We start from the raw sequence: 72,089 nt of genomic DNA, 5'->3' as shown, positions 1-72,089 counted from the left end.
CCCAAGTGTGTTCCTCAACACCGCCTCGACTCCAAACCACTTTGACTAATGAAACCTCTTTTCCACGCAACCGTTTGATACTAGTATCATCAATTCTGACTGGAGCCACTGGAAGCGTCAAATCTTCCCTTAACTGAACCGATTCAGGTTCTAACACATGGCTAGCATCAGGAGTGTACTTCTGAAGCTGCGACACGTGAAACACATCGTGCAGGTTCGAAAGATAAGGTGGTAGAGCCACCCGATACGCCACCGGCCCAATCCTCTCTAGGATCTGAAATGGACCAATGTATCAAGGATTCAACTTCTTTGCTTTAATCGCCCTACCTACTCCTGTGGTTGGAGTAACCTTCAGGAAAATATGATCTCCTTCCTCAAACTCTAAGGGCTTCTGCCTTTGATCGGCGTAACTTTTCTGGCGACTCTGCGCCGTAAGCATCCTATCTCGGATTTTCTTAACTTGTTCAGTGGTCTCAACTATCATTTCCGGCCCCAACAAGCCCTTCTCTCCAGCTTCATACCAACATAGCGGAGATTGACATTTCCTCCCATACAATGCCTCATACGGAGCCATTCCAATGCTCGCATGGTAACTATTATTGTATGCAAACTCCACTAATGGCATATACCGATCCCAACTCGCCGGTTGGTCCAAAACACAAGCTCTCAACATATCCTCTAGTGTTTGGATCGTCCTCTCGGATTGACCATCTGTTTGAGGATGGTAAGCTGTACTCAAGCTTAATCGGGTTCCAAAAGCTTTCTGAAATGCACCCCAGAACCTCGAAGTGAAACGAGGATCTCTATCAGAGATTATAGTAGCAGGTACACCATGGAGTCTCACAATCTCCTTTATGTATAACCGTACTAGCTCCTCAAGGGTGTAAGTCATCCGAATGGGCAAAAAGTGAGCTGACTTCGTCAGTCGGTCCACAATCACCCAGATAGCATCAAAACCAGTCCTAGTCCTTGGCAATCCCGACACAAAGTCCATTGCAATACTTTCCCATTTCCATTGCGGAACCTCTAAAGGTTGCAACATCCCGGAAGGTCTTTGATGTTCAATTTTTACCTTTTGACAAGTTAAGCACTTTGAAACATATTCTGCTACATCATTCTTCATACCCGGCCACCAAAACATCGCCTTTAAATTATGGTACATCTTAGTACTTCCCGGGTGAATGGAGAATCCGCTTTTGTGTGCCTCCTTTAAGATATCTTGCCTCAAAGTACCAACATCCGGCACAATGATCCTACCCTTGAATCTCTATAACCCATCTTTTTCTTCCAACACTCTCCACTGTTTTCCTTGCTCGATAGCCGGTAACACCTTCCATAACGCTTCATCATTTTCATGAGCCTTTAGGAGTTCGGACTTAAAGTCACTTGAGATTTCTAATCGGCTCAAACACAAGGTTCCGGATACTTCTCGAACACCAATTTTTAGACTCTCGAATCCCTTGAGCAACTTCTCCTCTTGAAGCATCATCCAAGCCGCATATAACGACTTCCGACTTAACGCATCCGCCACTACATTTGCCTTTCCTGGATGGTAATTCAACTCAAAGTCGTAGTCTTTCAATAATTCCATCCATCTCCTTTGCCTCATATTAAGCTCTTTCTGATCAAAGAGATATTTCAAGCTCTTGTGATCGGAGAAGACTTGGAACTTAACCCCATAGAGATAATGCCTCCACACCTTTAAGGCAAACACAACCACAGTGAGTTCCAAATCATGCGTAGGGTAACTAACTTCGTGAGGTCTCAACTGTCGTGAGGCATACGCCACCACATTATGATGCTGCATCAGCACGCATCCTAGACCCTTTAGTGAGACATCACAGTACACCTCAAATGGTTCGTTCGGTTCAGGTAACACTAACACAGGTGCAGTGGTCAACTTTTTCTTTAATGCCTGAAAGCTCTCCTCGCACTCAGGAGTCCAAACAAACGGAGTGTCTTTGCGAGTTAACTTTGTCAACGACAAGGCTAATTGCGAAAAGCCCTTGATGAACCTTCGGTAATAGCCAGCTAGACCCAGAAAACTCCTTATCTCAGTTACTGTGGTTGGTTGCCTCCAATCCATCACAGCTTCTACCTTGGTTGGATCTACGGCTATTCCCTTCTTACTCACCACGTGACCCAAAAACTTCACCTCATCCTTCCAAAACTCACACTTAGACAGTTTCGCATAGAGTTTCTTCTCCTTTAGAATTTGCAACACAGTCCTCAAGTGTTCCGCATGCTCTTCTTCAGTCTTGGAGTAAATTAGTATGTCGTCAATGAAGACAACAACGAATTTATCCAGAAATGGACGGAACACTCTATTCATGTAATCCATAAACACTGCAGGAGCGTTCGTCAACCCAAAAGACATTACAGTATACTCGTAATGACCATAACGAGTCCTGAAAGCGGTCTTAGGGATATCCTCACCCCTCACCCTTATCTGGTGATAATCGGATCGCAAATCGATCTTAGAGAAAACCCCAGCTCCCTGTAACTGATCCATGAGATCATCAATCCTCGGCAATGGGTACTTATTCTTTATGGTGACCTTGTTCAGCTGCCTGTAATCCACACAGAGTCGCATACTTCCATCTTTCTTCTTTACCAGTAACACTGGAGCACCCCACGGGGAAACACTTGGTCGGATAAAGTTCTTACCCAACAATTCCTCTAACTGAGACTTTAGCTCGGCCATCTCTAACGGTGACATCCTATAAGGAGCACTTGAGATTGGTCCCGTCCCAGGCACCAATTCAATAGCAAACTCGACCTCTCGGTTAGGTGGAAATTCCTCAATATCATCGGGAAACACTTCCGGAAACTCACACACTACCGGAATCTGATCCAACCTTTGATCATCACCCGAAACACCAGCGGTTAACAACAGGATACCCTGACATTCGAATCCAGAACAGTTCACCATCATCGAATTCAAGTAATAATTATTCACCACGACCGGCTCTTCTGTATCTTCCGGCATAAAGTACACCGACTTTGTAGAACAATCAAGCAGGACATGGTTCTCGGATAACCAGTCCAATCCCAAGATAAGGTCAAGACCGATCATCGGTAAGCAGATTAAATTATGGACAAAATCACGCTGCTTGAACCTAAACGTAACTTTCGGGTATCCTAGCCTAGTTACCATGGCTTCATGGGTAGCATTATACACTTTTAAGAAATAACCTAAGGTTACGATCTTCAATCCTAACTTATGGGCTTTCTCAAATGCAATGAATGAATGCGATGCTCCCGAATCAAATAAAGCATTTAAAGTTTGACTAGCCATTTCACAGTTACCTCGAATGAGTGTCTCGGATCCCTCTGCACCCACAGCTGAGGTGGTGAACACCCGACCAGTCTGTTGTGCTTTCCCAGCACCTTGCTTCTGCCACTCCAGACAACTTGCGGCTTTATGCCCCGCCTTTCCACAATTGTAGCACAAACCCCATCCGGCCTTGCATGGTACTCCCGGATGGTGAGTCCCACACCTAGTACAAGCTTGATCATTCTGAGGCTGTTTCCCAAACCTTTTCCCTTGGGAGTAGTTGTTGTTGGGCCTCCTAAAAGAACCTCCCCTCTTGAAGGGCGGATCTCTAGGTGCAAAGCTCTTCCCTCGGTTTTGTGGAAATGATCCTTTGTGACTCCCTTTCTCAGTGGTTGCCCTCTTCACACACTCCTCAGCAACCCTACACTTGTTCACCAATTCGGAGAAAGTCCTAATCTCCATTGGCCCCACTGAACTAAAAATATCACTCCGGAGTCCTCCTTCGTACTTAACACACTTCCATTCCTCATATTCCACCGGAGTCCCTTGACACATACGAGAGAATCTGAACAGCTCCTCAAACTTATCAGTATACTCAGATACGGACATAGTACCCTGCTTCAGCTGCAACAACTCAAGCTCCTTGGCCGTCCTAGCAAAAGTCAGAAAGTACTTCTTATAGAACTCCTCTTGGAAGACGTCCCAGGTGATATAATCATCACCCTGCTGCAGGAGGTGTCAGATACCCTGCCACCAATGCGACGCTTCACCAGTGAGCAAATAGGTAGCGAACTCTACACGCTGCCCTTCAGGTACCACCTGCACTTGCAGTGCTCGTTCCATAGCCTGAAACCATGTATCGGCTTCAGTCGGGCTAGTAGTTCCCTTGAACTTCGGAGGATTAACCTTCAAAAAGTTTGCCAGTGTCATCGGGCTCTGAACTCCACCTCCGTCATTACCATGGTTGTTCATCTGTTGACCAAGAGCCTCAGCAGTGGCTTGCATAGCAGCAACCATGTTTTCCAACGCAGTCATAAAATTCACCAGGTCATTAGGGTTAATCCCTGGCGCACGAGCATTCGTATGACCTCTCCCACGGCCTCTACCGCGTCCACGAGGTGCCATCTGGTTCCTATACACACCAAACAATCGATATTAAGTTGATCAGTCTCAATATCGGAAGTCTAGTGCTTCAAAGTCCCAAATGCATGCTCATGAACGTTTATGCCAACTATATCAAGTAGATATACTAATAGCACATAACACACAAACAGAGAATGCACAGAAGCATAGTCAGTCCATCCCTTAGGCTCTACAGGAACGAACTGCTCTGATACCATAATGTAATACCCTACCATACAGAGTCTTATGCTTAAGTCATAATTCCGATATGGCAAGGTATTACGACCTCTAAAACAAAAATTTAGTACATATAGTAGTATGAATAATTGATTATAACTAGGAGCCTTTGTAGAAAAAGGGGTAAACAAAAACCGTAACTCGAACACGCAACACTCCGATCGATAACGTAACAAGCAAAGGATAAGCTAACGCAAGATCATATATATAAAGAGTGTCAAAAACGAGAATATCAAGACTCAAAATCCGGCTGCGAAGATAACCGGTCCGAGCATGGCAATATATACATATAATAAAATAAGGAAAACCCCAAAGGAAACCCAAAGGGACACAAATACAGAAATCTATTCTCCAAAATCCCCTCTAGAAGGAGTCATCACAGTTTGTATTATTTAATGGAGATAAAAGTATCTAAACAAGATATATAAACCAAAACAGAGTCCCGAGAACAAGGATCTTCGCTAATCCAGAAGTCTCCAGCATGCCTCAACGAGAAGCCTCGCGTCCTGCATCTGAAAACCACAAAATCTGCATGGGTGAGAACCACAGGTCCCCAGCACGGTAACAGCTTCCACATATATAATACATAATAATAGAGGAAAGCCAAAGGCAATCCTAGAACTTCCTTCAAATAATATCAAAGCTTATAAACAAGCTAAACCATAAGTGGCAACTGACTAAAGATTCTTCAGTCTAACTAATATTTCCCTTTCCAATTCCTTCAGACCTCCCAACCACCAGTAGGAGTATAATATAGCAAACACAGTTATATCAGACAAGAGATTTACAAATAGGAACAGATAAGGCATTTAGACAATTAGCAAGTAATATGCAGTCAAACAGGCAATCTCAAACAATTCATGTAGTATGCTTATGATGCATGCCTGTCCCTAGTGGCTGATGATATCATCTGTCGGTTATAGAGCCAACCCGACAAGTCCTGGTAGCTAACCATTGGACTGTCCCTCTGTCGTGCATCCCCAACTCGAGTTATACTCATCATAAACTTGATCATAATCATGATCCATATCCATCACCCTCACTGGTGAATATTTACGGGGGTTAGCTCATCCGGGCCTTTCACAGTGCCCGGCCACACTTACGACATAGGGTCAAAAGAGCTTCGAGTCTCGACCTGGAGCACGTGGTGGCTAGCCACTGCTTCCTTCCAGGGAAACCCTCACCTCCGATGGTGGAAGTGCAAACATTCACAATTCATTCAACAGCATATATGCATTTATACTTAGCCATAATCATGGCTCCGCCGTAACACGGCAATAATCTAGCCATCCGGCTTATGGTTAAATCCATAACCAGCCAATTCATTAACAATTACGGCCCTTCGGCCCATGGCACAACAAGCACTTCCACCGCCATTCTCCGCATCTCACATAATCATCTTTGATCCTCATTGATCATTCATTTTTCCCTTACTTCACTCGCAAGTTACCACATCCACTAGCCCTTTTCCTCATGCTAGGCATATCATAATGGTTTAAGATATAAGTGGTGAGATCGGAGGCTTAGAAGTATGAAATTTGGCTTTTAAAACTCAAAAATCAACTTTGGGATGAAAACAGGGCCACGCGTACGCGCACTCCACGCGCACGCGCGGATGGCCAAAAACTCATCGACGCGCAAGCGTCATACGTGCGAACACGGGGGTTGAAAAATAGCCAAACGGCGCGCAAGCGTCAGCCACGCGTACGCGTGGGTGCTCTTGCGCCCAGGCACAAAACTGGCACAATTCTGGCACAACTCTCTGGAAAATAGCTGGGCATATGGCGCAGCGCATCGATGCGCCCGCGCACACCACGCGCACGCGTGGATGGTGCTTCCTGAAAGAATGGCGCGCACGCGCCAAGTGCGCCTACGCGCGGAGGGTTTTTCTGCTAAAAATTTTCTAAGTTAAAAGCTGCAGAATTCACAGATTCAACCCCCAATCTTCCGACGGTCATAACTCTCTCATTTTAAATCATTTTCACCCGTTCTTCGAACAGCATGGACATCCCGGATCCAATTTCATTTCTAAACAGATTTGGCATAAATCAGAGATCCGTAGTCCAGGTTATGTCCCGTCAAAGTATGCCCAAAAACCATGTTTTCATACAAAACCACAAAGTGCCATTTTCAAAACAAGCCACTTTCAAATCTTTTCAAAATCAATCAAAACATGTCAATTTCAACCCTTTTCTTTGAAATCATTCAAAATGTACCAAAATCAACAACAATCCATCCTTAACTCACACATTGACACTTTACCAAAATTTCCAAAATCACCGTCCAACCATTTTAACACTTCTCAATCAAATGGCTAAAGGACAAACACAATGTCATGTCACACATCCTCCCTCATCCCAATTTCCAATAATACCATTTTCAGTCAACCATCATTATACATGACCAACATCACACTCACCATCAACATGGTACCACCCACCAATTCAACCTTAATCATTCATCAAGCATATATCACAACATGCATTTTCTAATATATCACACAATCAAGGCATCAATATTCATAGTCACATATATGATCACATCATATATCTCAACCATTTAACAACATCAACCATTCAATGCCTATCTTAGGGCCTCTAGCCTAAGTATTTCCTACCACATTACATATTAGATACGGGAAACCGAAACCATACCTTAGCCGATTTCCCACGCTCAACCGGAGCACTTCCAAACCACTTGTCCACAAGCTCTCAAGGTATCAACACCTCCAAGAACAGATTTTATCACACAAAACCCTCTTCCAAGCTTTCCAAAATCACCAATCAAGCTCCAATATTCACATATACACAACCTAAGCCACAATCATCATATCCATACACAACATCTCAATACCCAAACATCATAGAACAACAAATTACACTAGGGTTGAGAATCTTACCACACCCAAGGTCCAAGGAGACAAGATTAACCTTCTCCTTCAAGAGAGTTGGGTCCTATAACATCAAAGAGCCCAAAATCTCAACATTTTTGCTCATGAAACTCGAAATCAAGGCTGGAAATTCGAAGAACAAAACGTGGCTTACCTCAAGATTGATTGTATGGGTTTTATAGAGCTCTCCGCGGTGAACGTGTGGCCGTAAACGGTGCGGCAATCGGAGCTCTGGATCAAAAGTTATGGTGGTTTGAAGATCAAGTGAGAGATAGAACTTGAAAGAGTGTTCTTCCCTCCATGGCCTCCATTTCAGCGTGAATGAGAGTGTTGTGAGGAGAGAGTGTGCTGAAAACTAGGGTTTTGGTTTAGTTTAGTTGGGCCAAGGGCCCACTTTGGGTCCGGTTAGACCGGTTTGGCCCGTTCGGTCCAATCTTGGTCCGATTTCTATAAAATTAGTATCAAAACTCTCGTCTCAATCTTCTCTATCATATTTAGCCATAAAAATCATATTTTTGGCTTTCTAGAATAAATTCTCATTTATGGGTTAATTAGCCATTAATTAACCGGGTCTTACAATGAGCACTAAGCAGAAGTGGCGAGGGGTATGGTTGTGACGCTATAGAAGATTAGGATTTGCGAATTTTGGCCTTCTGGGGTTACTAGGGAGTGGGACGACACAGTGTTAGTGTTATGGAGAGAAGGGAAAACACTTTTGAAATTAAGGTTAGGTTTTTCAATATATATATATATGGTATGTGAAATGACTAAAACATTTATATTGGAATAAATTATTAAAGGTATTTAAGTAAATTTAATAATTCGAAATTTAGCAGGGACGGGGTGGGGATCCCTGATAAACCACTATTTTAGGGTTTATTTTGTATTGAATTGAGTGGATTTTATCAACTATTCTTACACTTATTCATATAAATTCCATGGTTTTATAAATCCTTCCTAATTTTGTGCTATGATTGAAAATATGCTTCTTTTGCCTTAAAATTGCTAATTTCTAATCTTCTCTTATTACCATTCGATGCCATGATATGTGCGTTAAGTGTTTTCAGGTTTTATAGGGCAGGAATGGCTTAGAGGATGGAAATGGAGCATGCAAAAGTGGAAGGAACACAAGAAATTGAAGTTTTGAGAAGCTGGCAGCAACGCGTACGCGTGGCTGACGCGTGACGAGCGTCACGTGCTGCATTTAACAAAAAATACTGCGGGTGATTTCTAGGCTGCTTTTGACCCAATTTCAGGCCCGAAAATACAGATTAGAGACTGGAGAGTGGAGCAGATGGGGGATTCACTTTTGATTCATTCACATTAGTTAGGTTTTAAATATAGGTTTCTAGAGAGGCTCTCTCCTCTCTCTAGGTTTAGGGTTTCTTCTTCCAATTTCTCCTTAGGTTTAGGCTTCAGTCTTATTCTAATTTAGTTTCTCTTACTTTTATTTGTTTTAGCACTTTAGTTATCTACTTCCCTTATTGATTTCTTTATTTTGCTAATTTAATTTATGAGTTCATGTATTACTCTCAATTTTCATTAATACAATTTATGTTTCATGTTTTTTATTGTTCAATTGCTTTGTTATTGTTATTTCTTTGCTTTGGTTAGTCTTAGAATTTCCTATGTCTTGTCAATTTTTTATGTTTTCATTTTATGCCTTCCAAGTATTTGATAAAATGCTTGGGTGGATTTTAATTTAGATTTTTATGTTCTTGACTTGGATTGATTAATTAGAGACTCTTGAGTTATCAAAATTCTTTTATTGATTGGTGATTGAAAGTTGCTAGTTGGCTTGAGCCTCACTAAATCTAGTCTTTGATTAGGACTTGTGAACTTAAGTCGATTTTGCTCGCTTGACTTTCCTTCATTTGTTAGCGGATAACTAAGTAAAGCAATTTACATTTACCATCACAATTGACGATGATAATGAGGATAGGACTTCTAATTCTCTTTCCTTGCTGAGAGCTTTCTTAGTTATTAGTTTATTTTCTTACCATTTTACTTTCTTGTTTCTTATTACAACACCCAAAAATATACTTTTCCATAGCCAATAATAAACATACTTCCTTACAATTCCTTGAGAGATGACCTGAGGTTTAAATACTTCAGTTAATTTTATTGGGTTTGCTTAAGTGACAAACAATATAAACGTTGATCGAGGATTCATTGTCTGTTTAGATCTATACTTGCAACGTGATATTTTTGTGAAAAAAGTCCCCGCGCGTTGGGGAGTTTTGCCATCCCTATCACAAAGTGAGAGAGAAGAGAGAAAAACAGAATTTTCGTTTTTGTGCAGAGCATTAGATTTTAAAATTTCTCATTCGCTCATCGTTGGATCAGCCTGAATTTTGAATTACAGCTTTATCTCATTTTGTTTTTTATTCTAAATGGTGGAGATTTTGATTGAAGGTTTGCAGAAAGTGAAATCTAATTCCAGTAGCTTTATTATTGAGTATTTTTTCATCTTCTTGTTACTTATTTGTAAGTTTTGGTGTTTTGATGCACAGAAGGATTAGACGCAGAGATTGGAGGCCTCTTCCCAGCAATCTCAGCCACCTGAAAGGAATGACGAAGCCATCTCTGAAACCTCAGTAGTAGATAGAGATCGAATTTGGCGCGAGACCACCTCTGAGCCCCACAAGAATTGTTGCTTCGGGTTGTGGTCAGTTTTTGCCAATGGGCTCCGCTCTTCCGTGTTGGCATCCTCTGCCTCTGCCACCAGCCTTGCCGATCCTCAGAAGGTTGTCGACTTGGGGGAGGAGGTGCAAAAGATGACAAAGGAACTTCACCAGTAAGCGGAGCAGTCTGAGCAGAGATATAACGACCTTTTTGCACACGTGGGAGGAGCCGTTGCCATCAGCTCGGGCCTGACGAAGAAGCTGGAGTAGCTCGATCGGTTGCGACAGTAGATAGAAGAGTACAACTAGTAGATACGCGCTGGAGACAGCGGCACTGCTGGTTCCAACGGCAACACTGTTGGTAGGACACCCACGTCAGCACCTTCTCCACCACCTTAGCAGGGGAGCCACGACAACGATGACGACGATGACGATTATCAGAATTTGTAGGAGTTCGGGTTTTTTTTTTTTCTTTGTCTAATTCATTGTACACTAATTTTGTGACATTAGTTTATATTTCAGACCATTTATTTTTAACAAAATAATTTGTTGATTTCTGCTAATAATTTTGTTAACTTAATTTGACTACTGATTGTGGTTTATTAGTGTCCAAAAAAAATAAAAAAATGAAAAATATTACCGTCGGATAATCGTCAACTTAGTCTTGACGAATCTATTGAAAACATCGAAGAAAAATCCGCCGGTACTTAGCGTCGGACGGAAAAAATCCGCCGGTAATGAGTTTTCGCCGCCGTTTATACTGTCAACCGTGGGACGATTGTAAACCGATTACCCGCGAATTTATTTGATGAATCCAATGGTAAATCTAACGATACTCAACAACTTTTTTTTGTAGTGTAGGTCGCTAATGAATTAGAGACTAATAATTTTTTAGCATATTTTTTATGTTGCTTGCTAAATCGGTCGCTAGTGATAAAATTAGCAACTGATTTTAGCGATCAACTGCTTTATCCCCTTATATTTTAATTAGTCGCTGAATCAGTAGTTAATTTTATCATCAGCGACGAATTTAGAAACCAACTCCTTAGTAACCGATTTAGTGACCAACAATTTTTTGCCTAGTTTTTTGCTATCAACTGCTTTATCACCTTAGTTTTTTGTTAATCGTTGAATTGGTCACTAATTTTTATTATTAGCGACCGATTTAGAGACCAACACCTTAGTGACCAATTTAGCCACTAACAAATTTTTAGCTATTTTTTATGTTAGTCTCTAAATCAGTTGCGAATGATAAAATTAGCGATCGATTTTGTGACTGATATGGTTATTTATTACCAAAAATATTGGTCACTAAATTCGCTCGCTAATTCCTAATTTAACGACCAACTAGAATGATTTTGGTGGCAGTCGCTAAATCGTTTCTAAATTAAAAATTAGCGACCAACTCTTTTTTGGTAAAAAAAAACAATTGGTCACTATTAGCAACTGATTTTGTTGGTCGCTAAAATCGGTTGTTATTTTAGTAATTTCTTATAGTGTTTCAATATTTGGCTAAATTTAGTAGCATATATTGGTAATACCTTATAATATTATTTCGGTATGGAGTGGGTTTGAGTAGTGGTCATCCCACACCTTCGAAATATAAATTTTGATGAAACAGATTATTGGATTTGATAAATTCAGTTTGATGAATTTAAATTTTTTTAAGACTGCTTAAATAGAATTTGTAATTTAGTTTGATGATTTTAATTATTATATTTGTAACTTACATGATCATTTTAGTACTTTATATTTTTTTAGGACAGAGATTATATTTTAGGTAGGACTATAGGACAGATGTCATATAAACAAAGACAAAATGTATCACATTTAAGATTGGACGAGTATGAGTATGAGTATAAATATGTCCATATATGAATTTATAAGGTACTCGCGACGAACATAGATTTGAGACAATAAATAAAATATTTGCAAATAATAGGAAGAGTAGTAATGGAATAGATAATTAATATTCGGAACATGTATGGTATTGGAATAGAGTTATGCTACGTGTATGCTAAAATCAGCCACTAAAATCAGCCACCAGTATAAAATACTACAAATACACATTGAAAATAAATTAAACGACTCATGTATTTATACATAATACATTGATGGCTGATTTTAGTGACTGATTTTGGTGTAAAAATAGAAATTTTGATTGGGACATGTGTTCAATTTTCCCCATTGCCATTCTTACATATTAGCAAGACTATTTCATTTCCCCGAATAACAGAGCTAATTTTGCATATAGGAATATAAATTATCCAACATAGATACTCATATATCTTTATGCTAAAACAAGAATAACAGTAATTCATAATAGCTACTTCCATGAAAGTAATTCAAATTGTGTATGTTCGAACAACCACATTTACTTGAAGCTTCTTCATTCATGATCATATAATTTATTCACGGCTTCATATAATGCTTTCTTCGTCAGATAATTTTGACCCTCCATCCTATGCTTGCATATGACACACCCGTTATTATTTTGACAAGTCAGAATCTTTCTCAAATGGTGGAGGAGCGGCTATTGATGATGTTGCAATTGGTGAGAAGTGTACAAAATAACCCGGTTTGATGTGTCAGGCTTGTCTATGATGAGACTATGGCAGAGGTTGACAATCTCCAAATGCTTCAAGTTTTCAAGCACACTGTGCAATGCTCTAAAGCTCACTATTATGGATTGAAGGCTCAAGAACTTGAGATTTGGGGTGTGTTGGATCAAGGCTCTAGCATGATCCATCTCGAAGCCAATAGTGAATTTCAGACCGGTGATTCCTTTGCAGTATTTGCCAATTGCAGGAAAAATATTCTTATGATTGATCATGCGGGTAATTGTGATAGATTCAAGTCCTACCCATAAACTAATTGCATGTTCAATTGCTTCTTTTGATAAGTTGCATATGGCAGGTAGAACTAACATTTTTAGATTTGGAGTCCTGCTAAAAAATATAAACATGAGAAACTTTACCTCAATAATAATAATAATAATAATAATAATAATAATAATAATAATAATAATAATAATAATAATAATAATAATAATGAGAAAGTTGGTATATAATGATTATATTCACGTAAAATCTTATTTGAATTTATTCGATTTGTTTTTAAATTCTTTTTTCAAACAGTATAAATAAATAATTTAACACATGTTTAAAGTGTCTAATTTATTCCTAACTCTTATATCTTTTAATCTTAGATTATTACTAATTTGAGCGTCAAAGGCTTTTGTAAATATACCTTATTATTCTAGATTTACCAACCTGAATGATAAAAAGTTTTGCCGTAGCTTTTGTATCCTGATACTACAACTTTATATTCTACAACTTGACTTAAAATTATCTTAATCTAACCTTTAAATATCCTTCTATGTTTTTATCTTATTAGAAATAATATCTAAAGACATTAGAAAAAATATTAGTTAAAACAAACCCATTATCCTAATTTTCGAGTTTTAAAATTGAAAATAAAAATTATTTATTAATTAGTTGACTCCAAATTAATTACATCCTAATTAATTTCTTAAACTTTTTCATTTTTTTTATGATAGACAATAATTCAATTATTTTTTAATTATATCTAAGTAAATTATTTTTAATTATATTACTTTTATTTTAAATAAATTTATTTTTAATTTAATTTTATTCTTAATCATATTACTTTCCTTCTAAGAAAATTTATTTTTGACTAAGAACAAAATTAAAAAATAAATTGAATAATTATCTATGGTAAAAAATTTGACATTATAAAAGAAAAATATTAAAATTTATTTAAAAGTTAAAAATAAATTTTAATTAAATTAAACATTAAAGAAATTCAGTATATTAGAGACAAAAAAAAGTATAATTTATATTTTATTATATATATCATGCTTTTTTTTATTCCTGAAAGTGTATCTATTAGTTATTCTATAAGCATGAGTAAAAATCTTAAATTTATAATGCAATTTATTTCATTAACATTCTTTATCATTTTACTTGATTTAGTAATTTTTCTAAAAGTAGTGTATCATTTTTTCCTCAATTTTTCATCTTATTTAGGTCCCTAATATTTCAAAATCGTCTCAATTTCATCCTACCGTCAATTTTGTTAACAGCTTATTAACAACAGACAACCTTGAGACAATTTTAAAATGATAGAAACTTAAATAGAACGATTTAAACATTAGAAAGAACTTTAAAAAGTATCCCAAACATTGAGTACAAATCAATCCTCTACTCGAAAAAAATATCTTAGAAAATTCTACTTCAACAGTATTACCTATCAAACCACACAAATTTAGTACTCAAAGCCTCAAACCAGTCACCTATCATAATTTTTTAAACATACATACACTTTATGTATATAATATACCATATATAATTATGCAATTTGAGCACAACGAATAATTAAAAGTAGTGTTACCTTCTAGCAACAAGGAGCAAGTGTTCGTCCTTTAAGTAAGCATAGTAATTGAACACAAAACAGCGAATGTGCCTTACTTCGCTCTGAGCTAAGATTCCCCTCAAGACTTTAGTCAGTCTTTCACTTGAATATTTCCAAGATCCTAGCATCCTGGGTACGTTAAAAGGCTTATTACAAAGTACACTAAGGTCAAGCTTATGCCAAAGTTTAGGGTCACTACGAGCTTTCCGCCAAGTTTTACACACTTTTGATACTGTTGCAAGCTCTACAACATTAAGGGCCATGAAAATATTCACCAACAACTTGTAATATAGAACATCATTGATGTTTCTAGCATCGCTGTTATTGGATTCCACACACTTTTTCTTCATTGTTCAAAATTTGTCCTGCATGAATCATTAAAACCTTAATTAATATATGTCAAATGCATGAGATTGTAAAAGAAATTATTTGGAAATAAAGAATTTTAAATTGATTGAACTATATATATAACTGCGTATATGCTAAGAACATCTTCATAAATGAAATATTCTTCTTGTAATAATAAAACATTTCATTCTTAATGTCACATAGATTTTTGAATCTTACTAGTCCTAGATCAGCCAATTTTCATGCCGTTTAATGAACTAGGCCATAATCAAAACATAGGATTAAAAATCTAACAAAATTAAAGATAGATACTCAGTTTTTAAAAATACGAATTAACAAGCCAGAGAAACTGAAGATTTTCTCTATGATCATATTTGACCCAAGACCTTATGCACTTCTTTTCTTCTCAAATAAGTGTTCATTTTTTAGAATTTTTTTCCTCTCCACGAATCAATGGAATTGAATATTATCAATACCATGATTTCTTCTTCAATGATACCCAAAATTAATGGATGAAAGAGAATACAACTAAAATAATAAAGAAGAGTAATTATTGTTATTAAAGATCATTTTGACCTACTTTTTAACACATTTCAACAAATTTTTTAAGGCAAGTATACTTGGTATCATTAAAAAATCAGAGGTAAATTACTTTTTCTTAAATTACAACTAGGATTTATTATGCAACAATACATATGATGAGAAGATAATTTACCCTCTAATTTTAAAATGGTGCCAAAGCAATTGTTTTTTTTAATTATTGTAAAATTCAAAATAAACATATATTCAAGAATGGATGAAACATTTAACTTGAAAAAAATTTCGAACAATATGATTTAACCGTATTTATGTATAATCAATTTTTTCACGAAACGAAAACAACAATTTTGTTAAAAAATAAAGATAAAATTGTAGAGCTCAAGTCTCCAAGGTTAGGATACAATTATAGACAGACTAAAATAAAATATGACAAAGAAAAGAAATAAGCATACCTCCTATGTCACTCTCTTTGATTTGTGGTGAACAAAAGATAGAAGAAGACTGAAATTTAGATAAAAGACTGAAAAAGACTGAAGAAAACTGAAATTTAGATGTGTGTGTACGTGTTGCCTAATATTTAATGTGTATACACTATTTTTGTTTTTTAAATATAATGCATCCAAGGAAAACCAAAGATTGCATTTATTAGGAATTAATAAAGTTTTTCGTCATTAAATAATGTAACATTATCTTTTTTCAGTCATAACTGATGAGAGAAAACAAATGTAATAAACGAAAATATTTGATAACAAAAAAAAATAGTCAAAAATAGCTAAAATTTATCTTATTTTACTATTTAATAATTATTTATTAATTATTGTAACAAGTTCTAGCTTTTTTTTATCTCTATAGTATTACCAAATAGTAAAATAACTAGTATTTAAGTAACATGTGTCATAAACACATAGATTATTTATTTATTTATTTTATGTAAAAAATACAAAGTTTATATTTTTAATATTTATTTTATATTTATTAAAATAAAAAATTTAACAATTTTTATTAATAATGTTATAATGAGCATTTCCAATGTAAAATATTTCTTTTTATAATACTCTTAAGGTATATGTTAATAGAGATGGCAATTTGAGCCGACCTAACTTGATCCGATGGCTAAATTTAGAGACATGTATGAATAATACCTTATGATAAACATAATAATGGATGAAACATCTGACTTAAAAAAAAGTTTTGAACAATATGATTTAACCGTATTTATGTATAATCAATTTCTTTACAAAACGGAAAAAAAACAAATTTGTTAAAAGATAAAGATAAAATTGTAGAGCTCGAGTCTCCAAGATTAAGATACAATCATAGATAGACTAAAATGAAATATGACCAGAAAAAAAATAAACGTACCTCCTATGTCACTCTCTTTGATTTGTGGTAAACAAAAAACTAAAGAAGACTGAAATTTAGATTCTATGTCAAGACCTTATAAAATTCTATAAAATTAAATATACTGTTCAACTAGAAATTGTACGAAAAAAATAATTGGTCAATAGAAAAATTTACAATTACAACCTTTAGTCATTCATAACTATCAGTGTGAATTTTTTAATACATTTACCAATTAATAAATTACATGAATATAATTTATAAATTTGCTATATTAGATATACATAAAAAATTAACCATTAAATTAATCACTCGTATATAAAATATATATTAAAATAAAAAATACACATTTAAAATAACTAAAATAATATGTGTGTTGACTAATTTAATGACTAATACACTAATTTGGTGACTAATATTTAATATGTATATACTATTTTTGTTTTTAAATATAATGCATTTAAGTCACCAAAAAAAATATAATGTAGAAAAACAAAAACAACATTTATTAGGAATTAAAAAAGTTTTTTGTCATTAAATAATGTAGTATTATCTTTTTCTGGTCGTAACTAATGAGAGAAAACAAAAGTAATAAACAAAAATATTTGATAACAAAAAAATTAGTCAAAAATAACTAAAATTTATCTTATTTTATATTTATTACTTATTTATTAATTATTGTAACAAGTTCTACTTTTTTTTTATCTCTATAGTATTACTAAATAGTAAAATAATTAGTATTTAAGTAACATGTCACTATAAAAAAAATTGTTTAAAATGGCATACATTTAGATTACGGCGGTTCTAAATAATTGCCATAATGTTCGGATATTAAGGCATTGTATCTTAATGCCATAATTAATTTGTATAAAATGACAGTTTTAAGAGATTTTGGCGGTTCTAAACCGCCATTATCTGTACCCATTATTTAAAATAGTCTAAAACTCTGATTCAACCCTAGAATTACATACTAAAACAAAAACAACGCTGCCACTGTGTCAGAGGAAGGACGAAAACGACGTTGTCACTGTGATCTTCTCCGGCGGTGATCTGCTCCGGCGACGATCTTCTCCAGCGCCGATCTCCTCTGACTAGAATCTCCTCTCCATCGAGATTCTGTGTTGTGAACCGAAACTCTCTCCTTATCTCCTTTAGTGACAATCTCTCCAGCGATAATCTCCTATGGCGATGTTCTCCTCCGGCGGCGCGTTCTCCTCCTTCGTCAAGATTTTCTCCAGATCTGTGAGCTTCTCCTCCTTTTTCGAGCTTCTGCTCTGCTAGCTTCTCCTCATGCATTAACGTGCCTTCTCCTCCTCGATCTATTTCTCAGTTTGCGTTCTAACTTCTCACCTCTAGATCTGTAACTAAATTCACATCCTCTTGTTCTAATTACTTCAATGATTGTAGGAATGATGCATAGGACAAATTAATGGCAGCGTGAATTTGATTCAAAAATATTTAGTAATAATGCACTGATTGCACTCTATGTATTTGTTATTTTGCTTCTTAGAAATTGCTTCTGTTGCTTCTCTATGTGTTCTGTTATTTATTTATTTATTTTTAATACAGATTCCAGGTTTATTGGTTATTGTGATTCTAGATCATTATCTTCCTAAGAGGTTCATTGCTAATTTGATTGTACTTCTGATGCTTGGTTTTCTTGGCTACATGTTGTGCATTTCAGAGAGACACAATTCAAGCTGTGACAAATTTTGCCAAACAGAATACATTGCCTATTCTCATGCAAGAACAGATGATTGCACATTTTCATATGAAGTACAGAACTGATATAGAAGGGTTGCAGCAGCAAGAGATCATGTTTACATTTGGAAAGGCTCGTGTACCAATTATTAAATTTCTTGAAAAGAAAAGTGGGCTTGCATTTGATGTAAGGTATTATGTGCTTCCATACTCAATTCTTTAAATAAACAATGAATTAGTAAAAGCTAAAGAATTCTTTTTATATTTGTTAGTTAGAGTTTCTGTTACTTCAGTGGATATTATTCTCCTTATTCTTGGTTTTGATTTGATTCAGTGATCTTATTATGGCTTAATTGGTTCAAAAGGAAAAGTTTGTATTCAATAAGTTAGGTTGAAGTAATTTCATTTTGTTGGAGAGAAGAAATGGAGGGAAGTGGGAACTGTCTTCAGGTTCTCAGCGACAACCACAAGTGCCTCTTTTGTGCTCAGGAAACACTACTGCAATCTTCTTTACCATTACGAACAAGTTCACTTCTTTAATGTTAAAGGTCCTCTATACTCTCCATCATCAGGTTCTTCATTTTTCACTTTTAGTCATTAACTCAATCTTTTTAATTTAGCAATCTAATAACATATTTTAACATATACTTTTAGACATTAATAGATAATTAATTACTAAACACAATAAATTCTAGCATTCCTCTTATTTTATTTCAAATGTGTACGCTTTAAGAACCCAAATTTGTTGTACAGATTCAGTTTCTGGCAGCAAGCACTCCTGGAGATCTGAGCTAGCTATTGTTGAATATTCTCCCAAGCCAGTGAACCATACTAACAAGAATATTCTCAATATTCTCAAGGTATAGTTGTAACAAGAATGCATAAATGTCAAGAATATTCTCAAGGTATTTCATAATTCATATTCCATGCTTAAGAATTATTATTTCAATCATAATATAATTATCAGACTTCGGTCTTGCTAGGGCATTTTTTGGAGATCAATCTGAGGCCACAACAAAAAGAGTGATAGGAACTTAGTTAGTAGGCTAAAATATTGTTTACTAGTTCAAGTTGCAACATTTTTTCCTTCGAAATTCTTATGTGATGCACTGAATGCAATGTAGTGGCTATATTTCTCCTGAGTATGCAGTGCAGGGATCCTTCTCAACGAAATCTGATATGCAGGGATCCTTCGGAATTCTTATGAATTTGTGTGTGATCAGTGTATAAATTTTTTTATTTTCGTATTGATTCACATATCTTATAGCGTAGTCTTTGGTGCTTTGTATATAAATTTCTCTGCAAGAGACTACCAGAAGCAGTTAGAGCTTTGTCATAACAGAATTGCCAGCGTGGCAGCCATTATAACTAACTTAGGAGTGGAGTCTTAACTCATAACAATATTCAACTGCATGCTAGTTGTGCTAATAACGGTTGATATGATTAGTGTTCTTCACTCTCCAAGGCTTTTAAAGAGATAAATGAGGAATCAAAGATCCTCAGTCTGAGCAATGAGTTTGTGAAACTGCTTGATCTCTGGAATGTTCACGATCTATTTGATGAATTGATTCAGAGAGCTTCCGAAATATCATTTCAAGATGTGTTTTATTCCTTTCATATGGACTTGTTCCACGCAGAAAAAAGGCCTTGGAAGACCAAATAATGGCTGACATCATTCGCCTCAACAGCTCTGCTTCCACGGTTTTCAACTTTGCATCAATATTTTGAATTTTTTATACTGATATTTTGGCATCCACATCTTAGCAGTATAATATTTGAGCAGCCATCGTGCTATATTTTTAATGATAATTATTAATTAATATTGGAACTTTATATCTTAAGCAACGGTGGTGTGCTTATCTTATGGAATGTTAAATTGCAGGTCAAGATCGACGGTGACAATTGGTAAGGATGAATTTTATAAAAAGCATGCATGTTAGCTTAATTAAGGTTTCTGCTAAAAATGTTAATATATATAAACTAATGTTCTCAAATTTAGTACTAACGCAAATATAATACATTATGCTTCCGTAGCTGAATGCTATAATAAAAAAGAGTTCACAAATATATATAAACTAATGCTATAATAAATGTCCTAGAATTATTTTATGCAAAGAATTATAATTTCAATCATAATATGTGGTGTGGATGCAGGATAACATAGATGCTATTGAAGATGTTATCTATCACATTGAAATAACAAGTTTGTTTGATAGAGGAAAAGAGTTTTCAAATTTAAAGTGGCCCTTAAAATTGTTTGTTTGAATTAGGTTTTGTTTTTGATTCCTTGGAGAATGCCTTTGTTTGAGAGACAAGTGAGTGAAGTCTAAATTTCACATTTTCTTGTGGTGCAGATAAGCATCTCTTAGCGAGGCTGGCCTTTCCAAAAATCAGGTTCCCCTCCCTTCCCCCTTCCTCTTTATTAACTTTCATTTATTATTTTTAGAGGATGCTTACAATAGAGTAATTGATTTATTCTAGAAAGGATGTGCAGCTCAAGGTCAAAGATGAATACAACAGTTACAGAGTATACTGTCTTCCTTAATTCTGTTTTATCAAATTTAAGGATCTTCTCTTGTATCATATATAAATTATAGTTTGATTATGCTATAACTTGTTCCTTCCCTTGTGGCTTGAGAATAATATATTTGCCTTATTTATTTCCTTGACTCTTTTTACTTTATAGGAAAAAATTAATTTTCAATGGAGTATGTTCCAGGGATTAAAATAAACAAAATACAAGCATATAGTTCTTATAGAAAGAGCATCTGGCTGCCATTGGTAAATCATCTGGATGTCAGGTATGTGAAATAGCACACTGGATTTGCAAATATGCATATAGTTCTTATACTCAAATGGAGAATGCAAAGATTGCACAATGGTAATTGCACGAATGATTTCTTGTTTTGTTTTGAGGCCTATATTTGAATTGTGTGGTTTTTTCGTCATGCAGATTTGCGGAATGATCGACCCTCTACAACACAATTTAAGGATAAACTTCCATGGTTTCTTAGTTCTCTGCCTTCTGCTGATTGTGCAAAAGGTAGATCTGAAAAGTTTGGGTCAAATTCATTCTTTTAAGTCCCTTTTTTCTTGTTAATTTCAATTTAGCGATGGGTTGGGTTAACCTGGCCCAACTAGTTTAAGTTCCTGTGTGAGTACCAGCTAGGCTTAATTTTGACAGAAACCTTCGAAAGAATTAACTCTTTTTCCCAGTTGATTGCTGGCTTTTATGCTAGAACTTCTTCTGGGTTAGAACTTCTCCTTTTGGTGATTGTGACAAAAGATTCTCATTAAGGTAGTAATCAACTTAAATACTTCAAATGGATATGAAAAAAATAATATATATAATTTTATATTCCTCTCAGAACAAGCTGAGAAATGGTGCTAACATAACTATAATAATTATTTTTTATATACCACTAACATAATTAAAGTTTTATATATAGCCATTATTTTATCTTGAGTGATTTATGATTTATACTTACTACTTGGGAGATAATATAATTGGTGTAGAAGCAAATGACAGTAGAAAATATCACAGTGCTCAAACTTATTTATTTTTTATTATATATATAAACAAAAGCATTTATGTTGGCCTAGGAAATGTAGTAATGGATCTAGTTTGTGCTGATTTATATATATAAAGAAAGACATGAAATTTTGTGCTGATTTGATTGGAACTGTTTGATCACATTTTTCTGTTTGATTTGCTTATTAATGTAATCAGAAATTCAAGAGAATAATGCGGGCAATCTAGGGTGCTCTTATTGTTGCTTCAACACTTCAAATAGTACTAGGATTTAGTGGCCTTTGGCGTAACGTTGCGAGGTTGGTCTCTGTTCTTTGTAAACAGCTGCAATGTATTTTCTTTATCTTTATGTTTATGGCTTTAACATCTCTGAGCTAAATGTGTTGAGATTGGACTGCCAGAACTTGTATTGCCAGCTCATGGACCGTAAGCACTTAACCAGTTTATCTTTGATTATGAAGATGCATATATACAACTACTTGAGAAGAAAAAGTTCACAAAGCCACTGTTACAGCCATTGTAATGTCGAATTGGATAAATAGATTCAATAGCTACTGTCTTAAAACCTATGAATTTGTATTGTGGAGTCAGTGACATACACCATTGTAACTCTTCAATTGTGGTGTGTTTAACAATATTCTATTAATTTGCATATATACAACTACTTGATGTTTGATTTATGGTTATGCATTTTTTGGTTATTACGAGATTTTTAAGTGAGTTTCGAAAATATCACTTTAAATTGGTGGTTTCAATCTTATTTTAAAAAGCATAAAATTGTCATCATAATTAGATACAAATGGTGGTTATAAACCCCCATTTTAAATGAAGATGATGCTATTATACGCTGGTAAAAACGGCGGTTAAAAACTGCCATTTTAAACAAAAATGATGCCATTATAACCTAGTAAAAACGGCAGTTAGAAACTGCCATTTTAAACACACAAGATGCCATTATAACCTGGTAAAAATGGCGGTTATAATGGTAAAAACGGCGGTTATAGCCGCCGTTTTAAACAATTCAAAAATCGCCATTTTATACGGAAATAATGGCGGTTTTAAACCGCCATTTTAACCCTAAAAAAACCGCCGTATTAACCTCAGGTAATTGTGGCGGTTTTCTGAAAACCGCCGTAATAACCAAAATGGCGCCCAGAATAATGGCGTTTCTTGGAGGCGCCATTTTCGATAATAATGGCAATTCTAACCGCTATAATTACCAAAAATAACCGCCGTTTTAACCTTGTTTTTTTGTATAAACACATAGATTATTTATTTATTTATTTTATGTAAAAATACAAAATTTAACAATTTTTACTAATAATGTTATAATGAGCATCTACAATAGAGTCTCCAAGATTAGGATACAATCATAGACAGATTAAAATGAAATAGGACAAAGAAAAGAAATAAGCGTACTTCCTATGCCACTCTCTTTGATTTGTGATGAACAAAAGACTAAAGACTAAAATTTAGATTTTATGTAATTTATAGAGAACCAGGCCAATCAAGACCTTATAAAATTCTATAAAATTGAATATAATGTTCAACTAAAAATTATATAAAAACAAAAAAAATAATTGGTCAATAGAAAATTTACAATTACAATCTTTAGTCATTCATAACTATCGTTTTGAATTTTCTAATACATTTACTAATTAATAAATTATATGAATATAATTTATACATTAATACATACATTAATTTCTAAATTTTTTATGTTCGGTGTACATAAAAAATTAACCACTAAATTAGTCACTCGTATAAAATATATATTAAAATATAAAATATATATTTAAAATAACTAAAATAATATATATGTGTGTGTAATGACTAATTTAGTGATTAATATTTAATGTGTATGTACTAATTTTGTTTTTAAATATAATGCATTCAAAGAAAAATAAAAACAACATCTATTAAGGATTCAAAAAGTTTTTCGTCATTAAATAATGGAGCATTATCTTTTTTTAGTCATAACTGAAGAGAAAAAATTAAACAAAAGTAATAAATGAAAATATTTGATAAAAAAAATTTAGAAAAAAATAATTAGAATTTATCTTATTTAATATTTATTAATTATTTATTAATTATTGTAATAAGTTTTATCTTTTTTATCTTTATAGTATTACCAAATAATAAAATAATTAGTATTTAAGTAATATGTGTCCAAAACACATATATTTTTTATTTATTTATTTATTTATTTTATGTAAATAATACAAAGTTTATATTTTTAATATTTATTTTATATATATTAAAATAAAAAATTTAACACTTTTTTATTAATAATGTTATAATGAACATTTCTAATGGTGTGTTTTTAAAGTATCACTTTTGATATTTTCAAAAAGTAAATTGATTTAGAATTAAAATTTTTATTGGAGTTAATATATATCATCTTAGAGATACAGTATCACCTTAATGGAGAACCAATAAAATTTTGCCACTCATATAATTATGTTAATGAAATAATTAAAAATGATATAAAATTCTAAATAAATCAAGACTAAATATTGGAAGAGCAGATTTTATTTTAATTTTAAATCACTATTTAAACCCACAAATATTTTTGTACGATTCAAAATGAAATTAAAATTAAAACTAGTATTGGAGATATTGGTCACATATTGACTAAATTAAAATAATAAAAGAGATTAATTATTATGTAACCTATTTGTTGACTTATATAATCTCAACAAAATTAAATTTTAAAATTTTTAATGTATTTAAAACATTATAAAAATTCTTTTTAATAATTTTGTAAAATATTTCTTTTTATAATACTCTTTAAGATATATATTACTGTAGAGATGACAATTTGAGTCGATCCAACTTGATCCGATCTTATGAATGGGTGCATAATTTTTAATAGTTGACTAAATTTAAGGACATGCATGGATAATACCTTATGATAATTATTTCGGTATCGACGGTACGGTTTGAGCAGTATTGTCCCACACCTCCGAAACATACACAAAATTTGAGATAGATTGTTGGATTTGACAAATTCAAAGTTTGATGAATTTAAATTTCTTTAAGATTATGTAAATAGAATTTGTAATTTAATTTGATGATTACGATTATATTTGTAACTTATACGATCATTTTAGTATTTTTTATATTTTTTCGTAGGACATAATAAATATATTTCAGATAGAAGATATCATAAAAATAAAAAAAAAGTATAAGGACACAATGAGTAATAAACAATGTGAATAATAGAGTGAAGAAAAATTAAAATCATAAATCAAATGATTAATTAATTATTAATAATTTCATATTTTAAAATTTAAAAAATAAAGATTTTAAATTAAACCAAATCACAAACAGTGCAATTATACCTAATATCACGCTAACCTCCCTTCTATATTTGCGAACTCCGGTCTGCAGACTAATTTAGCCGCCGCTTCACTTCCCTACTCTCTGGTCCGACACTATCTAGACTCCAATCGTTGCCTCCTAGCCTTCAGCCAACGCCGCCCAGCCTGTTTGCTGATGTCCAATCGCACCGCACCAGCTCCAGACAGCCTCCTTCGTGCTGCCCACCCGCCGCCTCCCAGCCTCTCCGCGAATGAATGATCGCGTCACACTAGCCCTGGACAGCCACCTTCACGCTGCCCACCCACCGCCGGTTGTGCAGCCTCTTCCTCAGCTCACTGCATTCACCGTCCCAGCGTCACCATCCACGACAGATCTGATCAATATACAGGGACGTACGCGACTAAGGGAGTTTGATCATGGTTGCTTCTTCTGTTTATTCATCTCCTTCTTCTTCTACTTCAATGGCAAATTTAGGATGGTCATTTTAGTAGATATGCGGATGGTTATTTAATTCTTATGTGGATGATTATTTTGATTGGATTAGGTTTAGTTATGTATAATTAAAATATGTTGGATGTTCAATTCATTAGGTATGCAGATGATTATTTTTATCCTTATGTGTAACATCCTTGCTACTAGAATGTCACACTTCCGGCTGTGCCACTCTGATGGTTCAGATATTATGACAACTTTTAATATATTTAATACTAAGATAGAAGCCTGTTTGAAACCGAAAACCGTATATCCTTTCAAAAACACTTTTTCGTGAAAACATATATTTATATATACATAATCTTTGTCCTCAACACCACTTAATTTCCCAGAACTAGTCACTTCAACACCCTTTGATGGTTATACGGGTATCAAAAAATACGAACGAGATGGATGGATACAATACTTTAGAATTATATATATATATAACTTACAAACATACATATCACAAATTCCTATCCCTCTTACAAAATGTATAAAGATAAAGGCAAGGGAAAACATAATACCTAAAACAATACAAAACATCATGTAACCGGAAAAGAAAATAAACTCTTCGAGACTTTTTCGCCGATATCCTGAAAAAGAAACACCTGTAGGGGAATGAGAACATCGTCCTCAAAAGGGTTCTCACTATAAGGTTACAGAATTATTATAATAAGATACGTAAATTAAATCTGTTTTCAGAGTACATTGTTCGCCTTATGTATCGTTTCAAAAACCAAAGGTTTACATTTTCAAAAATCCGAAATCCTTTTTAAAAGAGAAATTCGTTTATTCTTTAAAACCCAAAACATTTTGTATCAAAACTTAAAAGTTTTCCTGGACAGTATGAATGACCAAGCTGTTCCAAGTATAGGTTCACTAAGTGTAAGACCCCGAATTTTGAAAAGTTATTAATAAATTATTTATGATCTATTATATTTATTTAAGATGATATTTTTAGAGATATTTAGATATAAGTTGAGTAATTACAATTCTTATAATTGAAAAATAGCGAATGCTTTATATGCTTTAATTTTAAATATTTATATTTTTAACCTTATTTTGTAAATAAAGGAGAATTAATTTACTTATCTCCAATTTTTATTAAATTATTATTTAACTAAAAATAAATTACAAATTAGTAATTAAAAAGGTATTTTCAAAGATAAATATTTTATATTTAAATTAGTTTTCTTAATTATTATTCTATCTTTTCTTTATCTTATAAAGTTACATTATTATCCATATTTTATTAAAATTTCCTAAAACTACCCAAACCCTCACCCTAACTAAACAACACTCAGCTCATTCTCTTCCTCACCAACACACACGCACGGTCCTGTGAAATGAAAGAAAGAAAAGAAGAAAGAAAGAGAGAAACGGGGAAGGGAGACCCGAGAGAGAGGGAAGGCGCTAGGGAAGGAGAAGCTCGCCGCCGCCATGGCGTACTGCTACTCGCACCGCCGTTCGTCCTTGTCGCTGCCAACTGCGCCGTCGCAGAGGAGAGATGCGTGAGAGAGAGAGAGATCCGAGACTGGGTTGGTTTCCCTCACCGTCGATCTGCCTAGTCGCCGTCGTACGCTCCGTCGCCGCCGCGGGTAATGGATGGCCGAGCCTTCACCGCCGAGATACGCTGCTGCCATTGTCGGAAACGCTTCCGGCATCCTTTTGAGATTTCGGGAACTTTATTGTCGTTGCATGTCGTTACAGCCACCGTCATCGGAGTTCTGATCGCTGTTGGAGCTCGTTGGAGCCACTGTAGTTTTGTTCCCCCACTTAGCCTCGATTCCAATAAGTTGCTTTACTCCAAAAACTGGTTTAGTCGCTTTTCTGCTCTACGTTATTGAGGAATTTTTGGTGTTATTGCTTTAGGGGTGAGTTTTGGTTATTTTGTATCGCATTTAAAGTTGTGGCTATTGTTGTGGAAGTAGTAAGAAACTGTGGTTGAGGCTGTGTTGTTACGGGCTGTGAGAAAAAGAGTTTCTGTCGTGTGGATAAATCGCAATCGAGGTAGGGGAGTTTTTCTTAAACTTATTTTTCTTTCAAGAGTTGTTATAAATTGATATTAAAGCAAAAAATATATTTACTCTATGATTACGTAAATATTATGGATTGAATTGAATTATTTTGTATAACGAAATTGTTTGCTTGATTGAGGTGATTGAGGTGGCTGGAGATTGTGGATCTTAATTGATTATATGGAAATTGGTTGAATTGTTGATTAATGATATTGATTGATTATATTGGATTGTTGTTGTTGAGCTGGTTATTGATGTATTGTGATGGCGATGAATTTTGGTTGGTAGTTTATTTGGAATTGATTTTGAGAAGTATAAAAGGGGTTGAATTTTGAAATACTAAACTACTTGTTGAAAATATGAAGTTTTGAAATAAAACGGCAACTTTGAAAGTGAACCGGCATCTTAATAGTGATTGGAATTATATGAGAGTAAAAGCGAAGTAAACTACAACAAGTATAGTTATCAATATTCAATTTTAAAGGTTTCGTATTAACTAGAGAATTAGTTATGATTTTTCAAAGTTGAATTATGAAATTTGATTTTCTGCATTACTTTTAAACGAAGACAGAAACTTTGAAAAGCTATAATTAATTCTATGATGATCGGAATTATGTGGGACTAAGTTTGGATTAAACTTGGAAATATAGAAAATTGGACTGGAATATTTGAGGTATTTTTGTTAAATGTACAATTTATGGCGAATTTTTAAAATTAAGTTGATAAATCTGTCCTACAGCAGAGAAGTTCAAACAGGGCAGCAACTTGTTTGTCTTGCTGAGATTCTTACGAGCTGACTTTTGGAGTGAAACTAATTTTGTTTTAAAATTTGATTAACTTGGTTTATTGCTCTAAAATTTCAGAATTTTAGGAGTTAAGGATTGGGAGTTGTGAATTTTTGAAAACTGGTGATCAAAGCCTGAAAGAATCAGTTTTCGACAAGTTATGCATCAACTTCCAATACTTGTAACTCTTAGAATTGAATAGCAATTGGTTGCAACCAAAACACACTTGTTTTTAGATAAGTTAGGAGTTTTCAAACCAAACTTTAGTCTAATTGAAGTTTTGTAATAAAAGTTATACAAGTTGAAAGATACTAAGCTGCTTGATTTCTAAAACAGATTTTGAATTATTTCTATCTAACTTTCAAATTATGTAACTTTTTCATTAAAAATGATGTTGACCTGGAATCAATTGAGAAAGAAACTTGGATAAGTTAAATTTAACCATATTAATTTTGAAGGTGGTTGGAATTAATTTGAATTTTATATGGAATATTGAATATAACACACTACTGTTGTTTTTCTGGTTTTTAAGTACTGCAGAGAAGGCACGGTTTTTCTTCTATTCCCGAGGCTAGATTGATCAAAAAATTACGATTTTAGTTTATTAGAAAGCTTAATCCGAGACGGTTGCCTGGACATAAAGTTTGTGCAATTCCGAATTTATTTGGTATTTTAAAAATAGAATTGAAATTAGGCTACCGGTGTTAGATTGGTAACTACCTTGGGTATGGATCTTAAGAAAAGATTCCTATATTATTATCAAATATTTTTGAGAATGTACTGTTGTATTACTTGCTGATAAAAGCTTGGTGAAATGTTAAGAAAGAGGTTTAAAAATGAAATTGTTTTGAGCTTTGACCTGGCAAGGTTCGTGGTGGTTTACCATTTTCCCAGTGTCAAGATGTATGTGGGGTTCGTGGTGGTGTACCGTCCATATATTTTTAAAGAGAATGTTGTGTGGGATTCGTGGTGGTTTACCGCCCACATGTTTTTAAAAGTGAATGCTTTGTGGGGTTCGTGGTGGTTTACCGCCCACATGTGTGTGTTGTTTTCCAATTGAAGATCTTGCGATGTTCGTGGTGGTGTACCGCTCGCAATGGTGGGGTTCGTGGTGGTGTACCGCCCACCAGGTGGGATTCGTGGTGGTGTACCACCCACCGGTTTTCAAGAGAACGATATCCGGGTTAGCTACCGGATATGTCGGGCTCTGGCAAAGTAACCGACACGTGAGCTCATGGCCAGTAGGACAGGCATGCATCATACTGCATTTGTTTGCCATTGTTTGGCTATGCTTAAATTGTTTTGGTTTGCCTACCTGATAAGTTCTACTTAACTAGTATCCATGATATTTGCTGTAACTGCTTTTTAAGTGTGTTTGCCTTGTATTTGTTTGTGCTTGTGACTGATTTCTGTTTTAAGTATTGGTGGTGGGTTGATGATGGTGGTGATGAGTTTTGTTGGGCTGGAGGCCGAGATCTAATTGTATATTGGGCCGGAGGCTGTGATGGGTGAGTTTGGGTTGATTGATCCCTTGGTATTTACATTGAATATTATGTCTATTTATAAAGAATGGAACTTTTACGAAATTAAGATATGGGTGTTGGAATTTTGGATTTAATTACACGTCGATGTTTGAATAATTCATAAGACAACGATGACTACTGAGCTTTTAAAACAGTTTTTGTTAAAATTTCTTCTTATAACAATTCTTAAAACCCTCTACTAAGAACCCTTTCGAGGATGATGTTCTCACCCCCCTACAGATTTCCCCTTTCAGGATATGGATGCAGAAGTCATGAATTTACCTAGTTATTGCTGTCGTGATGTTTTATATTGCTTTAGTTATTATTTACTATTCCCTCGCCTTTATCTTTCACAATTTATAAGAGGGATAGGATTTGTGTTATGTAAAGCTTGTAAGTTAATACTATGTATGTGTATGTATATAGTTGTAAGTATGGATTTATGTTTCGTTTTAAACAGGCTCATATTTTAGTATTAAATATTTTAAGAGTCGCCGTAATACCCGAGCTACTAGAGTGGCACAGCCGGAAGCGTGACATTTTGATAGTTAGGGTGTTACATTATGGTATCAGAGCAGTCTTTCCTGTAGAGCCTGAGGAATGGACTGACTATGCTTCATTTGCATACTCTGAGCGTTTGTCATATTATCGGTCTTGTCCTGATGACGAGAGTTAGAGTTTTATACACATGAATGTCTATTGAGTAATGCTGTTAGCCTATCATTGCATATTTCTTAGTATTAAGTTTGGTCGGCTTAATACTAGTTGTAACACCGTAACTACCAAAGCTCACGCTTCCGGCTGCGCGACTCTGATAACTCGGACATTACGACGACTTTTATACTATTTATTACTAAAATATGAGCCTGTTTAAAACTTTAAACTGCAGTACCGCTCCCAAAAATACTTTTGCTATACAACGTACATCCATACATTCAATACACTTACAACAACTCGCAAAGAGTACATACATATATACACTTATGTACATAGATAATATTACAAGCATTATCCAATACAATTCCTATCCCTCTTACAGAATATATCAAGATAAAGGCGAGGGTACAACAAACCATAACTAAAACAATACAGAGCATCTCAACAACAACTAAATAAACTCTTCGTGACTTCAGTGCCCATATCCTGAAAGGGGAAAATGTGGGGGGGGGGGGGGTGAGAACATCATCCTCGAAAGGGTTCTCAGTAAAGGATTTTTGGGAATTACTGTAATAGGATACGTTGAAGATAAACCGTACTAGTGATTAATAACCGTCTTATGCCTCTTTTCAAAAATAACGATTTACAATAAAAGTAAAGTCGGAAATCTTTTCTGAAAGAAGAACCGTTCAGTTCTCAAAAACTCAAAAGCCTTTCAAAAAGGTTTATCTATGCTGAACCAAAATAGCCTTTCATATTTTTCCAAACCAGAAACACACAAAATCGAACCAACAATCGGTCCATCTCATTTCAACCACGGCCCTAGGCCCAAACAATCCAACCATCAACCAATCACCACAATCCAATAGAGTCCCAGTCACAAACACAGATAGGAAGTTCAAGCACAAACAAACAGTTACAGCAAGTAGAGCAAATAGCAGTTAATCACAAGTAATCACAAAGGCAAACCAAGTACAATATTCACACCCAAACAATGTCACATAGATGCATATGATGCATGCCTGTCCTAGTGGCTGATGATATTATCTATCGATTATAGAGCCAACCCGACAAGTCCTGGTAGCTAACCATTGGACTGTCCCTCTGTTGTGCATCCCCAACTCGAGTTATACTCAACATAATTGTGATCATAATCATGATCCATATCCAGCACCCTCACTGGTGTATATTCACGGGGGCGAGCTCATCCGGGGCTTTCACAGTACCCGGCAACCCTTACGACATAGAGTCAACAGAGTATCAAGTCTCAACCTGGAGCACATGGTGGTTAGCCACTGCTACTACCCAGGGAAACTCGTATCTCAGATAGTGGAAGTGCAACATTCACAATTTCATTCAATAGCATATATTCATTCATTCTCAGCCATGGATCAACATCCATCTCAGCCATCCGGCTCACGGTTCAATCCAGAACCAGCCAATATTCATAATCATACACAGCCATTCTGGCTCACGGTTCAATCCAGAACCAGCCAATATTCATAATCATACACAGCCATTCCGGCCCATAACAAAACAGCACTTCCACCATTTAACATCATTAAATTCATAAAATCGGCATTTAAGCCATAAATCACTTGTTGTCAATTCATTTCACTTTGAAATCAATTTTAACTCTTTTCAGCCTTGGCTTTAAAGATCTCATTTCTCAAATCATCTCATGCTCATAAGCCACTTTTACTCGAGGTAAGTTCTCCCTTCTTAAAACAATGCCACTCCCGGCATCCTCTTTCTAAAACTTCCATAACCATGGCAAGTTAAAGATTTATTTTGAAATATTCAAAATCATCCATCCAACAACGGGATTTTATAACAAAGAGTCCTCGGCAGAGTCTCAAGTCTTTATGGGAGATTAACATAACTCATTTCCGAAAATTCACTTAAAATCATTAAAACCTTGGCTTCCTGATTTGAGTAACAAAATAGGATCTAAGCCAAATCGAGTCACGTAATCAATTACTCTTTTCAAAGCCGTTTCCTTTACTTAAACAAAAACCAGCTTCAACCCCATGGGAAATTCTAAAGCGTTTCAACAGCTCAAAAATTGTTTGTCTTGCAAAAACTCAGAACTCAAAGAGTACTTATGATTTTTCCCAAAACATTTTAGAATGAAACTTGTCAATAGACGTTTAGGTTCTTTCAAAGTCACTGAAAATTCTCTGATTGAAATCCTCAAGCCAAATTCAAAGGCATAAACCCTTTTCACATTTAAAACAGCCTTAAAGCATAAGTTTCATCTAAATAGCCTGTTCACAAGGGAAATATAATACTTTTCTTAAGAAACAAGACTAAATCACAATTTCCTTTTTAATAATTCATTTCAAAAGCATAAGTCGTCCCTTTCTTAATAATTCAGATAAAATAGTAGAAGCCATTAACTCATAAGTTTCCGAATAACATATCAGTAAAGTCCCGGATTCTACCGGAATTTCAGCAGCACCTACCCTAAAACTTGGACTTTGCCACCTAGTTCGGGTCCCAAAAAAACAGTCCACAATCCTTTTCAACAGCCCAAAATCCAAAAATCAGTTCAAGGCATGCCAAATCCAATAGTAATCTCAATTCCATATTTCAAGAAAACCGTTTCAAAATCAAATCATTATCAGCCGAATAAACTCATTTCTAAAGCTTTAAAGAAACGGTCAACAACCGTCATTTATCATACTAGATCATTTAAAGCAAACCAGGCTGAATTCAAGAGTGTATTCTATTTTTCACATTCTCAAGAAAATTAACTCAAATCAATTCTCAACGGATCAAACTCGATTTCAAAGCTTTAAAATAATCAACTTCAAAAGCATTTCGTTTCACAAAGCCACACAACAATCCATCCAACAAATGTTCTTAATCAATTGAGACAAATCAAACCATACATAAGGCCGATACAATCACCAAATACCCATTCTCTCACATCAGTATCCATATGTAATAATTCCAATATATAAAATATAGTTTTTGGAAAGCGCCCCTACCTGAAAACGCAAATTTTATAACCCAAATGCGTCACATAGTCTTTTCCGCCTCAACCTGAAACCAGAGGCAGCTTCAAAGCACAGCCCCACACGTTTTCGTAGCAGCATAAACAGCTCTAAATTACAACAAGCAACCTCAGTTACTAAATCCCAATAACATTAATACCGTAAAGGCTTTAATACACGTACGGGACACTAACGCAGGACTTTTCGAAACATAATTACTCACCGAAACAACAAAATGGAGCAGCTGCAATTTCGGACCGACCCGTCAACAGCTCCAGTAGCGGCCAAAAGCTCCAGTGAGTCAACTATAAAAAGCGCACTACATTAAAACCTTCTCGAAATCCAAAAAAGTAGAAACCTCAATTAAAACCCTTACCGGAGGAGTTCTCCGGCGACGGCAGTGAGCTTCTCCAGTGGCGACAGTGAGGTTCTCCGGCGACAGAAATGGGCAAAAGCTTCGGCGGTGCTAACCGAGGCTTTCCGGCGGTAGAAACGGCGGCGATAGTTCCGCGCAGTGGGTCGCATTCCTGCACGCGCCACTGGCCCGTATCTCCCACCCTCAACATTGCGCGACCTCTCTCTCTCCTCTGGGCTCTCCTTTGCGACGGGAAAGGCAGCGACAGCCCGGCTCCTCATGCGCGGCGGTTCGGCGCGGTGATGGCGTGACAGAGTCTCCCTCTTCCTCTGCCTGGTTCGGCGACATCAGCAGCGAGACGGACTTGACGGAACACAGAACGGCGAGGCTGATCGCAGAAGACGCGATAGCGACGTGCTTCACACTGAGGAGCGACCGCAGTAACCCAAGCCCCGCAAAGATGGCAGCGGACGCGGTTCTGGGCAGCGCAGCAGCTTTTCCTTCTCCGGCGTTTCTCCTGGACGACCGTGGCGGCGTGACCCTTTCCCTCCCGTGCCCGTTCCTCACTCTCTCATCCTCCCTGGTGCAACACGGCAGCGCGGCGGCAGTGATGCCCGCCGGCGCCGTCCTTCCTCTCTTCTCAGATCGGCAGTCCCGTTCCCAATCTTTCCCCTTGCTTTCTGCTTTTTTTTCTTTCATAAAAGGAAATCTTGCATGCGTTGCTGTTGAGTCAAGGAAGGAAGGTTGGAGTGTGGTTGCTAAGGGCTAGGGGATCAGGGTTTCATTTCGGCGGCTAGGTCAATAGGTTGGTGGGGTGTGTGTGTAAATTAAGGTTAGGGGCGATATAGTAATTTCACATAAAATTGGGAATAATATAGTAATTGAAACCCAATTTAAACCCAACAATAATATCTATAAAAATACTATTTGCTCAGCAATTGTACCAATTATTTTCAATAAAATGTCCAAATCAAATAATTAGGAATAATATAATTAAATCATTTATTTTCCAAAGTAGCAGTGTTAATATTTAAAATATTAATTATTTAATCCGAATCATATATAAAATTCGTATTATTTCATAACTGCCAACTTTATAATTTAAATATATAAAATAATCCAATAATTATAAAATTGGATAGTAATCATAACTTATTTCAAATTCAATAAATCAAAACTTGCTTTAATTTTCTTTAATAAGAAAATTTCTGAAATTAAAGCTACAGAAACACTGAATTTGAAATTAGCTAATGATAGCCCTTTTTCAAAGGTTTTGGGTCTTATATTCTACCCACCTTATAAAAATTTTCGCCCTCGAAAATTGATACAAAACGAAATAAATCTCATAACAGTTCACCCTTGAACACATTTAAGGAAGAAGCAAAAATATCTCAACATATAAACATATATATACAATTTTCAAATACTTGGATTGTCGTATGCATAAAGATGCAAGGGTAGGAGTGTGATTGCCAGGTAAATGTTACCAGATAGGCTCAATGCAAAAGATGACATGGGTCAAACATGTGATAGTAAGGCAAGGCATCGAAGGCTATAAATCATGATGGGGTTAAAACGACGTGCTCAACATCTCCACACTAATCTCATATCAACCTCAAAGCTTAAACTTTCCAACTCCATCAAGCACTTTACAATCCCCATATCCGATCATAAGCCTAACGATCGTAAACCCGTTCGCAAGGAACAAAACACCCACAACTCATAACGTTGCACACCTACCGCTTCAGCTTCCATATACACATATCACGTCTCAAAGAACTAACGCATCGCGTTACTACGTCTACAAGTTGCACGTGATATCAAAACAATTCTCGAGTCTACTCAGAAAGATACCAGATTTAGAACAGAGAGACAATCGTCAAGGGTAATACTCATAGATTTAAGGGAATGTATCCAATTTCCAGATAAACAAAGACGCTCAAGCAATGAAGTTTTCTAGAAATAAATCAATTGACAACTTCAAAGATAACCCTTGGATCAAAGAAGTTCAATAGGATCAATAAGAAAAAAACCAGCGCATCAGTTTGAAACAAACTCAAGCTAAGTCGAGGAAGCATGAGGTTTACAGAAGAGAATATTTCAAACCCAAGACAAAGCTCACAGAACTCAAGAGCATGATTAAAAATACTTCTGAATACATTGTTCTTAAAAGAATCGAAAACTTGCAAAAATCACTTCGCACTCTGAAAGAGAAGTTAAACAACAACATCCTTCAAGAGAGTAACAAAAGCATAAACGTGACTTTGCTCTAATTCAATTTCATGTTGAAGTAGATTATGTAGAGTTTTAAAAACAAAATGCACACAAGTTTGGCTAAGAGCCAAAATATTTCCTCAAATATGTTAGAAAGATAATTAGGAGCACAACCTAACCAAACGCAATCATAAAACTTGAAAGAAAATCAAATGCTTGTCCAAAAATTCTCAAAGTTCATACTCAAACAAGCGTGCATAATATTTATAGCAAGGACGAAAGAGAAAGTTAAACTCTTTTTAGAAAAGAAACTCCGAGGTAAAAATTTGCTTACAATTTGGTAAAAGGAAATAAGTGGTGCGTTACAAACGAACCGGTTTCCACTATACAAGGAAGCTTTTCAAAACCTCATTTAAAATAGTGCATGCCAACTTTAAATTAACTTCGTCAAAATTGAACAATGGTTTCAATCTCAATCAAGCAACAGAAAGTAAATTCCGTTTAATATTTCTTCAAAGAGAATTCAAAACTCCTTTAAAAAGTTCAAAACAAGACTCTAAAAGTGTTCTTGAAATCATCATCTCAGAAGAACCTTCAAGAAGTTTAAGATGTACTAAAAAGGAGTCAAACCTTGCAAGAAAGGATCTTAAGCCAAGATAGTTTAAACAAGATCCACTAGGCATGAGACATCAAACAAGTTTTAAATTGATCCAAAAGAATACAAAAGTCATAGAGATAAAAACTTAATAAAGAACGAGTCCGCTTATAAGAAGAAAGCTATAAGTCCAACATTTTCAAAAGAATCACAATGGCATAAACAATGTAGTATGCTAAACCAAACTTAACCCAAAAATAAATTAGGTAAAGTTTATCAAACGAACTCAACCGGGATAAAATCGAAAAATCCCCTTTCTTTCCAGAATTTTGAAAAATACCCCAAATACATAATCAATTGAAGATGGGCACTGGAGCTATAGTAGAATTACTAGAAAGTCAATTTACTTTTAAAGTAAGTGCAGTTCCGTAAACCAGTAAAAGTACAGGCGAGTTATTAGAAATAAATAGTTGTTCAATTGTATAAGAGTCTCCCTCTTCCTCTGCCTGGTTCGGCGACATCAGCAGCAAGACGGACTTGACGGAAAGCAGAACGGCGAGGCTGATCGTAGAAAGCGCGACGGCGAGGAGCGACCGCAGCAACCCAAGCCCCGCGAAGACTGCAGCGGACGCGGTTCTGGGCAGTGCATCAGCTTCTCCTTCTCCGGCATTTCTCCTGGACGACCGTGGCGGCGTGACCCTCTCCCTTCCGTGCCCGTTCCTCACTCTCTCATCCTCCCTGGTGTAACACGGCGGTGCGGCGGAAGTGACGCGCGCCAGTGCCGTCTTTACTCTCTTCTCAGATCGGCAGTCCCGTTCCCAATCTTCCCCCCTTGCTTTCTGCTTTTTCTTTCTTTCATAAAAGGAAATCTTGCATGCGTTGCTGTTGAGTCAAGGAAGGAGGGTTGGAGTGTGGCTGCTAAGGGCTAGGGGATCAGGGTTTCATTTTGGAGGCTAGGTCAATAGGTTGGTGGGGTGTGTGTGTGTAAATTAGGGTTAGGGGTGATATAGTAATTTCACATAAAATTGGGAATAATATAGTAATTAAAATCCAATTTAAACCTGATGCGCATAAACTAGTTATGCTACGATTTAGGAAATTGCACGATCGGCAAAATTCCTTCCGGCAAGTGCACCGGTTATCGTCAAGTAAAAACTCACAATAGAGTGAGGTCGAATCCCACAAGAATTGGTTGAGTGAGCAATTCGGATTAGAAGTGTGTTCTAGTTGAGCGGAATCAAGATTTAGATGAGAATTGCGGAATGTAAAATTGGCGGGAAAAGTAAATGACAAGAAATTTAAATGGCGGAATCTTAAATTGCATGAAGTAAAGAGCAGAAGCTAGATTGCTGAAATTAAAAGGGAATGGGGGTGATTGCATGAATGTAATTGCAGAATGTAAAGAGAAAGTGGAAATCAGAAATGGGAAATTCATTGGGTTATAGGAGATATTGAGATCTCCGAATCAAAACATGTTTATCTCTTCCTCAACCAATGCGTTCATTGAATTTTGCTTGGCAATCTTATATGATTGGATCCCAATCCCTTGGCTCACCAATTCTCTCTAAAAACAAACAAATTCCCAATCCCTTGGTTTAAATGTTCATAAGAAGAGATGATGCTCGATCACTGATTATACCACACAGTTTCATGAACCACAATTTGGTAGGATTACATGTCACAATATCCATCCAAACCCCAATCCAGTTCACTGTGAGAAAGCTTCTCTAGCATGAATCCTCCATTCCTTTCCCAAGGTTCCGAAGGATTCCAATTATGGGTAGTTTCTTTCCCAAGACAACTACCCAATGGAATTAGATCGAGAAGCTTTCTAACAAAATTCAAGAGAAAAGATTGAAGAAGAAGATAAAACTATTATTGATTCATTGAATTACAATAGAGCTCCCTAACCCAATGAAAGGGGTTTAGTGAGTCATAGCTCTGAATTCAATTACAAAGATATGAAAACTAGCTAAAAATGCAAAAGTAAAAGTCCTTCCTAACTTAAATTCTATCCTATTTATACACTTTCTATATTGAGCTTCTGTTGTGTTTCTTGGGCTTTGAGGCCTCTCCCTGCTTTCCTTTTGCCTTGGGTTTATGATCCATAATCTTGATGAGGCTGTTGATCCAAATTCTGTAACATTCATTGAGCCAACTTAGTGATAATCAAATAATAATACATGACTCAACAAATTGAAATTTCAGACTCATCAATCCTTCAGGCCCAATCCCATAAACCATGATATTCAATTGGATTTCATGCCAGAGTAAGTTTAAGTTAATGTTTGTGCTCAAAGACTAACTTAAACCGCAATATTTTTGGCCCAGAAACCTTTTCCAAGAGTGGCGTTTAAGTTGCAGTTTAAGCTTAAACTGCAGCTTAAACGCCAGACACTTCCAGTGAAGCCTTTTGTAGAAGCACGTTTAAGCTTCAGTTTAAGGTTAAACTGAAGCTTAAACGTGGGAATGGAAGAAGGCAGCCCTGGAGAGTCATGTAGTCGAACACGTTTAAGCTTCAGTTTAAGGTTAAACTGAAGCTTAAACGTGGAGATAGGAAGGGCAGCCCTGGAGGTCGAACACGTTTAAGCTCCAGTTTAAGGTTAAACTGGAGCTTAAACGTGGAAGAGGAGAAAGCCATCCTGGAGGTCGAACACGTTTAAGCTCCAGTTTAAGGTTAAACTGGAGCTTAAACGTGGAAGAGGAGAAAGCCATCCTGGAGGTCGAACACGTTTAAGCTCCAGTTTAAGGTTAAACTGGAGCTTAAACGTGGAAGAGGAGAAAGGTAGCCCTAGAGGTGTCGAACACGTTTAAGCTCCAGTTTAAGGCTAAACTGGAGCTTAAACGTGGAAATGGAGAAAGCAACCCTGGAGGAGAAACTTGGTCGAACACGTTTAAGCTCCAGTTTAAGGTCAAACTGGAGCTTAAACGTGGAAATGGCTCCCTGGTGCTTTTCCCCTTTCTGGCGTTTAACCTCCAGTTTAAGGTTAAACTGGAGGTTAAACGTGGAACTGCCCCCCTTGGTGCTCTTCTCACTTCTGGCGTTTAACCTCCAGTTTAAGGTCAAACTGGAGGTTAAACGTGGACATGCTTCTTTGGTGAGACTTCCATTCTGGCGTTTAACCTCCAGTTTAAGGTTAAACTGGAGGTTAAACTTCAATTCCAGCATTTCTTAGCCTTCATGATTCTGGCGTTTAAGCTCCAGTTTAGGCTTAAACTGGAACTTAAACTCCACATGTGATATTCAAGCTTCCTTTATTGATTTTGTTGCTTCCTTGCTTAGCCTCTTCTTCCCTGAAATCATCCAAACAATTGCATCAAAGTCTTGCAAAATTTCATGAGAAATCTTCCATTCATAGCATTCAAGTAATATAACTAAAAACTCATGGAATTTGCATCAAAATCATACTGTTTGGATGGTTCATTGCTTTGTTATTCATTTAACCATTCTTGGTTACTTTAAGCTCAAGAAAATGCATAAAACAACTAAAACTAACAGAAAAATGCTAGTGAAACTAGCCTAAGATGCCTTGGCATCACAACACCAAACTTAATACTTGCTTGTCCCTAAGCAAGTCCTGAGTTATTTGAGAAGAAAGTATGAAACAGAAGGCAATTACATTGGCTATATTAGTAAGCATTTGAAGTTCATCAGAAGGGTTTTATGCAGAAAGTTGCAGCATCACTTTTTCATTCTTATCAGGTAAGATTATCACTTTTTCATTGCATCCATCAAACACTGCTATGGCCTCTTGTTATTCTTATGTCCTTGGCACTTTTTTTTTTCTTTGTTTTTCTTTTCTTTTTCTTAGAGCTCCTTTGCTCCTTGTTTGCTTGGTGTCATGTGTTGCACAAGCCTTTGGCATTTTCTTTTTCTTATCAGTGCACTACACATATCCACTCCAGGCATTTTAGTTCACATTTCTTCTTGAGGCATTGGTGCCCAGCACCTCTTTGTGTGACTAAATGTTTTGTATTTAGGTTGCTCTTGATAATGGACTTTTGGTTGATAATCCCGGGTTAGTTAACCCAAGTTACCAAGTGTTGAAACACTCCTCAGAACCTATTCATCCAAGCATATCCTTAATACATAAACACCACAGGCATTTGTCTCAGAAGTTCAAACCATTGGTGCCTAGCTTATTTTCTCAATTTTCTTGCTTTTTGGTTGCCCTTTTTCAGTGGCTTTTTCTTCTTCTTTTTCTTTCTTTTTCATGGCCAAAGACATTTATTCATCAAGATCCATAGACAGTTTTCAATTTCTACACAAAAAATGATAATTCTACACTCTAATTCCAGTGATCTGACTAAACAATCAAGCATGCATACCACCACTTAATTCTACTTGATTTGTCACTAATTGAGCCAAGTTACTTTTGTTCAAACTTTTCTTTTATTTTTGGAAACAGAACAAGCATGGCAAGCACTTGTTTAAGAAGGTGAAGTTATATCCAAACATCTAGGCATTCACTTTATTCAAAGCAATAAATAGACACTCATACTAAAAAAAAAAAAAAAAACTCCACATAACACTTAAATGACTTATGATGAAAGAAAGCTCATAAAGACAATTCACCAATTATCATTTGATTATTAAGGAACGAGACCACCTCTTATTCATTGCTTGGTTCTTCTTAATTCTTGGGATCCTGCTTCTTCTTGCTTCCTGCCTCTTTTTGACCACTTGTGCTTCCTTTGTCTTTTCTTATGAGCTTTTTCCAGAATCCAGCCTTTTTCATCGTTTCTTCCACTCCTTTTTCAAGGATCATTGCCTTGTTTATTTCTCCTTCTTTCCTCCCTTTGAAATACTCATCAAAAGCTGGGAATGCTGGATCCATCTTGTGTAGATGTTCCCCTATGTAGTTAAGCTTGATTTGCGAACTGATGTTGTAATCAGCTTGGACTGAGTATCTTGCATTCTGTAAAGTGGTGGCTTCCTTGATTGCCAAGACATTGGCATCTTGGTGTTGGCATATGTGGCTGAAGGATTCCTGTAAGTGTAAATTCTGTTCCCTTTGCAGATCGAAGAATCTTGATTCAAAGTTCCTTTGCATATCCATCATTTTTAGGTGAAAGTCCTCTTGTCTCTCCTGAGACCTCATGTATTGTTGAGACATTCCTTCCATGATTTCCTGCATTCTGCTCATATCCATGGGGTCTCTGGGAATTCGTTGTCTTCTTTCTGGAATTGCTTGCTCTTCTTGCTCTTCTTCTCTGTCTTCTCCTTCCTGTCCTTCTTGTTCTGCTTCTTGCTCGGCTTCCGCTTGTTGCCCTTCTTCATTTCTTCTCCTTGTATGTCTTGGAGCAGTTGGGCCAAGAGTCATTCTGTACGCAGTTATGGCCAATCCAGGATATAGCCAATTAGGTCTTTCATCTTCAAGTGGTACTTGGGCATCGATGCATAGTCTAATGATGGTGCTAGGGAAGTGGAGCCAGGATTCAGGGTCACTTTTCTCACTAAACTCTTGTATCTGTTCAGCAATGAGTTTATGAACTTTGATCTCCCCTCCCACCATAATGCAATGTAGCAAGATGGCTCTTTTAGGGACTATTTCTGAAGAGTTTGCAGTGGGTAGGATGGATCTCCTAACTATTGCATACCACCCTTTAGCTTCAGGTGTTAAGTCTCCCCTTCTCAAGACCCTTGGAGCCCCTCTTGTTTTTCTCACCCATTCAGCTCTGATGGCACAAAGATCTTCAGCAATAGTCGTGTAGTCAGGTTCTCCTATCATTCTTTCCTCATAACTTGCTTGGCTGAAATGTATGTTTTTCAGGCCAAGAGTTTTCATGATTGCCTTGGGGCTGAAGTCAACTTCCACCCCTCTCACATAGCTTTTGTATGTGGGTTTCTTGGTTGAGTCTTCCCTCACTGCATTTGCATAGAACTCCTTCACCAAGTTGATGTTGATTTTAGTGATTGGCTTAGTCAGGAGCTCCCACTTCCTCTTTTTGATCTTCTCCCAAACACCTGGGAACTCATCCTTTTCAAGATCAAAGGGAACCTCAGCTAGTACCCTTTTAGGTCTCATCCATTCGGCTTGAATCTCATGGAAAACTGATTTGTATCTCCTTGCATCGAATTCCCTGTTCTCCTCCATTGGTTGCTTGTCTTTTCTTCTTTTGTGGCTAGATGAAGCTGCCATTGGTTCTTTAGTTTTGGGGTAAGTGACAAGCTAAAGTTGACAAGGTGAAGCAAGAAGTGTTGTTGGAAATGTGGGGAGGTTGTTTTCGGCAAGAGATAGTTTGTGCTATGATGAAGAAAATGTGCATGAAGGAGATTTGGTGGTGTTGAACTCGTTCCCCAAGTGGTTCTTTATAGGGCCCTTAAGTGAAAAATGGACGGCTAGGGTGGTTTGTGAAGGGTGGCTTGATGGTAAATATATGAATTAGGGAGAAGGACGAATTGCTTTTCATTTTCTTGGAAGTATTCTGGGTGCATTAGGTTGTACATGTAGCAATCTTTTCTTGCAGAACTTCCTTTTCCCATGTGTTAGCTTCAAAGACTTGTGAACTTTCTTTTTGACCAAGCACCGTACCTCCCTTTGTCTTTTTCCTCCATTTTTGTCTTTTCTTTTGTACCTGCACAAACAAACAAGTTTGCTATCATTTTTCGGTCCATGTGAATGATGAATAGTACTTGCACATGTAAATCAATGATTGACTTCATGAGCTTATAGCCGTGACTTTTGTATGTATGCACACTTATTATTGGACACCAAACTTAGTGTTTGGTAAAGTCTCCTAATGACATGAAATCCATATTGGTTGTCCTTAATGAATGTGCATAATTCTAATAAATCATAGTCACTTTGGCTCTTTGATTCTAAACAAAGTTACTACCCTAAGTAATTGAAACCAAAGTATTAAAACATGCGAATGGTTTACTTGTCATGAATTTCGAAACCCAGAGGAACTTCTTGCTTTTCATGAACCGTGTTCAAAGAGGAACACCAAACTTAATGTTTGGTTGTGCTCTTTGCATGAAAAATTGAATGCATTTTGAATAAAGTTTGGGTGCCTTCAGGCACACCAAACTTAGAGACAAATTGTATTTTTCATGCAATATTTAGTGCACTCTTTCAGCAATTGTCCTGGGGATTCAAGTTCATGCATAAGAAACCATGCTTTATTAGATGCAAAACAAAATAATAAAGTGTAAGGATATTAAAAACATGGGTTGCCTCCCATGAAGCGCTTCTTTAACGTCACTAGCTTGACGGTTGTCCCTTGTTAGGGTGGATTGTAGTGCTTGACGTCTTCTCCTCTCACTATGCAAACGTCCCCACTTGATTCCTTCATGACCTCTAAATGTTCCATAGAAAGAACTTTCCTGATTGTGAACACTTGAGGGAGCTGGGAAGGAATGGTTTTGAGGCCAGGTGGAATTGGCAGATAATGACTTGATATCACTTTATCTCCCGGAGAAAAACCTTCAGTGGGAATTTTTTTTGTTTCTCCACCCTCTTGGCAATCTCCCTATCACTCTTCCCTTTCTCTTGAGGATTTCTTCATTGACCCTTATGTCAGGAGGATCCTTCTGATCTGTTTCCATTGATTCTTGTGGCTTTAACTCTTGCAACTCTTGTTTGCCTTCCAAGGACTGTTTTAGAGTTTCAGCTGCTGGATTACTTTCCTCCAAACACAGATGGCTACTATTATCCTTAGGCTTTTCAGGTTCTGGTTCAGGCTCAGATGCAGGTTTGAAAACTTTGAAAATGAGCTGTTCATCATGTATTCTCAGAATTAGCTCTCCTTGTTCTACATCTATGAGCGCTCTAGTAGTGGCTAGAAATGGTCTGCCCAGAATGATAGGGTGTAAGTAGCTTTCCTCCATGTCCAAAATGACAAAGTCTGTGGGGAAGTAATAATCTCCCACTTTCACCAGCACATTCTCAACTACCCCTTCAGCTTGCTTCTGAGTTTTGTTAGCCAGTTGTATGATTACATCAGTGGATCTCACCTCATTCAGTTGTAGCCTCTTCATAAGAGTTAGAGGCATCACATTTATGCTAGCTCCTAGATCACAGAATCCTCTGTCAATTTTTGTTTCTCCTATGATGCAAGGAATATGAAAACTTCCTGGGTCTGTTTTCTTAGAGACTGTGTCTTTCTTGATCAGAGCACTGCATTCTTTGTTCATTGTTACCGTTTGTCCTCCCTTCAAAACTCTTTTCTTGCTCAACAATTCCTTTAAATACTTGATGTGTGTAGGCATTTGATGGAGAATCTCAAGAAAGGGAATATTGATATGGAGAGACTTAAATGTCTCTAAAAACCTTGAATAGGTTTTCCCTTTTTCACCTCCTCCTAACCTCTGAGGAAATGGTGCTTTTGGTTGGTATATTTCCAGCATGCCTTTTTGCAGTTCCTTGGCTTGCTCAGTTCCACTTTCCTGCTTAACTTCTTCCACACCTTCCTTCAAGATTTCTGGATCCTGCTCTGAGGGCCTGATTCCTTCTTCTTCTGAAACTTCCTTCAATATGGTGATGGCCTTGCATTCTTCCCATCTCACTCTCTTTTGTTCCCCTTTAGGATTCTTTTCTGTGTCACTAGGGAACACTGCAGTTGATTTGGCGGCCTGTTGAGATAGCTCTCCTACTTGAGACTCCATCCTCTTGAGTTTTTCACCATGGTTTCTTAAGGTAGCTCTCACATCATCCCTGAAGCTTTTCAATTCGGTTATGTCTTGATTCATGGTTGCCATCATTCCTTCTATCCGGTTTAATTGATCTTGAAATTGTTGGTTCGGATTAAGTTGGGTAGGTTGATTATTTTGGCCATGATATGATGGTTGGGAGTAAGTGTTTTGTGTGGCTTGGTATGATCTTTGGTTGGAGTTTTGGTATGTGGAATTGTTATGTTGGTTGTGGTTGTAAGGTTTGTGGTTTTGTGGTTGGGTTTGTTGGTTCCCCCACCCAAAGTTTGGGTGATTTTTCCATCCTGGGTTGTAAGTGTTGGAATGTGGATCATATGATTGCCTTTGTTGGTTTCCCACATAGTTGGCCTCTTCCCAATCACCTCCTTCAATGCTTACTTCCTCTTGATCTTGTGTGTGTATTGCAGCCACTTGCTTTGTTTCTAATTGCCTGGTAAGCTCTGCTAGTTGCTTGGCAAACACCTTGTTTTGGGCTAGAATTGTATCAACATGGTTCAGCTCCATGACTCCCTTAGTGTTGTGCCTCTCTGATGCATAGTAGTACTCATTCTCAGCCACTGTCTCAATCACTTCAATGGCTTCTTCCACAGTCTTTTTCCTGTTCAATGAACCTCCTGATGAATGGTCTACAGCCTTCCTTGATTCATAAGAGAGTCCATCATAGAAAATATGCAATTGCACCCAATCATGGAACATGTCTGGTGGGCATTTCCTTGTCAAATCCTTGAATCTCTCCCATGCCTCGTAGAGAGTTTCACCATCTTGTTGTCTAAACGTCTGAACCTCAGATCGAAGCCTATTGACCTTTTGTGGGGGGTAGAAACGTGCCAGAAACTTGCTTTCCACCTCATCCCAGGTTGTTAGGCTCCCCCTTAGGAATGATTCCAGCCACTTAGCTGCCTTGTCCCGAAGTGAAAATGGAAACAAAAGCAGTTTATATGCATCTTCCTGGACTCCATTGGACTTCACAGTGTCACAAATTCTCAGGAATTTTGTGAGATGTTGGTTTGGGTCTTCATTAGCACTTCCACCAAATGAACAATGATTCTCCACAAGTGATATTAGCTGTGGTTTGAGCTCAAAATTGTTGGCCTGAATGGGTGGTTTCTGGATGCTGCTACCACAATTCCCAGAGGTTGGGTTTATGTATGAACTAAGAACCCTCCTCTCAGGAATGGCATTGTTTCCATCAGCTCTCTCATGGTTGTGAACTTCTCTATCCATGTTGAGATCTAAAGCTTCCTCAAAATTGTCCTCAGATTCTCCTTCAGATTCCTCTTCTCCCAGTACTCTCTTCCCTCTTGCTTCCCTTCTCAGTCTATGAAGGGTCCTCTCTGGTTCGGTATATGGAGGAGTTGATGTCTCTCCTCTCCTACCTGTCATACAAGAACACAGCACAGGCAACAAACAAGTGAAATACTCTTGGTTAATGGAAGAGTATGGTTAGAGCAATTGAGGAATTAATTCAAACAGTTAGTGAGTCAGTGAGTTAGTTGCTTGAATTTAAAGGCATAAAGAAAGAAAGCATGTAACCGAGTGCAGAAATTAAAATTCAACAAGTAACTTGAACAGAATTAACAAAGCAAGAAAAATTGCTCAATCTAGTTAACTTCCAATTTGAGAATTGTCAATCGAAAACCAATCCCCGGCAACGGCGCCATAAACTTGATGCGCATAAACTAGTTATGCTATGATTTAGGAAATTGCACGATCGGCAAAATTCCTTCCGGCAAGTGCACCGGTTATCGTCAAGTAAAAACTCACAATAGAGTGAGGTCGAATCCCACAAGGATTGGTTGAGTGAGCAATTCGGATTAGAAGTGTGTTCTAGTTGAGCGGAATCAAGATTTAGATGAGAATTGCAGAATGTAAAATTGGCGGGAAAAGTAAATGACAAGAAATTTAAATGGCGGAATCTTAAATTGCATGAAGTAAAGAGCAGAAGCTAGATTGCTGAAATTAAAAGGGAATGGGGGTGATTGCATGAATGTAATTGCAGAATGTAAAGAGAAAGTGGAAATCAGAAATGGGGAATTCATTGGGTTATAGGAGATATTGAGATCTCCGAATCAAAACATGTTTATCTCTTCCTCAACCAATGCGTTCATTGAATTTTGCTTGGCAATCTTATATGATTGGATCCCAATCCCTTGGCTCACCAATTCTCTCTAAAAACAAACAAATTCCCAATCCCTTGGTTTAAATGTTCATAAGAAGAGATGATGCTCGATCACTGATTATACCACACAGTTTCATGAACCACAATTTGGTAGGATTACATGTCACAATATCCATCCAAACCCCAATCCAGTTCACTGTGAGAAAGCTTCTCTAGCATGAATCCTCCATTCCTTTCCCAAGGTTCCGAAGGATTCCAATTATGGGTAGTTTCTTTCCCAAGACAACTACCCAATGGAATTAGATCGAGAAGCTTTCTAACAAAATTCAAGAGAAAAGATTGAAGAAGAAGATAAAACTATTATTGATTCATTGAATTACAATAGAGCTCCCTAACCCAATGAAAGGGGTTTAGTGAGTCATAGCTCTGAATTCAATTACAAAGATATGAAAACTAGCTAAAAATGCAAAAGTAAAAGTCCTTCCTAACTTAAATTCTATCCTATTTATACACTTTCTATATTGAGCTTCTGTTGTGTTTCTTGGGCTTTGAGGCCTCTCCCTGCTTTCCTTTTGCCTTGGGTTTATGATCCATAATCTTGATGAGGCTGTTGATCCAAATTCTGTAACATTCATTGAGCCAACTTAGTGATAATCAAATAATAATACATGACTCAACAAATTGAAATTTCAGACTCATCAATCCTTCAGGCCCAATCCCATAAACCATGATATTCAATTGGATTTCATGCCAGAGTAAGTTTAAGTTAATGTTTGTGCTCAAAGACTAACTTAAACCGCAATATTTTTGGCCCAGAAACCTTTTCCAAGAGTGGCGTTTAAGTTGCAGTTTAAGCTTAAACTGCAGCTTAAACGCCAGACACTTCCAGTGAAGCCTTTTGTAGAAGCACGTTTAAGCTTCAGTTTAAGGTTAAACTGAAGCTTAAACGTGGGAATGGAAGAAGGCAGCCTTGGAGAGTCATGTAGTCGAACACGTTTAAGCTTCAGTTTAAGGTTAAACTGAAGCTTAAACGTGGAGATAGGAAGGGCAGCCCTGGAGGTCGAACACGTTTAAGCTCCAGTTTAAGGTTAAACTGGAGCTTAAACGTGGAAGAGGAGAAAGCCATCCTGGAGGTCGAACACGTTTAAGCTCCAGTTTAAGGTTAAACTGGAGCTTAAACGTGGAAGAGGAGAAAGCCATCCTGGAGGTCGAACACGTTTAAGCTCCAGTTTAAGGTTAAACTGAAGCTTAAACGTGGAAGAGGAGAAAGGTAGCCCTGGAGGTGTCGAACACGTTTAAGCTCCAGTTTAAGGCTAAACTGGAGCTTAAACGTGGAAATGGAGAAAGCAACCCTGGAGGAGAAACTTGGTCGAACACGTTTAAGCTCCAGTTTAAGGTCAAACTGGAGCTTAAACGTGGAAATGGCTCCCTGGTGCTTTTCCCCTTTCTGGCGTTTAACCTCCAGTTTAAGGTTAAACTGGAGGTTAAACGTGGAACTGCCCCCCTTGGTGCTCTTCTCACTTCTGGCGTTTAACCTCCAGTTTAAGGTCAAACTGGAGGTTAAACGTGGACATGCTTCTTTGGTGAGACTTCCATTCTGGCGTTTAACCTCCAGTTTAAGGTTAAACTGGAGGTTAAACTTCAATTCCAGCATTTCTTAGCCTTCATGATTCTGGCGTTTAAGCTCCAGTTTAGGCTTAAACTGGAACTTAAACTCCACATGTGATATTCAAGCTTCCTTTATTGATTTTGTTGCTTCCTTGCTTAGCCTCTTCTTCCCTGAAATCATCCAAACAATTGCATCAAAGTCTTGCAAAATTTCATGAGAAATCTTCCATTCATAGCATTCAAGTAATATAACTAAAAACTCATGGAATTTGCATCAAAATCATACTGTTTGGATGGTTCATTGCTTTGTTATTCATTTAACCATTCTTGGTTACTTTAAGCTCAAGAAAATGCATAAAACAACTAAAACTAACAGAAAAATGCTAGTGAAACTAGCCTAAGATGCCTTGGCATCAAAACCCAACAATAATATCTATAAAAATGCTATTTGCTCATCAATTGCACCAATTATTTTCAATAAAATGTCCAAATCAAATAATTAGGAATAATATAATTAAATGATTTATTTTCCAAAGTAGCAGTGTTAGTATTTAAAATATTAATTATTTAATCCGAATCATATATAAAATTCGTATTATTTCATAACTGCCAACTTTATAATTTAAATATATAAAATAATCTAATAATTATAAAATTGGATAGTAATCATAACTTATTTCAAATTCAATAAATCAAAACTTGCTTAAATTTTCTTTAATAAGGAAATTTCTGAAATTAAAGCTACAGAAACACTGAATTTGAAATTAGCTAATGATAGCCCTTTTTCAAAGGTTTTGGATCTTACACTACTGACTTGTGTATGTGGAAGCGCTAACGGGTTATCGTAGACAATATGAAAATTATAGGTAGCGCGAATCATATGTTTTAGGAACGTTAGGAGTTAATTCTCGAGGTTGCTCCATTACTCATCTTATTCTTTTATGCTTTGCTTTGAAATTCCTGTATAGGTTTTTTTTCTTGAAAGGCAAACTGATTATTTTTCCAAGCTTGTTCTTTTGTTCATATGCAGTATCGATTGATTTTAACTGCATGTTTCAGTTTAAATTCCTTGGACCTTTGCCCTGTGTTATTTAAAGTTCCCCTTCTTGACTTGTGTATTTTTTATGCCACCTTGAACTCGTTTGACGCATCAAAGCAATTGGAATATTTGAGAATTTGCTATTGTTTGAATTCCTTCCTTGTGAGTTTCATATTCTTTTGGATCATCTATAAACTTGTTTGATGTGACTTGCTTTGTAAGTCCTGTCTGAATTCCCTTGATTTGAGTTTCTTTTCTGAAATGTGAATCGATTTTCTTCTTAGTACATCTCAATATTCCTGAACATTCTCATGAGGTTGTGACTCCAAAATATCCTCTCAAAGCATCGTTTTAAACCTTTTAAAGAAGTTTCGGATTATTCTTGTGCAAGATTGTCCTTAACTTTGCATTTCTTTGCTTGAACTCGTTTTGGCGTGATACATGATCCCTTGTGGTCTGTTTCTGAATCTTATTGTTCAGATTCTTCTCAAAGAAAATTTTGATTCAATTTTTCACTTACTTGACTATATCCACAACTATTCCTTCAAATTTTAATAAAATTGTTTCTAATTCAGCAGTGATGAATCGGATTTTCCGCTAGTAAAGAATTTCACAAATAAATTCTCATTGCAAGAATAGTTTCTAAACTAGCAAAGAATCCTTTCGTACAAAAGTTTGGTTGTCACAAGTAACAAAACCCCTAAAAAGTAATAACCGAAGTATTTAAATCTCGGGTCGTCTCTCAAGAAATTGCATGGAGGTGTATTTATTATTGGTTATGAGTTTTCTGAGAAATTTTGGAATGAGGAATGGGAAAATAAATAATTATAAATTAAAGCAATTAACAAGAGATTTATGTAATTAAAATAAAAAGCCTTGACTGGGAGGATGATTAATTGGAAGTTCTATCCTTGTTGGATTTTCTCAAGTGTAGTATCAAAAGGTTGTTAATTTCACTTAGTTAACCCTTACTAAATAAAGGAAAGTCAAGTGATTGAGCTAACTCTTATTCGCAAATCCTAATCCTCTCCCTTGGGAAGGACTAGCATTAGTAAATAGAGAATTAGCCAACAACTTCCAATTTAACTAATCACTTAAGAATTCCAACTCAAGTGTCTCCTTTTAATCAACCCCCATGTCAAGTTGGGAGTCTACTCCATCAACATGGATACCATCTTCGTTGTTGGGAGAAGGGAGTAGAAAATAGACATGATAATCAAATTAATTGGAATGGAAGTGAGAATAATCAACGGATAAAAAAATTAAATAGAAAAGTATCTTTTGCATTAATAAATTCTAAAAACAATCCAATTGTAACTCTCAATAAAGATTAAGGATATGAAAGAGTAAGGGAAAAAGAAAACAAACTAGAATGATAAAGACTTCACGGAGGTAGTAACTCTTTGTAATGTAATATCCAACTCAAAAGCATAAAACTAGGAATCCTAAATCCTAGAGAGAGGAGAGAGCCTCTCTCTCTAAAAGCTAGATCTAAAAACCTAAAATTATGTACATGAAAGTTGTGTTAATGAATGAATGGATTCCCCCACTTTATAGCCTCTAATCTATGTTTTCTGGGCCAAAAACTGGGTCAGAAATAGCCCAGAAATTGCCCCCAGTGATTTCTGATACGTGCAGCACGCGGCAAAGTGACGCGTACGCGTGGATTGAATTTTCTCCAGGTCACGCGTGCGCGTAATCCACACGTGCGAATCACCTATCTTTGGGGCAGCTATGACAAATTATATATCATTACGAAGCCCCAGTTGTTAGCTTTCCAACACAACTAGAACTGCCTCATTTGGACCTCTGTAGCTCAAGTTATGATCGATTGAGTGCCAAGAGGTCAGGATTGACAGCTTTTCAGTTCCTTCAGCTTCTTGTATTCCTTCCACTTTTTCATGCTTCCTTTCCATCCTCTAAGCCATTCCTACCCTATAAACCTTGAAATCACTTAACACACATATCACGGCATTGAATGGTGATAAGAGAGGATTAAACATAGCAAATTTAAGACCAAAGAAGCATGTTTTCAATCATAGCACAAAAGTAGGAAGGAAAATGTAAAATCATGCGAATTATATGAATAAGTGTGAGTTTAGTAGATAAAATCCACTCAATTAAGCACAAGATATACCATGAAATAGTGGTGCATCAAATCTCCGCACACTTAAACATTAGCATGTCCTCATGCTAAGCTCAAGAGAGACTATAAAGAGTGAAGGCGAAATGGTGGAACTTATGCAATGCAATACAACTTATGAATGTGAATGCAACTAAATGCAAAAGTACTTCTACCTACTTGGTTAAAAGTAAACAAATTCTCTAAGACAAATATGAATCAAATTTCACTAATCCAAATCATATAGTAAAGACAAGTAAACCTGTAAGAAGATAGCTTATGAAAGCAAGGAACATAGAATCAAGCATTGAACCCTCACTGGTAGTGTATATGCACTCTAATCTCTCAAGTGTCTTGGGTTGATCACTCTACTCTTCTCTAATCATATTTTCTAAAACTTTGTTCTTCATCTAACCAATCAACAAATATTTAGTATACCAGTGCAAACATCATGAGGTCTTTTCAAGATGTAATGGGGCTAAGGTAATGGTGAGGATATATGTATGGCCAAGTGAGCTATAATATGAATCTTTGATTAACCTAAGTTGGCACTTAACATACATACACATTCTATGTAATTCTAAAATCATGCCTAGCTACCCAAAATTCCCACTTTTGTATATTTCACATACTCATGCATCAACTTTTCTTTAATTTTTATCACATATGCATTGATCTTTTATTAAACTTAGCATTGGGGTAATTTTGTCCCCTTATTTATTTATTTATTTATGCTGGAAATATATATATATTTTTATTTATTATTTTTTTCTTATTTTTTTCTTTTTCTCTCTTTTTTTTGATTAAAAATATAAAAGTAAACATAACATATCAATGCACATGGATTTTTAATTTTTCTGGTCTCACATGAGTAGGTACCCAAATTTTCAATATTTGAATAAAGTAGAAACATAACACATTCCCTTATTAACCCATGTTCCCACAATTTTCCCATACTTAGTTAACACACAATCTCTATCTTAAGCTAATCAAAGATTCAATTGAGGTAATTAATTATTTTTCTGCTTAAGGCTAGTGATGTGGTAAAATATAGAACAAATGGGGATTAAAAGGCTCAAAGTGGCTAACAAAGGTAATTAAAAGGGTAGGCTATTTCGGATAAGTGAGCAAAAACAAGTAATGGCCTCAATCATATGCATGCATATAACACATTAAATATTGGACATATAGAATGAAATAAAATATAGATTACAATTATAGAGAAGAAAACACACAAGATTAAAATGTTATGGTTAAATAGTGTAACCATGTAATTAAGCTCAAATCTCACAGGTTGTGTGTTCTTAACTTAAAAATCATGTTCCAATTTACAGTCTTCAAACAAGTTTAACACAAATTTTTCAATTTAAATTAGTGAAATACTATAAAAAGGGTCTTGAAAAGAAACTCATTACTTTAACCAAGAAGTGGTAAAATATGCACAAAATCAAGAAAATATACAATCAAACATGTAAATACAAAAATGAACTAATAAAGAAAATAAGACATCGGTGTTGGGAAGAAAATAACTAACCCATGGAGATAGGTATCGACCTCCCCACACTTAAAGATTGCACCGTCCTCGATGCATGCTGAGATGTGCAAGTGGACGGGTTGTTCCAACTTATGCTTTTCTCTAGAGATTGTGCAGATGGACTTGTTTGTTACCCCATATAGAAGTTCTTCCTTTTCCTTCTTCGGTGGCCATCCTGAAAGAAGATAAAAAGGAAGAAAAGTAACCCAGAAATAAAGATAAGAAAATAAATAAAGTATGGGTGAGTTAATGCCAAATAATGAGGGTCTCAATTATATGGTACCTAAAACATGCAAGTGAGAAAATAATAGAAGCACATGGCATACCAGTGGTGCAAAATTTGCAACAATGGGGAAGAGAGTGGGTAAGGAAAGACAATATAAATTCATGTCAATGCAAAAGGAACATAGGTATCATAAAAGATTGGCATTTACAGATAAATAATGTCACCCAACAGTGTAAAACAAGTCACTGAGCACCAAAATAATACCAGAAAAGATACAACAGTTGAATAAGAACATTTGAACACCAATGGTAAAATAATAAATTTAGAAAAGAAAATAAAACATGCACAGGATAAAAATGCAATGAATGAAAGTATGCAAATGTAATAAAGAAAATAGAATGAAAGAGAATAAGGATGAGAAGTTAAATAAATGAAGAAAAAGAAAGTAAGAAATGAGGAAGAAAGAAAGAGAAAAGAGAGAAGAAAGGATAAGGGAATGAAAAACGGGATGCGACGCGTACGCGTGCATCACGCGTACGCGTGAAAACTGAGTTGGCCATGTGACGCGTAAGCGTCGCCCACGCGTACGCGTGGGTGGTCTGAAAGCGAAAGGACGCGCACGCGTCAAGGACGCGTATGCATGGGTCGTTTTGTGCCTCTAGCACAGTTCCAGCGTGAGGGCAGCACAACCCTCTGTTCAGCACGCTTTTACGCCGATTTTCATGTCCATGCGTACGCGTTGCTAACGCTTACGCGTGGGTTGAACTTTTTGCAGGGGACGCGTACGCGTGAGGTACGTGTACGCGTGGGGTGGCTTGTGCGCCACGCATCCCTCCCGCGCGTCTCTCGCGCAACTTTCTGTTTAGGGTGCACACACAAACGACGCGTGCGCATCGTGGACGCTTGCGCGTCAATTCCCCTTTTTTTGTGTATGCAGAATGCAAAATGCAGAATGCAGGTGAATATGCAGAAATTATGAATGAACACTGGTAAAAAAAATAAAATAAAGTAAGATTAAGAATAAAAAGGAACGATTATACCATGGTGGGTTGTCTCCCACCTAGCACTTTTAGTTATTGTCCTTAAATTGGACATTTGGTGAGCTCCGTGTCATGATGGCTTATGCTTGAACTCATCTTGAAACTTCCACCAATGCTTGTACTTCCAACATTCTCTATCAATTCCAGATACATTCCCCAAGCTTTGATGGAGTTCTTCACAAGCTTTGAGCTCCCAAAGTCGATCCTCATCTATGCCTGGATCCCAAATCTTGTTTCTGCACCTGTCTTCAAGTGGAACATGATGATTCCATCTGGGTGGTAAGCAATCTAAATTCTCTACGGAGTACCAAACTCTTCTTTTAGATCTAACCAAATTATCACCAGTTGAGCCCTTACATCTAGCTCTTGAAATATCAACCTTGATGAGTCTTGATTTGCAACTCCAACCACTAAACATTCTTCTCTTACGCTTAATGTCACAAATATTCCTAAGTTGACCATCCATTTCAAGAATACCATACTCAAGTGGGATAGTAAAGCGAACAAAGATAAGCTTTACCCACTCAAGTGAATGAGTAGATGGCATCCTAGGTAGAGAAGTCTCCGACATACTTGACAAAGCGTACTCAACTCCCGTCGACCCTTTTCGAAGGGCTTCTACTTCCACATCATTTGCAGACTCAATCAGAGAAGAGTCTTCATATTCAAGGAGCTCATTTACAGATGCAGATTCTTCATCAGAAGGGCTTGATTCATGATCCTCATCACCAAGGGAACTTGCTTCTTGATCTATCCCATCCAAGTCTTCATAGGAAATATGCCATGTTGGTTGTGCACTGGCCTTCTTGACTTGAATTTCAATCTTATTGGAGGAGTACTCTATAACTCTAGATTCCCATGGAGGTTCAGCATCTCCTAAATCTTCAACCACTTCTTCCTCTACAATTATTATGGCTTCCTCCACTTGTTCCAATACAAAGCCACGTTCCTCATTCTCCACCGAAATTTCTAGTGTCTCCTTCATGCTACGCTCTTCTTTAGATTCTCCACATGTAGCCATGGAGTTTGAGTGTTCAAATGTTGGGAAGCTAATTGGTTTACTACCTTGGTCAAGGCAGCCGCGAATTCTAGTATCTTCTTTTCCATCTCTTCTTGCCCTTGAAGAAGTACACCAATGGTTTCATTCATTGAAGATTGGGGTGGATATGAGGGTGCATTACTTGGGAGGAAGGGTTCATGATAAGAGGTTGGTTCATCATAATAAGGATGTGGTGGTTCATCACTCTCCATCTTTTCCACTTGTTGCACAACACACTTCAATTCCTTGTTCTCAAGTTGAGATTCTTTAGCCATGAAAATTTCGGGTGCTATTCGACTTACCGCTCGGTCCAATTGACGAAGGGTTGCTTGAAATTGATCCACTGTTTCCTTGAGACAATTACTTGACTCTTGTTCTGCTTGGATATCATAAGTAGGATCATAAGACTCTTGGATTGATGGATATGGACATGGTGTATATGGAGGTGGTGGTCCTTGGGAGTAATTGAGTTGGAATTGGGGTGGTCCCATATATGGTTCATATGACTCATAAGGTGCTTGATATGGTGGATAATAGTTATGATCATGCGAGGGTGTTTGGTAGTAGGAGGCTTATGAGTATGGTGGTTCAAAGGTATATTGTGGAGGTGGTTCATAAGCATAGGGTGGGGCTTGTTGGTAACTATAAGGGGGTCTACCATATCTATCATCTTGGTACGCACCTCAGAATGGCTCTTGACCATAGTAATTGGGTGGAGGTTGGTTGTCAGGAAAGGGTCCACCATAACTATTATCTTGGTAGGCATCATAGAATGGTTGTTGGTTATAGCGCATTGGAGGCGGTTGTTGCCAAGAGGGTTGATCAAATCCTTGTGGCTCCTCCCATCTTTGATTCTTCCAACCTTGATACCTGTTCTCATTATAGCTTCCATTTCTTACAACAACATTGGAACCAAACTTGAAACCAAAGGGGTGAGAATTCATAGTAGCTAAAGAAAATAAAAACTAATAAAAATTAATGAAAATAAACTCCTAAAAAGCAAATATTTACAATAACCAATAATAAGGCACACATTTGCAATTCCCCGGTAACGGCGCCATTTTGACGAATCGGATTTTCTGTTAGTAAAGAATTTCACAAATAAATTCTTGTTGCAAGTATAGTTTCTAAACCAGCAAAGAATCCTTTCGTACAAAGTTTGGTTGTCACAAGTAACAAAACCCCTATAAAGTAATAACCGAAGTATTTAAACCTCGGGTCGTCTCTCAAGGAATTGCAGGGAGGTGTATTTATTATTGGTTATGAGTTTTCTGAGAAATTTTGGAATGAGGAATGGGAAAATAAATAATTATAAATTAAAGCAATTAACAAGAGATTTATGTAATTAAAATAAAAAGCCTTGACTGGGAGGATGATTAATTGGAATTTCTATCCTTGTTGGATTTTCTCAAGTGTAGTGTCAAAAGGTTGTTATTTTCACTTAGTTAACCCTTACTAAATAAAGAAAAGTCAAGGGATTGAGCTAACTCTTATTCGTAAATCCTAATCCTCTCCATTGGGAAGGACTAGCATTAGTAAATAGAGAATTAGCCAACAACTTCCAATTTAACTAATCACTTAAGCATTCCAACTCAAGTGTCTCCTTTTAATCAACCCCCATGTCAAGTTGGGAGTCTACTACATCAACATGGATACCATCTTCGTTGTTGGGAGAATGGAGTAGAAAATAGACATGATAATCAAATTACTTGGAATGGAAGTGAGAATAATCAACGGATAAAAAAATTAAATAGAAAAGTATCTTTTGCATTAATAAATTCTAAAAACAATCCAATTATAACTCTGAATAAAGATTAAGGATATGAAAGAGTAAGGAAAAAAGAAAACAAACTAGAATGATAAAGACTTCACGGAGGCAGTAACTCTTTGTAATGTAATATCCAACTCAAAAGCATAAAACTAGGAAATCCTAGAGAGAGGAGAGAGCCTCTCTCTCTAAAAGCTATATCTAAAAACCTAAAACTATGTATATGAAAGTTGTGTTAATGAATGAATAGATTCTCCCACTTTATAGCCTCTAATCTGTATTTTCTGGACCGAAAACTGGGTAAAAAACAGTCCAGAAATTGCCCCCAGCGATTTTTGATACGTCCAGCACGCGGCAAAGTCACGCGTACGCGTCATCCACGCGTACGCGTGGATTGAATTTTCTCCAGGTCACGCGTGCGCGTGATCTACGCGTGCGCATCACCGATCTTCAGGGTAACTATGGCAAATTATATATCGTTGCAAAGTCCCGGATGTTAGCTTTCCAACACAACTAGAACTGCCTCATTTGGACCTCTGTAGCTCAAGTTATGATCGATTGAGTGCCAAGAGGTCAGGCCTGACAGCTTTTCAGTTCCTTCAGCTTCTTGTATTCCTTCCACTTTTGCATGCTTCCTTTCCATCCTCTAAGCCATTCCTACCCTATAAACCCTGAAATCACTTAACACACATATCACGACATCGAATGGTGATAAGAGAGGATTAAACATAGCAAATTTAAGGCCAAAGAAGCATGTTTTCAATCATAGTACAAAAGTAGGAAGGAAAATGTAAAACCATGCGAATTATATGAATAAGTGTGAGTTTAGTGGATAAAATTCACTCAATTAAGCACAAGATGTACCACGAAATAGTGGTGCATCAAGCACATGCTTTGAAAGCTCCCTTATGTAGTTCAAAACCTGTCTGTTTGTAATGCATCCTCTATTCCTCTTTCGGCCAAAACTTTATCTCGGGTTTTCTTCTCAACATGAAACTTAATTGCCTCCCAAAGTTTTTATGCATGTTTTTGTTTGGTTATGCACCTAAATACCTTTTAAGATATTCGAGAAAAATGTTTTTCTCTCAACCAAACTAGTTTCTATTTTCAAATGTTGCATACTCTATTTCGACTTGAATTTGTTCTAAAACAACATAACATTTATGTTTTTACTATTATTTTTGTAAAATGTTTGTTGCGTACTTTTCTTCTGGAATGTTAATGATTTCCTTAAAGTTTTCCTTCTTCATGAATAATGTATTCGAAGGCATTTATAATCATACATTTAAAACTTTGCAAGCATTATCATGGCTTTAGTTATTCTTCTCCTACGATCTCATACTTTTTTTACTCGACTTAATTTTATTTCAAACTATTGCATTGCTTTCTTCTTAATGTTCATGTTGAATTCCCTTGATTCGAAATCCTTTTCTAGACTTGTGATTTGATTTTCGTCCTAACATTCTTCATTGCTTGTATATCCTTGTTTACTTGTGATCTCAGCAGCTCTTCAAATCCTTAAGAGTGTTGTCCTTGTCACTTGTCCTTCTTTTCTGAGGTCTAGTATCCTTCTGAGTAAACTCGAGATTTGTTTTAATGTCAAGTGCGAACCTTAAGTATAGTAAGCGATGCGTTAGTTCTTTAAGACGTGGTTCATGAACGTGGAAAGGTGAAGTTTTTTCTAAGTGCGCAATATCACGGGAAGCTGTGGAGTTTTAGTTTTCGTGCGAAAGAGTTTTGCGCATGTTAGACTTGTGACTGGTAGCGGGAGTACGAAGGGAGTGAAGAGGTCGAGAACTCTCGGACGAGTTATTTGATATAGTGTGGTTGGTAATGGTGGAGATGCGTCTGGATGGAGTTGGAAGTTGAAGTTCTGAAGTGGATACGAGATCTGCGATAGAACGTTATATCCATCGTCTTAATACCAGCATGCTTTGTAGCCTTTTACCACATTAACTACCGCTTTTCTTTGTGAACACCTTTCTTGATTTACACTCTATTTTGTTCCTTCAAGTTTTTGCAAAGTCTCGAAACCATATAACCTTTTTACAATGAGCCTATCTTGTATCTCCTGCCTTGTACCTCACATTTTCTTCCTTATATGTATATATTCAAGTTATAGGGCATGTATTTGGAAGATTATATATATGCCAAGACCCCTGCTTTTCTAAAGTATACAAAAGTAAAGTATTCAAAACTATTTTAGTATTTTGCGTATTAAGTTAATTTTCGAGGACGAAAATTTTTATAAGTGGGGTAGGATGTAAGACCCCAAATTTTGAAAAGTTATTAATAAATTATTTATGATCTATTATATTTATTTAAAATGATATTTTTAGAGATTTTTAGATATAAGTTAAGTAAATCCTTATTTATTATTTACAATTCTTATAATTGAAAAATAGCGAATGCTTTATATGCTTTAATTTTAAATATTTAGATTTTTAACCTTATTTTGTAAATAAAGAAGAATTAATTTACTTATCTCCAATTTTTATTAAATTATTATTTAATTGAAAATAAATTACAAATTAGTAATTAAAAAGGTATTTTCAAAGATAAATATTTTATATTTAAATTGGTTTTCTTAATTATTATTCTATCTTTTCTTTATCTTATAAAATTACATTATTATCCATATTTTATTAAAATTTCCTAACCCAAACCCTCACCCTAACTAAACAACACTCAGCTCACCCTCTTCCTCACCAACACACATGCACGGTCCTGTGAAATGAAAGAAAGAAAAGAAGAAAGAAAGAGGAAAACGGGGAAGGGAGACCCGAGAGAGAGGGAAGGCACTGGGGAAGGAAAAGCTCGCTGCCGCCATGGCGTACTGCTGCTCGCGCCGCCGTTCGTCCTTGTCGCCGCCAACTGCGCTGTCGCGGAGGAGAGATGCGTGAGAGAGAGAGAGAGAGATCCGAGACTGGGTTGGTTCCCCTCACCACCGATCTGCCGAGTCACCGTCGTACGCTGCGTCGCCGTTGCGGGTAATGGATGGTCGAGCCTTCGCCGCCGAGATACGTCGCTTCCATTGTCGGAAATGCTGCCGGCATCCTTTTGATATTTCGGGAGCTTTATTGTCATTGCATGTTGTTACAGCCACCGTCACTGGAGTTTTGATCGCTGCTGGAGCTCTTCGGAGCCGCTGCAGTTTCGTTTCCCCACTTAGCCTCGATTTCAGTAAGTTTCTTTACTCCAAAAACTGGTTTAGTCGCTTTTTTGCTCTACGTTATTGAGGAATTTGTGGCGTTATTGCTTTAGGGTGAGTTTTGGTTATTTCGTATCGCATTTAAAGTTATGGCTGTTGTTGCTGAAGCAGTAAGGAACTGTGGTTAAGGCTGTGTTGTTGTGGACTGTGAGAAAAAGAGTTTCTGTCATGTGGATAAATCGCAATCGAGGTAGGGGCATTTTTCTTAAACTTATTTTTCTTTCAAGAGTTGTTATAAATTGATATTAAAACAAAAAATATATTTACTCTATGATTACGTAAATATTATGGATTGAATTGAATTATTTTGTATAACGAAATTGTTTGCTTGATTGAGGTGATTGAGGTGGCTGGAGATTGTGGATCTTAATTCACTACAACAAATAAGGGTTTTCGCAACGGTCAAAAACCGTTTCCATAGATCGGAAAACCGTTCCTAAAACTTTAGGCAACGCTTTGACAACAGTTTTTCACCTGTGGTATATGCGGCCGTTACCAATGCTCAAAGGTAATGGTTTTTTATCTAAGGCAACGGCAACTAAAAAACCGTTGCCATAGTTACAAGCATAGATAACGGTTTTGACAACAATTTTTAAAGAACGGTTTAGAACCATTACTGAATAGACAACGGTTTAAAACCATTGTCTTTTATGACGTAACGGTTTAAAACCATAACTGGATAGGCAACGGTTTTAAGTTGTTATAGTTTTGTTATTCACAAAGACAACGGTTTAAAAGCGTTGCCTTTGGTGTTTCTTTTTGCAACGGTTTTAATTCCATGCCATTTTGTAGTTGTCTTTGACAACGGTTTTAACACCATTGTCTTTTGTGACTTTTCACAACGGTTTTTTGTAATTATATAATTCTTTATTTACAATAGTTTTCTCATGTTGCATTGAAATTAGTTCCAACTATTTAAATTTAGTGTCGATAAATAAGTTTAACTATTTGAATCAAATCACTAAAAAAATTAATTGAACATTTACCATTAAATTTGATTTACAGACAAATTTTTGTGTCGCTGAAGTTTGATTAAAGAAAAATATACATAATAAAGAAAAGTAGTACTCATTGCTTTGCATCATTTTACAACTTAAAATGCACCAAACTAAATTCAAATCCAAATTAGAATTAATTAATTCATTGTTTGCACACCCAAAAAACTTAAAAGTTTAAAATCTATACACGTTGACACTAGCTAAGCCGTTACCGACGAAGAACCTACTGCAGCAAGTAGCATTCTCAATCAACATGTAACTGCGAAAGTAATTAAAAGAACATTGATTAGCATCAAACAAAATGCAAACTACAAGAAGCATAGAAGAGAAACATGCAACACAAAGCATATCACAACTTTGATCTTTAGCAACATTATTTGCTCTCTCTTTATCTGTTGAGGAACTCCTAAGGACTTGGCTCTTAGAAGAGTCGCAAAATTTGTTTCCAAGTCTGCTGCCACCGAGAATGTTCTCAGCCGAGTCATCAAACAAATTTTTTCCCTAAATATTTACCAAAATTTAAATACTCATTTAGTGAAACACTAATACATCCATTGAGAGAATCAACCAACTAGCAATTAAACCAACTAGCAATTAAGAAACAAAATAAACTAACTAGCAATTAAGAAACAACCATTAACATTAATATTATGCTCAATAAAACAACTTAGCTTAATTTCAAACTAAATTGAATTAAAACAAAACTTCTATGCTTAACTTTTTACATAGAGAGAACATGTTCAACTATATGACTCTTTTAATTTCAAACTAAATTGAATTATAACAAAAGTTCTATGCTTAACTTTTTACACAGAGAGAACATATTCAGCTAAATGACTCTTTGATTAATAATAGAAAATAAGCTTAATCCAAACACACACCGTAACCGAACCTCAGCAGACCAAGTGGGGGACATCGTAGCGGACGCAAGCAGAGAGGAGAGCACGGAACAGCAGCGGATTACAGAGCAGGAATCGATGATGATGCAGAACTATTTTCCCCTAACATTGCTTAGAACAAAATCTCATTAAAGAGAGAAAAATCAATCAACAAAGTAACTAATTGACAAAACAAGGTCTACCTATTTTGTTCTCAATTAAAAATGACAGGATTTAACATACCTAACCTAACCCAACCCTCTTTTCATGAATTGAAAGAGATGTTAGAGACTTGGGAGTACATAATGGTTTTAATATCACATCAAGATGATTAGGTACATAGGAATTCTGCAGCCACTGTAGTTCATACCAAAGACACAGGAAAACTAAAGCGAACCATCGCACAGACCAAGTTGCAAATCATAATGGTAGGAAAGGTATAAAATATCCAAAATAAAATAAAGTGAACCATCAATACTAACTGCATTTTATTTTTGGGGATAAAATAACTGAATTTTTTTTAACATGCTATATTCATGTATCTTATTTTCATGTAGCCATCAACATTTGACTAGAGCAGAGAAAGCATTACCTTAGCCACAAGAGTAACTTTTGTCATAGGTGAGCATAACTCCAAAGGGTCATCTTTTGATGCACAGGCCTTTACTTTTTGAACATCAATTAATCTCTGCAAGACCTATCAGTACGCGCAAATCCATATCGAAATTCCATATATCTACATGAAAGATTTAACATGATAGACTAATAAATTATCAAGTAAATGTTTCTAATTTATAACCTTTACTATGTACTTGGAAGTATCATACCAATACCTGCTCTAATTTGAAGTTTGAAACAATAGCACATTCATAAAATTCTCAAAATAATTCCTTTGTAATCAGTTAAGCTAAAATCAAATAACTAGAAAAGCAAAATGATATCCTTAAAAAGAATCGTGCATTTGGTTCCAAATAGCAGTGAAAAGCTTTTAAGAGTAAACTACAAACCAGCTTAACTTTATCAAGATGAAGCGCAACCCTTTCATACTCTTTCATCATATCTTTCTTTGACTCTTTAATCACTGTAAAATCATAGAAAATGAGACACTAGAGTTACCTAAACAGAGGTTGAGACGCAATGAGGACGTAGAGAACTAGTGACATGGCATGATTCAGAAGTTGCGACACATCCCTCTCCTCGACGGTGTTAGAACTAAGGGGATGGCACAGTGGCTTGTCTTCTCCGGTGACAAGCTTCAGCTATGACGATTCCAAAAATGCAATAGAGCCAGGAACATCAGAAACAAATACAAGAGTGTTACAAAGTAAATAGGGTTCAGAGATAGTGGTTCTGGTAACTAGGACACAACTAACTTACCATGAACGACGGCAATAACCAAGATTTCAGGCAACAGTAGCGGCAGAGGAACGACTCCTCCTCTGCTGCATCACTCTCTCATGCGCATCCATTTCTCCCTTTCTGCGACCACATCGACAGTGACCTGATCTCCGTATTCGGCTCCCCCCAGCGGCGGCTCTCTCAATGGCAGCATCAGCAAACCCTAATGGCAACGGGAATAAGGTGCAACAGTGATGAAGGCTCGACGAAGGCAGTGAGGCGTGATGGTGCAGGTCATCATCTTCTCTTCGCGTCTCACCCTCAGCAAACGACAACGGCGATGCACGAACAACGGCGACGGGGCATGGCTCGACGGCGGCTCCTCCCTCTTCTTCGTGGGTCACGTTCGCCTCTCCCTTTCTTCTCTGCGACGGCAGCTCACCAGTGGCACCAAGCTCCATGGCGTTGTTCCTTCCCCTCTCTTCTTCTCCCTCGTCCTGTCTCCCTTTCCTTCTTTCTTTTCTTCTGTCTCCCCCTCAAGCTTCCCGTTTCCTTTCTTTTCCTTTCTTCTGCTCTGTGTGTGTGTGTGTGTTTTTCATTAGATTAGGGTTAGGAATTTGTAAAATTAGGAATTTATTTGGGAATTTAGAGAAGGTAAAATTCATATGAGTAATATAACAATTTTATAAAATATTTGAGATAGAATAATAATTTAAGATTCAAATATAATACTATAAAAATTATTTTTAAAAGGTATAAAATTTTATCTATCAATTTATTAATGAGTTTAAATAATTATTTTTAATTTAAATTATAAAATAAATATACTAATCACACATTATAAAATACGGTTAGGGTATTGAAATTTGGGAAATAGGGTTTTTATTCAATTTAGGAATTTAGTTAGGGTATTGAAATTTGGGAAATAGGGTTTTTATTCAATTTAGGAATTTAGGGCTAAGAATAAGGAATTTTATAAAAGAATAAAGATAAATATAAATAGATATTTTGATAACATTGAAGGGTAGAATAATTTTAAAATTAAATGTGCTCTATTAAAAATATTTAAGAATATTATTTATCAATATATTATTAAGTTCAATTAATTATTTTTAATTTAAATTATAAAATAAATATATTAATCAAATTTCATATAGTATAGTTTAAATTTAAAATATTATTTATCTAATTAAATCAAATACCTTTTTATTATTTTTCCATCACCAGAATTTTAATTTCAATTTATATGAAATAACTAATTATAATAAAAATTATACATAAATATTTTAAATTATAAAATAAATATAATTATTTTATATGTATTTTTTAATTTGTATAATTATTTAAATAATATTAGAAAATTGTTGTTTGATAAGCAATTGTTGTAATGGTTATAAAATCGTTCTTTAAAATAGTCAAAGAGAACGGTTTTATTTTGTTGCTATAACGTAATGAAAAATTGAACTTCAACAGCAACATTGTAAAAATCGTTGTCTAAGACCATCTAATAGAACGGTTTTAAAGTGTAGCATTTTGACAACGGTTTTTATGCATTTTTTTTATATAATTATTTAAACAACAATAAAAAACCGTTGCTTAAAAATAAATCATGGTAATGGTTATAAAACCGTTCTTTAAAATAGTCAAAGAGAACGGTTTTAATTTGTTGCTATAAAATAATGAAAAATTGAATTCAACAGTAACACTACAAAAAACCGTCCTCTAAAACTATCTAAGAGAACATTTTTAAGGCGTTGCAAAATTTGGCATTGCTAAAGGCCATATTTGTTGTAGTGATTGAGTATATGGAAATTGGTTGAATTGTTGATTAGTGATATTGATTGATTATAGTGGATTGTTGTCGTTGAGCTGGTTATTGATGTATTGTGATGGCAATGAATTTTGGTTGGTAGTTGATTTGGAATTGATTTTGAGAAGTATAAAAGGGGTTGAATTTTGAAATATTAAACTACTTGTTGAAAATCTGAAGTTTTGAAATAAAACGGCAACTTTGAAAGTGAACCGGCATCTTAATAGTGATTGAAATTATATGAGAGTAAAAGCGAAGCAAACTACAACAAGTATAGTTATCAATATTCAATTTTAAAGGTTTCGTATTAACTAGAGAATTAGTTATGATTTTTCAAAGTTGAATTATGAAATTTGATTTTCTGTATTACTTTTAAACGAAGTCAGAAACTTTAAAAAGCTATAATTAATTCTGTGATGATCGGAATTGCATGGGACTAAGTCTGGATTAAACTTGGGAATATAGGAAATTGGACTGAAAAATTTGAGGCATTTTTTGTTAAATATACAATTTATGGCGAATTTTTAAGTTAAGTTGATAATCTGTCCTGCAGCAGAGAAGTTCAAACAAGGCAGCAACTTGTTTGTTTTGCTGCGACTCCTACGAGCTGAGTTTTGGAGTGAGATTAATTTTGTTTTAAAATTTGATTAACTTGATTTATTTCTTTAAAATTTCATAATTTTAGGAGTTAAGGATTGGGAGTTGTGAATTTTTGAAAACTAGTGATCAAAGCTTGAAAGAATAAGTTTTCAACAAGTTATGCATCAACTTCCAATGCTTGTAACTCTTAGAATTGAATAGAAATTGGGTTGTAACTAAGACACACTTATTTCTAGATAAGTTAGGAGTTTTCGAACCAAACTTTAGCCTAATTGAAATTTTGTAGTAAAAGTTATACAAGTTGAAAGATACTAAGCTGCTTGATTTCTAAAACAGATTTTGAATTTTTTCTATCTAACTTTCAAATTATGTAACTTCTTCATTAAAAATGATGTTGACCTGGAATCAATTGAAAAAAAAACTTGGATAAGTTAAGTTTAACCATATTAAATTTGAAGATGGTTTGAATTAATTTGAATTTTATATGGAATATTGAATATGACACACTACTGCTGTTTTTCTGGTTTTTAAGTATTGCAGAGCAGGTACGGTTTTCCTTCTATTCCCGAAGCTAGATTGATCAAAAAATTATGATTTTTATTTTATTAGAAAGCTTAATCCGAGACGGTTGCCTGGACATAAAGTTTGTGCAATTCCGAATTCATTTGGTATTTTAAAAACAGAATTGAAATTAGGCTACCGGTGTTATTTTGGTAACTACCTTGGGTATGGATCTTAAGAAAAGATTCCTATATTATTATCAAATATTTCTGAGAATGTACTATTGTATTACTTGCTGATAAAAGGTTGGTGAAATATTAAGAAAGAGGTTTAAAAATGAAATTGTTTTGAGCTTTGACCTGGCAAGGTTTGTGGTGGTTTACCGCTTTTCCAGTGTCGAGATGTATGTGGGGTTCGTGGTGGTGTACCGCCCACATGTTTTTAAAGAGAATATTGTGTGGGGTTCGTGGTGGTTTACCACCCACAAGTTTTTAAAGTGAATGCTTTGTGGGGTTCGTGGTGGTTTACCGCCCACATGTGTGTGTTGTTTTCCAATTGAAGATCTTGCGAGGTTCGTGGTGGTGTGCCGCTCGCAATGGTAGGATTCGTGGTGGTGTAACGCCCACCGGTTTTCAAGAGGATGATATCCGGGTTAGCTACCGGATGTGTCGGGCTCTGGCAAAATAACTGACACGTGAGCTCACGGCCAGTAGGACAGGCATGCATCATATTGCATTTGTTTGCCATTGTTTGGGTGTGCTTATATTGTTTTGGTTTGCCTACCTGATAAGTTCTGCTTAACTGGTATCTGTGATATTTTCTGTAACTGCTCTTTAAGTGTGTTTTCCTTGTATTTGTTTGTGCTTGTGATTGATTTCTGTTTTAAGTATTGGTGGTGGGTTGATGATGGTGGTGATGAGTTTTGTTGGGCCGGAGGCCGAGATTTAATTGTATATTGGGCTGGAGGCCAAGATTTAATTGTATATTGGACTAGAGGCCGTGATGGGTGAGTTTGGGTTGATTGATCCCTTGGTATTTACATTGAATATTATGTCTATTTATAAAGAATGGAACTTTTACGAAATTAAGATATGGGTGTTGGAATTCCGGATTTAATTACATGTCAATGTTTGAATAATTCATAAGACAACGATGACTACTGAGCTTTTAAAACAGTTTTCGTTAAAATATCTTCTTATAACAATTCTCAAAACCCTCTATTGAGAACCCTTTCGAGGATGAAGTTCTCACCCCCTACAGATTTTTCCTTTCAAGATATGGATGCAGAAGTCATGAAGAATTTACCTAGTTATTGTTGTCGCGATGTTTTGTATTGCTTTAGCTATTATTCACTATTCCCTCGCCTTTATCTTTCACAATTTGTAAGAGGGATAGGATTTGTGTTATGTAAAGCTTGTAAGTTAAATCTATGTATATGTATGTATATGGTTGTAAGTATGGATTTATGTTTCATTTTAAATAGGCTCATATTTTAGTATTAAATATTTTAAGTGTCGCCGTAATACCCGAGCTATCAGAGTAGCGCTGCCAGAAGCGTGATATTTTGATAGTTAGGGTGTTACATTAAGTCTATATTGAACCAGTTTGATTTTTTATACTTTACTAAACCAGAAACTCAAACCAATCACGGCCTCTGGCCCATCACATAATCAATCACGGCCTTAGGCCCAAATAACTCAATCAACATCCAAAATCACCACAATTCAACCAATTTCAGTTACAAACACAAGTAGAAAGATTCAAACACAAACAAATCAGCTACATCAAGTATGTCAATTAGCAGTTAAAAATAATTATTCACATAGGCAACCAGTTACAAGTTGCACACCCAAACAATGTCACATAGATGCATATAATGAATGTCTATCCTATTGGCTCATGATATCACATATCGGTCCATAAATGCCAACCCGACACATCCTTTCTGATGTCGCTTTTCTACCACGTCCGAGGATATAGCACCTGACATGCTTTTGTATCATTCCGAGGATATAGTGCCTAGCACACTTGCATACATAATTCCGAGGATATAGTGCCTGGCACACTCTTGCGGCAGAAAAGGTTATCCATCATAATTCAACCCAGAGATATAGTGCCTTGCACACTATCGTTCCAAGGATATAGTGCCTGGCACACTTTCAATAAGTCCATCATCCTTTTCCAAGTTCCAAAACTCATCATCAGTTTCCAACTTCTCAAATCAATTTCCTTTAAAACCAAAAAACCATTTCCTTGGTAATATTCTCCAAAACTCCAAAAAAACTTTAACATCATATCAATTGTAGATCTCTTGCAATAGTCATCAAAATCATTCATGTTAAATCAGGATTTAGTAATGAAATTTCACAGCAGAGTCTCAAAACTTTAGGGGAGTACAACCTATCTCAATTCCTCAAATTTATTAAAAACCCTTAAAAATCATAGCTCTTTGATTTGAGTAAATATAATAGAATTTATTTTAAAACCGAATCATATAAACCGCAAGTTCCAAACTCAATTCAAAACCAATTCACTTAAAACGAAACCAATCCATTTAAATCGAAACCACATTTCAGGTTCACTCTCAAAAACCAATTCTCTGACTCCTTCCAAAACGTCACAAACGCAATTATTCAATCAAAGTCCAGTTTCCTTTAAAATCACTAAAAGCTCATCTGAAAGAAATCCTTAAGTCCAATTAAAAACATAATTCCTTTTTATATTTAAAATCGATATTAGAACATAATACTTTTCTTCAGTGATTTAAAATCAGAAAGTAATTCTTTTCTAAATAAATCGAACTCGAGACATATAGTTTTCTTAAATAAATTAAACTCGAAAACATAAATATTTTATTAATAAATCAAATGATACAATTTCCCAAATCTAAACCTTTTGAAATAACCTTTTCAAACAAAGTCTCAGATTTTTATAGGAATTTCGACAACACCTCCCCTAAAACTTGGACTTTGCCACCCTTTTCGGTTCCCAACCAAACCATTCTGCAATCCTTTCCAACTGGTTCAAGACCAAATCAGTTCAAAAATAAAGCTGATTACAATAATTCATATCTCAAAGAAACCGATTCAAAATCAAATCAATTTCTAAGAATCAAACTCATTTTCAAAACTTTAAAGAATTAATTCAGCAACTACCGGTTTAGCAAAATCAGTCAATAATTAAATCGAACAACAATTATAATTATCGAACACAGCCAGACAATACATAAGACTTATACAATCACTAAAAAGGTGTAATTCTCTCATCAATATCCATTTAAAACAATTCCAAATTATAAAATAGATTTTTTAGAAAAAGCCCCTACCTCGATTGTCAAAACTTGAAAACTCTAAAATGCATCACAACTCGTTTTCTCTCGGCCCGCAGTTGCGGCAGCTGCAACCTCAGCTCCAACCCACTTTCTCAAAAACCATAACGACCCTAATCACAACATATAATAATCAGGACTCGACTTTATGTTACCAAAACTTCAGAGTTTATAACCAAATATAACAGAATACTAATGCAGGGATTTTCGAAACATAAACTCTTACGGTAATAACAAAATGAAATAGCCGTGACTCCGAATCGGCCCGGCAGCAGCTCCGACAATAACCCCAAGTGACAGCGGCGAGCAAAAACCCCGGCGATGGTGACTGTAACAACCACGCAACATCAAAAATCTTGCCGGAACCCCAAAAGTACAAAAACCAAACTTAAAACCCTTACCGGCAGTGGTCGTTGGCGACAGCAGCGACATTTTCCGGCGGCTAGGTACGGCGGCGCGGTTCCCTTGTCCTCCGGCAACGACACTCGCGGCGACAACATCCCTGTTTTCTCTCTCCCACTCGTGTCCCCTTCCCGACCACCGCAACGACGACAGCGGCGCTGGAACAGCGACGACTGATGAGCGGATAATTTATACACTTTTTGACATTGTTTTTAGTATGTTTTTAGTAGGATCTAGTTACTTTTAGGGATGTTTTCATTAGTTTTTATGTTAAATTCACATTTATGGACTTTACTATGAGTTTGTGTATTTTTCTGTGATTTCAGGTATTTTCTGGCTGAAATTGAGGGACTTGAGCAGAAATCAGATTTAGAGGTTGAAGAAGGACTGCTGATGCTGTTGGATTCTGACCTCCCTGCACTCAAAATGGATTTTCTGGATCTACAGAACTCGAAATGGCGCGCTTCTAATTGCGTTGGAAAGTAGACATCCAGGGCTTTCCAGAAATATATAATAGTCCATACTTTGGCCAAGAATAGACGACATAAACTGGCGTTCAACGCCAGCTCTCTACCCAAATCTGGCGTCTAGCGCCAGAAAAGGAGCCAAAACCAGAGTTGAACGCCCAAACTGGCACAAAAGCTGGCGTTCAACTCCAAGAAGGACCTCTACACGTGCAATACTCAAGCTCAGCCCAAGCACATACCAAGTGGGCCCCGGAAGTGGATTTATGCATCAATTACTTACTTCTGTAAACCCTAGTAGCTAGTTTATTATAAATAGGACCTCTTACTATTGTATTAGACATCTTTGATCAGTTGTATGCTATCTTAGACCACATTTGAGGGCTGGCCATCTCGGCCATGCCTGGACCTTCACTTA

The 72,089-nt window shown here is 36.1% G+C and overlaps 1 protein-coding gene and 1 non-coding gene across 2 annotated transcripts; both read left to right on the top strand.

Moving 5' to 3' along the window:
- Nucleotides 1–17,995: 17,995 nt before the first annotated feature.
- Nucleotides 17,996–19,309, top strand: LOC107643524 (uncharacterized). The gene is made up of 4 exons (XM_021123592.2): nucleotides 17,996–18,055; nucleotides 18,498–18,706; nucleotides 18,936–19,086; nucleotides 19,268–19,309. The coding sequence occupies exons 1-4, from the start codon at nucleotides 17,996–17,998 to the stop codon at nucleotides 19,307–19,309; spliced, it is 462 nt and encodes a 153-aa protein (XP_020979251.1).
- Nucleotides 19,310–46,340: 27,031 nt separating this feature from the next.
- On the top strand, nucleotides 46,341–46,444 carry LOC148563875 (small nucleolar RNA R71). Its single transcript, XR_015885338.1, has one exon. It is a non-coding gene; the product is annotated as a small nucleolar RNA R71 (small nucleolar RNA).
- The last annotated feature ends 25,645 nt before the right edge of the window (nucleotides 46,445–72,089 follow it).

This window comes from Arachis ipaensis, chromosome B5 (genome assembly GCF_059453495.1).
Source record: "Arachis ipaensis isolate K30076 ecotype BB chromosome B5, ASM5945349v1, whole genome shotgun sequence".
NCBI classification, from domain to species: Eukaryota; Viridiplantae; Streptophyta; class Magnoliopsida; order Fabales; family Fabaceae; genus Arachis; species Arachis ipaensis.
This window is presented reverse-complemented; position numbering and strand designations above follow the sequence as displayed.

Bases quoted from the DNA above. Each gene is read 5' to 3' on its own strand.
- LOC107643524 (XM_021123592.2), top strand. From the start codon at position 17,996: ATGGCGATGTTCTCCTCCGGCGGCGCGTTCTCCTCCTTCGTCAAGATT. The intron at 18,056-18,497 runs GTGAGCTTCTCC...TGTGCATTTCAG, and splicing joins TCAAGATTTTCTCCAGATCT to AGAGACACAATTCAAGCTGT. The intron at 18,707-18,935 runs GTATTATGTGCT...GTTGGAGAGAAG, and splicing joins GGGCTTGCATTTGATGTAAG to AAATGGAGGGAAGTGGGAAC.